At 44.6% G+C, this 72089-nt stretch overlaps 1 long non-coding RNA gene across 1 annotated transcript; it reads left to right on the top strand.

The window, feature by feature from the left end:
• The first annotated feature begins 44477 nt into the window (after positions 1 to 44477).
• On the top strand, positions 44478 to 56826 carry LOC131899107 (uncharacterized). Its single transcript, XR_009376056.1, has 2 exons — positions 44478 to 44570; positions 56573 to 56826. It is a non-coding gene; the product is annotated as an uncharacterized LOC131899107 (long non-coding RNA).
• The last annotated feature ends 15263 nt before the right edge of the window (positions 56827 to 72089 follow it).

A 72089-nucleotide genomic window follows, 5' to 3' on the forward strand; every position in this document is an offset into this window, starting at 1 on the left:
TAGTTTCTCCTCTCTGTCTCACTGAGGCTCGTTGCCCCTGCTAGCACACTGATACCACCCGCACCTAAGGGATGAAGCAGATCTTCTCAACCTTTGCAAGCCACCAAGCTGAGAACAAGTACCTCAGGCCCATTCTTCTGTGAGAGAAGCAGGAGGATCCTCCTGCCCCTGTATCTCTTCCTCCTCTCCAGAGCCAGGTGGAGAGGCAGCCCAGCTGTGCTCCAGCACCATCCTGGACGACCAAGTACAGTGGATGAAGAGGTAAGGGCTAGCATTGTTCATCATTCAGGACCACATGACACTATAGGCCAAGCTCTTTGAAAAATTCTCTCACTCACATTCTACTTCTAATAGGAAACCCAAACTCTTTTGCCAGCAGAAAGGCAACATACCACCCTCCAAGCAGCCCACAGCCTCCCAGAAGCCCTGAGGTTGCATGTTCCTGGGGAAAACCAGGTAGGCTAGAGAGAACAGGAGGTGTAGAAAGTCATATTCAAGCTGCTAAGTCCATGAATCCATGTGTAAATTCTAAATTGAATTGACCCCCTGGTGACTTAAAAACACCTCATATAAATTACTTGAGAATAGGGATTTTCTGTTCGCTGTGGTTTCATTATATAAAACACCACCAAAGCCTTTATTGATTGTGTTACAACTTGTCCTCATTCTGCCTCCCCATGGAAGCACCAGAGTCTCCCAGGGTTTGGGGAACTGTCGCCCATTTTCTTTCTACTCCTTGGACATCTACATCATACAGATCGTGTACCTGGTCTCTCGCAGATAAGATAAAGTGAGATCCCCTGCTGGCTTTGGCTGTACCAGCTGAGTGAGGCTCGGAGCCTGGCCCTTCTGAAGGCTGTGCACCATGGCTGATCCAGGCTCTAGTCCAGTATCCCACCATGGACCAGCGACTCACCACTCCAGACTTGACTGTGACCTTCTTGCCTGTTTTATTTTGGTGACTTTGGAATATGGGATGACTGCAAGACTAGATGCCTTCTTGATGAAAGAGCATCACGAACCTCTCTAGATTCATTCTGAGACCTCCGGGAAGATTCAGTGTGGCCTCTTCCTTTCCTGTTAAGTAGTATCAGATCCATAACCTACAAATCCAACACCTGTTGCTATGATCTCAGTGTTTATCATCCCTAAATCCATGTTGGCATTCTAGCCCTTAATGTGATGACATCTAGGATGAGCTTTTGAGAGTTGATCATGCCATGAGGTCGGAGACCTCACTGAGAAATTAACAGCCCAATAAGAGGCTGGCGTGGCACCTCCCACTTCCATGAAGACGCAGTGAAAAGGCGCTGGCTGTGAACCAGAAGGGGACCCTCCACAGACACCGTGTTCCAGTTTCCTGTGTGTTGATGTGCTAAAACACTGACCAAAAGCAACTTGGAGAAGGAGAGGGTTTATTTCAACGCTCACTTCCAGGTCACAGTCCATCACTGAAGAAAGTCACAGCAGGAACTTGGAGGTGGGAACCATGGAGGAACCCTGTTTACTGGCCCCCTCTCTGTGTCCCTGAGCTAGATTTCTTATACAGCCCTGGCCCACCTGCCTATGGATGGTGCTAACTAACAAGGGCTGAGCCTTCTCACACTAATCATCAATCAGTACAACTCCTCACGGATGACCACAGGCCAATCTGATGGAGGAAGCTTTTCAGTTGAGGCTTCCTCAGATGACCCTAGACTGTGTCAAGCTAAAGGATGAAACTAACTAGGACATGTGGAATCTGCCTCTGCCTTGACTTTGGACTTCTCAGCCTGCAGACTGTGGGCTATATATCGGGGTGTTTGTGGGACTTTCCCATAGTAGCCACAGGGCCCTGGAGCACTTGGACATCTCCATGCAGGACTCAGGCTAGTCTCTGATGCTTGCTCTAACAGTCCTCCCCTTATCTGGGTATTTAAATGAATGAAAATCAAACATAGCCCTCAAACAAACCTCCAGCTATTATTGCACTAGCCCGTTTAGTGAGTTCAGTGGTCACAACCGTGGAGGCTCAGGAGAGTTAGACTTGGTGGTTCACAGGACACACAGTCAAGACAGGAAGCTCCACTTACAACATTGCTGAGGACAAAGGACATCTCCTCCCCTCACTCTCAACAACACAGCACAGCAGGTCTTTACTGCCTACCAGGTGAGATGCTGGGACATCTGCTGGAGACCACCCTGAGCTTCCTACTCTCAGGACTGGACAGCGTCACCAATCAGTAAAACCAGAGGAAGGGGGCCTCTCATGTCACCTGCAGCAGTATGGAGCTGGGAAAAGGAGAGCTGTTGGAGAACGCAGGAGGCCACAGGGAGGGTGTTGATCAGCTGCAGAAAAACAATTGACCAGACTGGCACCAGGCTCCCATGAAGGGGAAGTGCTTGGCATTGCCAAGACCCACTGTAGCTCAGATACAGAGTTCATGGTTTCCATTTCTAAAATTAGCTATAATAGAGCCCAAAACTTAAAAATAATGCATTTCCAAAGTCTAATATTTGCTACAGTTGCTGTGAGAAATCACCACAAGCCAAAGGATCTCAAAGAGAACCACTGTCTCACTGAAGACTCAATGCCTGAAATAGCAAGGTGTCAAGCAACACTGCCTCCAAGGGCTCTTCCAGATGGGGAACCCCTGGCTTGGAGCTGCATAGCCCTCGTCTCTGCCTTACCATCTCCCCATCGCCTCTCATGTGTCACTTCTTGCTTTCTGAGATGGCATTTAGGACATAATCCCACCACCCAGGGCAACCTCCCCTTCAGAGCCTCAACTCAGATAGAGTTTTAGAGGCCAGGTCAGCTTCCCAGGGATTTTTGGTGCAGACCCATGGTTTGGAGACAACTGTTTCCCCAGGCTGGAAGGCCTATTTAGTTCACATAAGAATGAAGGTTCCATCCAGTTTCACCGAAACAGTGAGGAAGTCCACCAAAAATGACTGGCTGGGAAGGAAAGGCAGACACTGAGGCTGGTGGCAGCAGAAAGTGCCCTGAGGTGGGGGAGGGAAGGAGGTGGGGGAGGGAGGCTTGAGTTCTATGAAGCATCAAGGCAGGCCGCTGAGAAGCTGGTCCAACCAGCAAGTCTCTGGCCATCCAGCTCTGGCTTCCTTCTTAGTAGTTAGAATTTCCACCTAGGGAGGGACCCTCCAGGCTCCCTGTCACCTTTCCCTGACTATCAACACTCTGGCAGCTCTCCAACTCTGAAAGTTGAGGCAGCAGCCACCACCACTCACCTCAGCCCTGTGGTCTTGTTCTGACTGGACAGCTGCTGAACACTCAGGTCAGTTCGAGACTGACCTTCAGCAACTTCGCAAGGTCAAAGAGCCAAAGTCAAGGGTCTGAGGGTCAAAAACCCTCCATGAGCACGTCAAGCCACTCCTGCTGTCTTGGCCTTACAGCACTGGGATCTACATGGATCTTAATTACCCTGTTAAAATACAGTAAATATCTTTATACAAATTAAATGATTATAGGGACTTGAAGTTTTTTCTGTGAATGTCTCAAACTGATATACACAAAGCTTTAAACAAACAGCAACTAACCCATGCTACAAATAGGTTTTGTGGTCAATATTGGCAGAAAACGAGCCGTGAATAGGAGGTGGCTTCTGCTGACCAGTGGCTGAAGGTGCCTCTTGTGTTTATGACCATGTCATAGACCTGAGAGCATTATAGAACTCATAGACTTAGTGACTGGTGGACAGCACATGCTGGTCAAGCCTCTAGGGAAAGAAAGTCACAAAGACATTCTGTCAAAGTCATGTGTTGGAGAGGAGCTGGGAGGAGAGCTTCTGCCACAGGTCTTCATGGGAAGCTGTTGTCACTAGTGAGGAGTGAGCGATGCTTGCCCGATCCCCACTTCACTCATTGGTAACATTGCTTACCTGAACAACTGGTATGTGTGGCTTCCGGCGGTACCTTAGGAACTGAGTCGGTTTATTCCTTCTCTTAGGCGGACAGAAAACTCCATGTTCAGTCACAATACACGTTTTAAGATTTTATTTTTATTATTTTCAATTATGTGCATGTGCATGTGAGTGCAGGTGCCTGTCGAGACCAAAGGCACTGGATCCCTCTGAAGCTGGGATTATAAGCAGCTGTGAGCCACGGGATATGTTGGCAACTGAACTTGGAGCATGCTCTCTTAACAGCTGAGCCATCTCTCCAGCTCCTGTGGTATATTTTTAGCAGTAAACTAGAACTACACGGCAAGTGTTCTTTTTGCAATTCCACATGTACCACTCAAAAAAATATTTGTGAATAAGAAGCAGAATATAAGCCCATCAAATCAAACCAAAGTCTTTGTCCTACAATACTCTTCCTGTAACCCATGTCCTCACCGCAGAAACTAATTTCCCTTCTGAATTTTACATCTAATACTCTGAGGTTTTATTTCAGTTACAGTGTATCTGTGTATGTGTGTATTTCTGTATGTGCTATATTATTCAATTCTATTTCTTCCTGTCTGATAGCCACAGCACTATATTGTATGAACTGTTGACGGAGTTTTTACATTATACTTATAGAATTCATCGGAGGCTTCTATACAACTACATTCCCATTGCTTGTAATTATCCATTTCAAGACTATTCTTTAAAAAGGGCTTTATTGATTTTCTAGTTGATGAATTTAGGCTGCTTTCTGGTTTTGCTATCGTGGTTAATATTTTTGTGTACATTCACGTGTTTGTCTTCTGGCACACATATGCAAAGGGGTCTGTTAATTAGGAAGAGTGACACTATTTAATCAAGTGTTCATGTTTATAAAACAGTACCAAGTCATTTTGCAAAGTGCTTGTTTCTAATGACACAAGACCCTGAATATAGAGAAAGCCTATCAATTGTGCCTCATGAAACCACGTACCATAAACTTTCCAATGTTTGTCCAAATAGTAAACAGAAAATAGTCTTGCACTGTGGAATTGTGCACCTGAATTTTTCTGACTTCTGATGTGGCCAAGGACTACTTTGCATATTTAGTTACTGTTCATGTTTCCTTTCCAGGAAAATATGTCTTCATAATTTCTGCATATTTTTCTTCTTGACATGTGGGAATCCTTCTGTACTCCACATCTGATTCTTCCCACTTAGCTCTGCCCACTGTGACTCTCTACATCGTGGTCTGGCCTTTCACAGCCTGTCCATGTGCTTTCATGAACAGAAGTTCCTACTGCAAACGGGAAAGTACTATCCATCTCTCCCTTTATGGTGAGTAGATTTTGTGCTTTAAAAAAATATCTTTTCTACCATTTGGTCCTGCATGTGAAAGGGCATACTGAAACAGCATTCAGGAGACACACCAGGTCACTCTGTCTGTGAGCCACCTGGAGTTGATTTTCTGAGCTGGTCCTGAGATAGTGAGGCAGGAATCAAGTTTCATTGTTTTGCATAAAAACAACAATTGGCTTATAGTTGGTGTATTAAATGATCCCTCCTTTCCAGGCTGATCTCCAGTGCCCAGCCTGTCATAAGTCAAGCAATGTATTTCAGGGTGTCAGTTTCTGGATCTCCATATCACTGTGTAGGCTATTTCACACTGTTTTTCTAGACCCTCAGCCAAAAAAGAAAAAAAGCCCTAATTGTAACACTTTCTCATGAAATGGAAATCTGTTAGAGCAAGTTACAAACCCCACTGTGCTCTTCAGAAATATCATCAGTTATATAATAAAATAAGTAAAAATCCTTATACAAATTAAGTGATAATAGTAATTTTAGAGTGGTTCATGATTTAGTCATAAAATAAGGTAATTATATAAATATTTACCCAAACAATGACTATTGTAGTATATAGATGTTCTTTTGATATGATCTGTTCAGTCTAACTTTTTGATGCCACACCTTATTAGAAACTAAGCAATAACTGAAAAATGGCAAAATCATCAACTTCTGCCTTAAAGCAAATTGTTAACTTTTAGGAAGACACACTGAGTAAGAAATCAACTATGAATATTTTATATCCATACTTACCCTTCTGAGTCTTACTATCCAAAAGCTTGCCCTGGTGTTCTTTCCACTTACAACTTTTGATGTCCTGTTTTAAGGTTTGTAGGTATTTCCAAGAAGGATACTTTGTGAATAAAGGATAACTTTGTTGCTAATATATATATTTAAGAACTTATATTTTCTATGTGACTATTTTGGTTGCAGTCAAATTTTGCTTTTGATTCTCCACTTGGGCAACTGTATTGGAAAATAACTGCGGTATTGCTCCCTCTTAGCAATGCTGTCCCCTTCCTGTCTGTCTGTCTGTCTGTCTGTCTTTCTCTTGTCTTTTTTCTTTCTTTTTTCCCTCCTCTCTCCCTCCCTCTGCCTCTTTCTCTCACGCCCCATCTCTCTCTTCTTTCTCTCTCTTGTCATGTGTAGTGGCTGGTGCTTACAGAAAAACGGCCACAACTTGTTAACAACAGCATTCTCCCTTTGCTGGGTACTAAGGACGTTTTTGAATATTCATTACCCAGTGTGTGCTGTAATATTTTCTGCCTCTAATGAGTAAAATGTTTCTTTCCCTAGTTTGCTCAGAGAATTTATTAATATTGAAGTTGATTTTCACTATCTTATGGCAAGATCAACCTTCATTAATCACCTGTGAGTTTGGGGTGACTGCAGTTGGTTTCCAACTCTCAAACCATAACACCTTCCCAGCAGAAATTGGGAGTTATTTAAGATGAAATATAGTTTTACTCTCTTGCTGAATCCTCTTCACTGGTGTTTTTAAGGTTTTTGTCTCTTTGTTCATAGGAGAGATGTGGGCATGATCTTTCTTTTTACACTATGTCCTTCTACTTTTAGGGCCATGGCACCATCAGCCCCTAACGAGGCATTTAGGAAACTTGGTTTCTGTGCCGATTCTTTGAAGCAGATGTGGGTTCTGTCCAGGGATCCTTTGAAGCTTGGGTTGAAGTCCTCTCCTCCTTGCCTTTAGAAAATGGTACCCATAGGTAGGTCTGACTCTTCCCTCCAGGAGAATCTGAATTCCCCTTATGACTGAGGTGCAACCTAGGTTAGCTTTTTTTAATGTTTTATTTTTCTGGCATTTTTATCTAGTTTATCTAATGTTCCTATGAAGTTTTAATAAGATTCTTTTGATCATTTAGTTAATCTCTACAATGTCTAAACCTGTGTTCCATTCACTCCTAATATCAATCTTATCTTCTGAGTCTTTATTACTTTCTATTAATTTTGCTGTTCTTTTCCTATAACCGTTGAATAAGGGCTTTGCTCTTTGATATTGAGTCCTTCATTGTTCCTAATACGCACCAAAAGCTTTAAATTTCTTCAGATTTACTGCTTTTGATATACCTCATAAGTTTTTATATGAGTATTATGGTCACTGTGAATTTAATTTTAAATATCTTCTAATTTTCTTTTTAAATTTTCTTTGCTTGTGCACTATTTAAAGACAAGATAATAATACTCAAAATGTGAGTATTCCAGGAGTGGTTATTTGTTGTTTTTTTTTTTTTTTTTCATCAAACAAACTTAAAGTGTGTCCAAAGTCTGCTGTCTGCTCGGGAACAGCACCGTGACTCTCTTGGAGGGTAACGCTGCAGCCTAGAAGTGGATCTGTTTCAGAAAACCCTCGGCTCAAATATACTGTTATCCTTTGCTTCCTGATGCTTGCTGTGGCTTCAATTTGTCTCTTTTTAAGTTTAGAAGGTAGAACATTTTATTACTGATTAGTGTTAAAATTATTATTGTTGAGCTAGGAAGATGGCTCGGTGGGTAAAGCACTGGATGGAGTATCATGACACATTGAGTTTGAACCCCCAGCACCTATGTAAGAACAGGGCCATTATGGTGGGCATACTCAGGAGGCAGAAACAGGGGAGCCCAAGCCAAGACGGCTAGCTAAATGAGCTGGAACTGGGGAGATCTGGTGTAGCAAGAGAACTTGTGTCAGTAAAGAAAATGGAGTGTGATTCAGGAAGACATTATCTGTCAACTTTGGACTTCCACACATGTTAACATGAACATGGATACACATGTACATTTACACCATACACACACACACACACACACACACACACACACACACACACACTCATACATATGTGAGCATGAGCATGGATACACATATACATTCACACCTTACACATATACACACACACATACACACATATGCACAATATATGTGAGTATGAGCATAGATACACATGTACATTTACACCATACACACACACACACACACATGCACACACATATGTGAGTATGAGCATAGATATGAGCATGGATACACATGTACATTCACACAATACACACACACATATGCAAAACAAAATTTATTATATATAGATTTGAGAATGTTTTTCTACTTTACTAGAGTCAATACTATGTACCTCCTTGTAACTTCTGTTTATCTGTATTCCATAGTCTCATAAGTTGTGTTTTAACTTTTATTCAATTCAAAAATATTTTCAAATTATCCTTGATATTTCCTCAATGAGCCATGGCACTTGAGAAACCTGTTGTCTAGTTTCCAAGCATTTGAGCAACTTCCAAATACTTTCCTGTCGTTAATTTATACTGTTCTTTTTTGGCTGGAGAATAGATTTTTAGATTCTCTCTGATTTGTGTTTGTTTGTGACATAGCATGTCTTCTTGGTGAATGCTCCTGTGTCCTTGTAGTGAGTGTGTGCTGGCACTTGTGGGTGAGATGTGTTGTGTGTTAATTTGGTCAGGTTGATTGATGGCTCCTCTGGGCCTCTGCTGTTACTGATTCTCTGTCTTCTTGGGCTATTGATTACTAGCATGGAGTGCTGATGTCCCAGCTGTCACCGAGGACCTGTGTATCTTTAAAAATGCCTCAGTTTCCTTTCATGTTCGGTATGTGCATTTCAAGATTGTTGTATCTTATTTGAGAATTGGCCCCACGATCATTCTACAGTGTTTTTGTTTCTGGTAAGTTACCCCATCGACACATTATTTCGTGTGACATTCACTAAATCAGGCTTGCTTGCTTTGTTTATGTCATCAAGGTTGGTGACAGGTGCCTCTCTCACTGAGTCATCTCATCAGCCTCTCAGCTCTGTCTTAATGTGAATTTCCAGGACTCTGTGGAATGGGGAAAAACTGAAGAAAGCAAGCTGAACTACTGGGGAGACTGAGGGTGGAGATGAAAAGAAGAGAAGGGAGAGAGAGAAAAAGGGGGGAAGGAAAGAGGTGGTAGAGGAAGGGAAAGGGGAGGGGAGGAAGGACGAAATAGGAAGGGGAGAGGAGGGTGAGGAGAAAGGGAGACATTAAGAGAGAACAGGAAGCGGCATTATTCACAGTGGGTACTCAAAGCCACTGGGCTAGGTAAGACTAGGGAGAGGAAAGGGTATAGGAGGCGAGCTGGGACAGATCCTGAAGAGCCCTGTGCAGAAGGTTGATAGAAAAGAAAACAGAAGAGGCTGAAGGCCAACGACTATTAGAAAGACAGTGAGTGACTTTCAGGAAAACCTAAGAGGTTACTGCTGGGGGGACCAAGAAGACAGCCAAGGGTGAGATGGCCAGTGCGAGCACAGGGAGGACTGTGAGATGGCCAGTTCGAGCACAGGGAGGACTGTGAGATAGCCAGTGCGAGCACAGGGAGGTGATATTGTGCCTGCTGACTGGGTAAGCACATAGTGAGGGGTTTAGATGAAGAAGGTGCAGCTGCCTCCAGGCTCACCCATTACCCCAAGCTTCTCTTTCATAGAGCATGACTGATCTTAGGTGAATATGGATTTCTGAGACAAAAATGCCAGGGCCCCAGGAAATGATTCATCTCTCCATTTCTGAGGCTTGAAGACAAACATCACACTATCACAGAATTCATGTTTAATTACAAAATTAATACAGGTTTTTTTTAAAGAATTATGAAGACCCAAAACTCCAGTGGGGAATATGGTCTGTTCCCACTCCCCACCTTTCTTGTTTCCCAGAGGCCGTCAATCCACAGATGACTTTGTACCTACAAGCAGATTCTTTACTTTTCCACAAATAAAATTAAACACATTCTTTTCTGGTTACTTTCCCTTAATAAAATACTGTGGGATCACTCTAGATCATCCTGGGTAGATGTGTTTCATTCTTTCCCAGAAAGGCTGCTCGTATTCTGTGTTATGTATTTGTTTTATTTTAGTTTCAACAGTCCCCTATCAACCGCTTAGCTTTTGCATTTTAATTTATCTCTAACAACCTTTCCAGTACTTAACATTATTTTAAGCTTCCCTTGCTAAAGGGCTCTATAACATAAATTCTTTGTAGTAAATACACATTTTAAAAATATTGACAGGTGTCATCAAATCCCCCCCTGAAAACCACCTTTTCTGTTATATTCCTACCCTGAGGGTGCTCAGCACCCCTCCCCTGGTGTGCAGGCCTACCACCTCTAGAATGCTACGTTACCTGCCTTGCCCCAGTTCTTCAATTGCAGGCCAAGTCCTATGTCATGTGACTTGAATCACATAGAAGAGGGAGGAACTGAAGTTGTCTGCTTAGAACCCATCACACTGGGGCAGGCCCGAAGTGGCCCCAGGTTCCCAGTGGGATCACCATGCCTCTGGTCAGGCTGCTGAACCAGCTGCACAGACCTCCTGGGAGGACCAGAAACTCTCTGGTTCCTCTCGGGCAGCTGTCCCTGGTAATCCCTGTGCAAGTGGAGAGCTGAGACCCTGGGTCTCTCCCACTTTCTCTCAGCCACTTGCCAAACATCAGGCCTCCTCTCCTTTTCATTCTTCCTGCTTGAGTGGATGCCATCAGACCATCTTCTCTGTTCCTCACCGCTGCTGTCCAGCAGGAGTTCCCTAGCTCCGGCAGTTCAGATGCCCACGAGACCACAGGGCCTGGTTTATTACTAAGAATAGATGTTCTGTCTGGAGTCTGGATCCATACCTTCTCTCTGTCCCTCTTCTTCCTCCTGGTCATTCTCAGGAGGGGACCAGAGCCTCAGCTCTCTGTCTGTCTGTCTGCCTGTCTGTCTGTCTCTGTCTCTGTCTCTGTCTCTGTCTCTCTCTCTCACACAAACACAAACACACACACACACACACACACACACACACACACACACACACACACACACACACTTACTCACACCTCTTGCCCTCTGTCCTTTCATACTTCTGTGGCTTCTCTTAGTTCTGCAGCTGGACTTACAGGGACCACTGAGGGGAAGGGGGTGGGGCAGGGAGGGGTCATCTCTAATGTTTAAGCTGTCTTGACCTCACAACCCTCTGAAGTCTGCATCTTCACCTTCACCCCATCACTGGCTGCCTCCCAGTCCAGACCTTGCTGATGTGCAAGACATTAAAAAAAAAATACCCTCCATTCCTCCACACATTTTCCCCACCCCCTCCCCAATCCTTGCTACCCAGTAGTGTCCTTCTTACCTACCTTCTCTGTGCCACAGCCAGCCTTTAGAAGCAAGAGCTAAGAGAGGTGCTTTGGTGCAAACATATTTCGCATCAAGTAGTGAAAACAGATTCGGAGGGAGAGTTAGGAAAGGGAGGGAATCCACAAATAGTTTTCTGTAGCGGGGTTCTGAAAACAGTAATAAGAAAACTCCCCCTGCAGGCGTTTTGTGGTTACTGCAAAGTAAACAGAGGAAAAGCCGAGCAAACTCTTTGCTGATTCATCCGGCCCATCCAGTGTTTCCTTTGACTTAAAAACAAATCTGCTTCCTCCTGGCATCCAGCACCCTTTTCCCCCCAGGGAGATGAATAATGCAGACAGAACTTCCCTCCTTCCCCCAGTCCCTCAGGCCACAGCTGCCTCAAGTTCAACAGCAGTGCTAAAGGGACTTTCTTCCTTTTCTTTCTTTTTTTTTTCTTTTTTTTTTTTTTTTTTTTGCGAAGAGCTGAAAATACCATCAATTCACCAGCAAAAGAACACGTTTTAATAGAGGAATAGTTAATTCCTCCCAACTCACAGGTGGGGAGTGGGAAAGCACACGAAATTTGTAAAAATCAGTTGTCACCAAGCCCTGGCTGACCTTGGGGACAAACACAGGATCGATAAATGCGTAAAAGAGCCGAGCCGCCTGGCTGGGATCCAGAACTCAACATCTTATTTGCCTTACCCCACCCCCAACCCCCACAAAGCTGCCCTAATGTTGCTTACACCTACTTGTATTTTAAGGCCTGAAGCAAAATTTGTTTAGATATTTGGCTCCAAATGAGAGAGAAGACTTGCTAGAGAATCACATGAAATTAAATATAATCATGCACAATGAGGACCTGGCCCAGTTGCAACCAGGCAAAAACCTCCAGTCCTCTTGAACACCCTTAGTTCTAAATATTTGCCTGTCCAGTTAAGGCTTGAATGGGACAGGAAGTCCAGGGTATGGTCATCCCGGGGGAGAGGTGGGGGAAGGGGTATCCCTCTCACAAAAGAGCATTGTTCCCCCTTCAGGCTGGTTACTGTGCAGTTACATATATTATGAGTCTGAAGGTTGAAAAGGCTCTCGGTTTTGTTAACGTGTTTTCAAACCACTAATTATTCCCTGCTGTTTTGAGGTGTTAAATACATAAACACATGGGCTACTCGGCTTAAGAAATTAGGGGTTTGTGCCTCTCCAGATGAAAGGGAAAGACAGTTCCACATAATTCATTCCTACATGAGTCTTAGTTCTCCACAAGCCAGGGCCGCGCACTAGTCACGAGAGATGCCACTGGGCCTGGGCTACCAGATTGTCAGCCCAGAATTTCTGAACACATGCAGGTCGCAGTGAACATGTCTGCTCCTTGGAAAGTACTGGGAGGCAGAGCTTGAGGTTTTCAGCTAATAAGGCCCTTGGACCAGCGCCCAGGGCCTCATCCACTTGCCTTCCATATAGGTGACCTCTGCCGTGTGACAGCCCAGTCCTCACAGATCTTGTGTGGACATACGACATGGCCCATATTTTGTCTTTTGTCCATCTAGCCCCCTGGACATCTTCATCTCCAGACTCAGTGCTATGAGCACTCAAGTTCAGAGGCAGTGTTCCCCAACTGGCACTAAGGTTTAGGTGGTTCAACACTAACAATCAACACTTTTCATTGTTCATGAGTGTGTGTGTGTGTGTGTGTGTGTGTGTGTGTGTGTGTGTGTGTGCAGATGTGCCTGTGTGTAGAGTCAACTTCGGGTGTCATTCCTCAAGAGGCCTCTATACTTGTTTTCTGATACAGGGTGACTCTGGGACTAGAGGCTCACCCCTTGGGCTAGACTGTCTGGCCAGATGTCAAGCCCCATAGGTTCGCTTGTCCTTACTTCCCTGGGGCAAGGATTTGAGATTAAAGGCATGTATCACTATCCAGTTTCTTACATGGATACTGGGGCTGGAGAGAGTTTTTTTTATGCTTGCACAGCTATTCCCCAGCCCCTAAAAACAAGCACTTTTTAATTAACTTCAGGATGGCACCAGAACCAGGTCAATGTGCAAGGTAAGGTCCAGCAGGCTGAAACAAGCACTCTGGCTGCCTCTCAGCATTGTGAGTTAAGACTGTCCCTATGGAGCAGGTTTCAGAGGCTGGTGGCACCGTGTGGAGAGGGGACAGCATCAGCAATGACATCAGATGGGAAACCTGTAGAGCAGTAGGGTCATGACAGACAAGATCAGGTATATTAGACACCACACTCCTTCTCACTAGCCAGAAAAGCATGGAAAACAAGCTTAAAGAGCCAACAACATAGTCCCAGGAGCTAAGACCCTGGGGCAGAGTCACCTGGAACAAGGTTCGTAGCAACAGGGCCAGAATCTGATAGCTGGACTAAGAGCAAAGGAGCTAAGAAGGAAGGAGCTGGAAGGGAAGGAGCAGAGAGGCAGCTGCCCTCCTCACCATGCAGCTGTGGAAAAGAGAGGCAAGGGCTTCTTCTGACCTGTTCAGAGCCTCCTGCCTCAGGAGGACACAGGCACACCTCCCCAGTGTCCCTCTACTCACAAACAAAAGAGAGGAGGCCATGCCACACTGGAGGAAAGGTTCACTTGGACAGAATAGGATGAGTGATTCAATGGCGGTCTGTTCTCGTTCATCTGCAAGGTAAATGAAACATCAAGATGCATCCAGCAAGCACATACAAAGATACTTAGCATTGACTTATTAAGGAAAAGAAAATGAAGATCACAAAGAGGCATTACCTAGTAGCCAAACTCTAAAAAGAAAGAAAAAAGTTAAAAAAAGCAAATGAGACTAATTATTCTGTAAACTAATTTTAAAAGTAAAATCTGTAGTAAAAAATATCAAAAAGAAACTCCTTAGCACACTTACTAAAATATTAATAGAAAAAGTAAGAATAAGATATCACTTCACCTCCACCAGAATGGCCGCTGGGATGGCCCATCCTCACTGTCAACCTGACTGCATTTGGAGTCACCTAAGAGGTGTGTTTGTGAGGATGTTTCCAGAGAGGTTAGCTGGGGAGGAAAGATTGTACCACCCTAAATGTGGGTGGCATCACCCCATGGGATGAAGGAAAAGGAAGTGAATAAAAAAGGGAGAAAAGAGAAAGGGGATCTGCTGCTCTCTGCCTCACCTTCCACTGAGATACGGTGTAGGGAGGAGGGACAGCCACAGCACCTTCCGCTGCCCTGCCTTCTCTGTGCTGAGCTGTACCCAGATGTACGGCTGGTTAAAAGACAGAAGGGTGCTGATGTGCAGAAAGAGAAGGCCAGTCCTCAAAAAGTGTTATTATTTTAAATAAGGAATTTCCCAAAATTCTACTCCTAGGTATATAACCCTCCAAGAATTAAAAGTAAAGATTCAAAAAGAATAATTACACATTTAACTCAGCATTACTCCTGGCAGCCAGAAGAAAGAAGCAAATGAACATCTGTTAACATATATATGTATATGTGTGAATATATATATATATATATATATATATAATGTATATGTATATTAATGTATGTCCATGATGTGGAATGTAATTCAGCCATTTAAAAAGTTGAGATTCTGGGATGTATCACAATGTAGATGAAGTTTGAAAATAACATGTTAAATGAAATAAACTTGGTGTGAAATGACAACTGTTTTTATGATTCCACTTACGTGGAGAACTCAGAAGAGCAAATTCACAGAAGCAGAGAGCAGAGCAGGGCCAGGGGAGGCCAATCAAGAGACACTACCCAAGGGACACAGGTTCAGTTTAGGACGAAAAGAATGTTGGGTCACTGGGATCATGCTCTGGGGGACTACACCTTGTCTCTTTGTTTCCTCACCACCATGAGGTGAAGGGCTAGGCTCCCCTACACCCTTCCTTCCTGCTATCCTCCGGACACCACCAGCCCAGAAACAATGGAGCTAGCTGACCGTGGACTGACATCTCTGAAGCTGTGAGCTAAGTAAGTTCTCATAGGCATTTGTCACAGGGATGAGAAACTGGTAAAAATCACATCACTCACACTCTATGGCTAAGCGTCTCCAGGTCTTGCAGTCCATCCACAGACAGGCTCTGTCTTACACACCATCTCTTTTCCATGCCCAACCTTGCATGGACCTCCAAACACACCCGCAATCTCTACCTTCCACCCCACCCTACCCCCATTTGCTTGCCTGACAGATTTTCCATTCTCACATGTCTCTCTTCAGGTCTTTTTCAGTACCTTGAGCCCTCCTGAAGTAGCTCTTCTCACAGAGAAGCTCTTTCAGCTTCCAGCGCCCACCCTCAGCCTGCCACACCTGCTCCTGATAAACCCAGATCTGTTGAGTTTGGACTCCAATGTTGCTTGCACAATGGCAGACTTGCTGCTGTTAGGTATATCTGCGCCAGGTTGTCTAGAACCAGTAAGCAAGGATGTGTTCAGCCACTCTTTGCCCTTCTTGGGGAATCCACAGTCAGAATTATCCCTGTAGCACTGACGTCACCAACACCTTCTTGTATGCTTGGCCAGCCTGAGAAGGCAGACCCCAGAGTGAGGCACTATGGTGAGCATGCTTTTTCCTCTTCCATGTACCGACTTCCTTTACTTCCTGTGTCCCTGGGTAAGGACAGTGTTGTTTTCAGACAGCCCCGTGCATGTGCTGAGAAAAGAACCTGCAATTGCAGAAATGCTGTTAAGATTGAAGAGCCAAGCCCAAGGCTTGGAGGACAGGTGATGGTGAGGAGGTGGATTGGGGAGGGTAGAGGAGGCTCCAGGATGATGCCTGGGACCTGGGAATTCAACTTCCCCAAACCCATTGCTTGGGGAGGAGATGAGCACTGGGAAGATGCCCCCCCACACACACACACATCTTGCATGCTCTAAGAGTGCCTGGACCAGAGTTAGAAAAGTGCTCTGTGGCCACCAGGAAGCAAAAAGGAACAAAACATCCCACCTATCCAAGAAACATCAGCAACAGTGGCCGCCAAAACTTAAAGTATTGAGTGGTTCCTCAGATTCTGGGCAGACATTACAAATAGGAAGACTTGTCTAGGTACGTTAACTGAAACTTTAGGAGCAATTCTAGAAAGCTCTGGGGAAGTTAAGAGCCTTGGTGGGGACATGGATGTGTGCATGTGTAAGTGTGTGCATGTGTGCATATGTGTGTGTGCACATGCAGGTCTATACACACGTACATGCCTGCATATGTGTGCATGCATACATGTATGTGTGTATAGTATCTGTCCATTGTTATTAGGGAACACAAAAGCCCACACAGCATACGGTAGTTTCCTAACACAACAAAAACACATCTAGTAACTTTTCCGAGTTCCCCTATTAATAAATGGCACTGTCAAGCAGATGGATAATGAGTGTGGCGCTACATGAAGCATTCTTTCCTAGGTGTCGACCAGTCCCTCTCTTTCTAATTATAACTAATTTATCACTCCTACGTGTATATACTTGTACTTTGTCTTTCCTAATTGCTTTAGTAAATGGTTTACCTATTTGTCAATTTCCTCATTTCAGGATTAGTTAGATATGCTTTACTTTGCCAGCTTTATCCCAATCCCGTCATTTTTCTGATTTTCTAATTCCTTAATTTCCCTTTTTTTCCATCATTAATTTTATCCTGCTGCTTTCTTTAAATAATCAGTAACAGTTTCTTGACTTCACTATCACTCAGTTACTTTTAATTATTTTTAGACTGGTACAAGTAAAAGACTTGAAAGTACCGCACATCCCTGAATAGGGCTTAGGGTGTGCCTGGTGATTTCAAGATGCTGTATTCTTCTTATACATGCACACGACTGTAGTTCATCTTTCTTCATTGACCAGTGAGACACTTAAGAGATCATTCATTCTTTTATTTTAATTTTCCAATGAGTGTTTTCTTTCTTTACTTATGCCTATTTTTCTCATTAGAGCTGGAACTATGATTAGAATATGGCACCTTCTTTGTTTTTTGGGTTTTTTTTTTTTTTTTTCAAGACAGGGTTTCTTTGTGTAGCTTTGCGCCTTTCCTGGGACTCACTTGGTAGCCCAGGCTGGCCTCGAACTCACAGAGATCCGCCTGGGCTCTGCCTCCCGAGTGCTGGGATTAAAGGCGTGCGTCACCACCGCCCGGCGGAATATGGCACCTTCTAACCACCAAATTCACTCCCCCAGCCTTTCCATGGCAGTGAGTTCTCCCTTAGAGTACAGAGTTTGGTGCCTAGGTTTATTGATTTGTATTTTTGCTAATTGATTTGTATTTTTGCTAATTATAATTTTTTTTTTTTTTTTTTTACCATTTTAGGTCTATTTATATGGCCAGGAGAGCAACTGTTTAATGCTAGGTTTGAATTCATATTCTACCTGTTTGTGCATACTTAACTATTCAATATTTGTCTCAGATAGATGCAAAATAAAGAACAGGTTGTTTATTCTTAGTTTGTCTTTAGACTGTACCTGGGTTTTCTGCCCCTAAATTGGGAGTATTGTTTTTCCTAACAGGTGCTTAACTTTTTTGCATTTATTTTTCTTATCTATCTGTTCATTTAATTTTAAAATCCCATGTGTATGAATGTCTGCTGTGTGTTTGTAAAAATGCTACATGGGTGGCTGGTGCCAGAAGAGGGCATTGGATCCCCTGAAACCAGAGTCACAGAAGGTAGTGACGCCATTACAGGTGCTGGGGACTTTAAGAAGCAAGTGCTCTTAACCACTGAGGTGTCTTCCAGAAATCAGGGTTTCTCTTCCCTTTTTGAGTGACCATTCCCAATGCCTCCAGTATTGGTGCTGTTTTATTGTTTTCACGTGGTCTAAGTATATCTTCTAGTTTTTCAGTACCTTCTTTATGCCAACATTTTGTTAATGATGGATTTGAGACTTGAGATGACGTGTGTTGAAACCCGTTCCTGCTTATCAACATCAACAATAAATACTTACTCGATCTGCAGAGCTGAGGGACTGCCCACCCACACTTCACTCACATCCCCCTGCTCTGCTGTCAAGCTGGCCTGAGATGCTGCAGCCACTGCTCCCAAGGTTTGCAATGACATCATCATGTTTACCTATTATGTCATTTTCCTCTTAAGGACCACAGCATTTAAACTGAGTTTATAACCCCACTAGAGCTCTTAATATTTGATTTTATATTTTTAAAGCCTTGGTTCTTATTGCCCACCCCTTTCTGCGGTGACTCACTCTGTTTAGGATAGTTGTTTTGTTTTTAACATTACTTATTAAATGAGATTACCTCTTGGAGTCAAATTTCCAGAATTGTTTACTCTGTAAATATTTATTGAATCAATAATTAATTTATCCACCTCAAGAGTTCATACATATTTAAGCATTTTTCATACATAAACAGTATGTCTGGGATTAACATTTGGGGCCCAGATGCCATTTTTCTGGAAATATTGAGTGTTCTCTCCATTGTGGGCTGGTGTCTAATTGCGATGAGACACCCCAGGGCAACCCTGTTCTTTTGTGTGTAGAGACAGTTGTTGTTGCTTCCTTTGTTGGAAAACAAATTCCCCAAATGCAACCTCTTCTTTCTCCTCCTCCCTTTCTCCCTTTCTTCCTCTCCTTCCCTCTCTCAATATTTATGAAAATCTGTCTCACATAGCAAGTTTGTGAACTTGACCATGTCTTTGGACCATCACCATTGCCAGCTTCTTTCATTACACGCATGGGAATATTTTATGTGTATGGCTGTTTTGTCTGTTTGTATGTCTGTGTACCACTTGCATACAGTGCCTATGGAGGCCAGAAGAGATTGTCAGACCCCCTGGAATTGCAGTTATTTTTATTTGTATGTATGTAACTGTTCTAACTTGTCCGTGAACCATGTGTGTGCAGTACCCATGGGGGCCAGAAGAGGGCATCAAATCTACTGAAATTGGAGTTTTTGACAGTCGTGAGCCACCATGTGGATGCTGGGAACCAAACCTGGGTCCTCTGGAAAAAGCAGCCAGTGCTCTTAATCACCAGGCCATCTTCTCAGTTCCTCAGAAATCGATTTTAATCTGTATTGCACACTGCTCAGGCTTTCCTTCATTTGTTTATTTGATCGTTGTTTTTTGTTTCTTTGTGTGTGGCTGTGTGTACCCACGTTCCTTTATGCAAAGGGTAGAGGAAGACATGGGGTGTCCTCTTCTATTACTCCCTATCTTATTTTGTTTGATGGGTTCTCTCACCAAACCTGAAGCTCCCCATTTTGACTAGGCTGGCTGGCTAATGAGCTCCCAAGATCCGCCATCTCTGTCCCCCAGTGCTGAGGTTACAGGTATGTGCACTTACTGTGCCTGGGTTTTTCATGGATACAGAGATTCACACTCAGGTCGTGTTGCTTGCAGAATAAGCACTCTTTCCTGCTGAACCATCTCCCCAGATCGCATTGTCTTATTGTCTCCCTGAAAACTCACAACTATAGATGTCATCCATGTTTCTCCATTCATTGAACGACAGATTATTTTCAGTGCAGAATTCCAACACTGACCTCACTCCATTTGACAGCTACATAAATTACCACCTTGAATAAGAGCATCCTGTCTGGTGATGGTGACCATGCAGTCTCATGGAGCTACTTTAATCTGCCTCTTTACACCCTGAGCCCAGAGCCCTTCCCCTCTGAGTTTTTTTTTTTCTCCCTCATAACCATTCTGCTGCTTGAGAGAGCTTGCTAGGACTGTGGCCAAAGGCTGTGCTGGTGGGACAATGTTGTGAATTCCTCAACAGCCTTGGCCCTGGAGTCAGGTTCTCCAAGCCAGACTAATCTTATTTTAACGAGGGTACTGTGCCCTTACTTCAGCGTTATTCCTGTTTGATGAAAAGCTTTGTTAAGGGCAGGCACTCTGTCTAGGCTACTTTGGTGTGTTGGTGCTGTCATGGTGCATGGATTTCCAGGCAGTCTGTGTGGGCTGCTTAGCCTCCGCCCAGCCGCTTACTGTTTGGTTGCTTCTCACTAGGGTCAGGACCAGTGCAGAGACACCACAGCAGACAAGAGTGTCACACAATGGCTCTGACAACCCAATTGACTGAAAATAAACAGCTGGAAACCTTTCTCCTCTTCCAGTTAAATCCAGACCACCAGCCCTTTCAGGAGGCTTGCCTAGTGTCTGCAGGAGGAGATTAGCTGGCCCATAAGGGAGCAGGGGTGGCTGGGAACTCTAATCCAGTCACATTCTAGCAAGTTCTCCCGACTCACCCTTCCCCGGCCTGTGCAGGTTATCCTGGATCACCACAGGAAAAGCTCAACTTTGGCATAAGGGAAGAAATATCTCCATTTCCACGTCTTTCATTTCCTGAGTGAGATCAAAGCTGTCGTAGTAAGCCCTCGATCCTAAAGGAGCCAGAATACGAAAGGCCTTGAGTCATGTGTGGTCATTGACCTTCACAGAGGCACCCAGTCAGCCAGTCAGCCACGTGAAAAGGAGGATGGCAATGGCAGACATGGAGCAGGTTGGGGGTTGCGGGGGAGGCCTTGCTCATTCTTGCTCACGTGTTCATCTTGAGGAACAGAGCTCTCAGACTAGTCTGGGTTGAGAGGAGTCAGCGACCGCTCACTCACCAGGGGGCCTCAAGATGGGGGGAAGTCAAGGACCCTCAGGACATTCCATTGGTCAGCAGCCCACCCCACAGGATGGAAGCTGTCCCAATAAGCAAGTCTACACTTTGAAGCTGAAGGAGATGGGCAGGTCTCCCTATCAGCCTGTAGGTGGTCATGACATTGAATCAGAGTCTGCCTGAAGAGGAGCAGAAGCAGAAAGAAAACACATCTCCTGCTTTTCTTTCCCTGTCTTGAGAGTTCCTCTCTGTGGGACACCTGGGGGAGCTTAAGTTTACTCTTAGAGATCATCCCTAGTAGGGTGGCTAGGGAACTTCTGGAGAAGATTTAGAGTTTTGAAACTCTTGCCTCTCCTTGGATTGGGGTGTGTGTGTGTGTGTGTGTGTGTGTGTGTGTGTGTGTGTGTGTGTGTGTATGTTGAGGGTGTGTGAGGGCATGTGAATATTTGTGCATATGTATGTGCTGTGTGTATGTATGTGTATGTAGTGGTGTATGCTGTGTGTATATGAATGTGCGTTGTATGTGTTATGTATGTGGCTGGCTGGAGGCCAGCCTGAGAGTGTTAAGCTGACAAGTGGTCCTCCCTATTCTTTGGTCCAGAGAAACCTCGTCTTTCTACTGGTGGCAGGCATGCATCTGGGCTTTGCTGGAGTCCCACACCAAAGTCTTTCTCGACCCTCAACTCTCTTGCCATCCACTGGTCACACCCCCTGTGTCTCCTGAGCATTACGAGGTAGGCTTGTGGGCATTTCAGGGTCCTGAGTACCCTCTGCATGGATACTGCACTCCACCATAGTTCCCTCATTCACCATGTTGCCAGTCTCTTAACAGTGTGAAGCCTTTCCCAAGGAGGACCAGCACTGTGGGCCATGAGAGAACGCTCTAGAATGTCACCCCACTCCCACGGGCACCATACTACCACAACTGTATGCTAGGTCATGCAGGGGAAGAAGCCGGGTGCTTCTCCTCCCTAGATCTGCCTCCCTAACACCCCAGCCCAGAGAAGGTACCTTTCCAGAGTTACAGACTCAAAGATTTCAGCATCCTGGGGAGAAGTTGCTCCAGGCCACTAGTCAACTCCAGAATGTGGAGCAAACCACTAAGTAGCACTTCCCCATGGCTCTGTATCAGCTTCTGCCTCTAATTCCTGCCTTGAGTTTCTACCCTGACTTCCCATGGTGATGAACAGTGATATGGAAGTAGAAGCCGAAATAAACCCTTTCCTCCTCCAGTTGCTTTAGGTAATGGTGTTTATCACAGCAATAGAAAGCCCGCTAAGACACCAGGGAATCACAAATCCTATTTGCCAGTCAAAACTGAAAAATGACTTTCTGTTCCTTCTGGTCTCTCTGTGTGCGCATCCCCCAGAGCCCTAAAACCCCTGCTTTAAAAAGGAAGGAGCCAGAGACTCCAGGATTTACAGGTTATGAAAATACATCTGAAAACACACTTTTAAAATATGGTCCCTGTTGTGTAACTAGGGTGTAGGTGTTGGTGAGTAGTACTAGTCCCTCTGTTCCTGGGTTGTTTGGTTTTCTTGGTCTAAGCTGACAGTTTACAGGGAGCTACCTAGCCACTGGGCAGCTCAACGATGCTCTTGCATGAATAAGCCTAAGAAATATTGGAAGGAAGTGGTAGGGGAGAAAGGAATCCCTAAGACTCTGACATTTATGACTATGCAGAAACATGCAGGCTGTGGTTTATAACTCCAGATGACCAGAGCTAGCTGGTTCCTGCCATGCATCTCTGCCCCTGGAAGTCAAGCTGAAGGGGCTACCTCATGTTTTCAGGGCTACAAAGCCTGCTGGGGAGTCCTAAGAGCAGGCCCCAGGGGCAGAGCCTTGGCAGACACAGGTGAGCTGTGAATCTCTGTTGGGAGCTTGGTCCTCAGGGAAGGAGTTGTGGAAACGCAGCAAAATTGTTATCAATGAGGTTCAAAGGAAAACCCAACTTTTCAGCTTGAGAAATATATTTCAAAGTTAGAAAGAAGATAATTTCGAAAATTCATCTAACACACACTCATCCACACGAACACACAAGCAGCCCTCAAGTATAGAACATGTGAAAACAGCAAACAGCATCTAAAGTGTTATGTCATCGGCTGTCTAAATGGTTTTTGTACCCATCAGCTACTAAGAGTTTTAATTATTGAAATAACATTCATTTTCTTCTTACTAAATGAAGTTCCCTGGTTTTCTAAGCAACACCTCATGGGATGGGAGAGTCTGATGGATTTGCTTTGATGATAATGCTATTTCTATTGTGTTTGGCCCCTAGAATATCATTTTGCAACAGCAAGCCATGCTCTGACTTCTTTGAGCAAGGGTTCTCATTGCTCTAAAATATTACCAAGGTCTGGTGGCTGTGCTTCCGTTGAAATGCAGTGTCTTCCATAAAGGACTTGGCACTTGTGAAGTTCTAAGCCAGAGGGGGTTAAACTAGACAAAGTTAGTTGTCCCTTTCAACAAAACCAAAGCCCAGGAGGTCTGAAGCTGTAATCCGCAGCCTCCAGTCCGGCCAACATGACTGACTGCAAGCAGCGCAGCTTCACACTGAGTGTGGCCAGCCGGGTTCTTTGATTCTCCGAATTCAGAAAGCTAAAACCCGAACTATTCTTCATCTGCTAAATATCCCTAGGTTGCCTCTATTTTTACCACCCCCTTCTTTTTACTTTCCTTCATTTGTCCTTTTTTTGTTTTGTTCTTATTGTCGTGGGAGTTAGCTGGGACTGAAAAGGAAAATCACTGTTGTGTTTCATTCTGCAGATTTTTCACCGGCCTGGTGGGATAGGGACGCCAGCTTATGGCCAGGAACAGCGGGCATTTGCAGCAAGGGCGGTGTGGCTACAGAGATGAGGGGTTCAGCTCCGGTTCCTGAGAACGGGGCCTCGGAGGTGGCCGGTGTCCTAATCTACCTGTGCTGTCCCCAACCTGCAGATGCACCTGCCAACCTATGTTTTGAGTCCTCAGTGCCACTCCAATGGCCTACTGTAGACTGCTCTGCGGTCTTCAATGGCATGAAAGCTGGTAGGTGCTGCTGCTGCTGACATGTGGCCCCAGCATGGTCCCTCTCATATGTCCCTCTCTGCTGTGTCCTTCCCATATGAAAAGCCCTTCCACGTTCAGGGGCTCCTTAAGTGGCACAGCCACCTGAGGTACCTGTGGATGCCACCCTGACTCTCGTGCTCTGACCACCAGGTCTACCAGATGCCCCTAGAGCCCCGCACAGCTACAACTCTTGCTGTGTCTGAAGGATGGCACACCTTGCCTTAGGGTACCAGCTTGCAGTTCTGTGACACCCTTCGGACCCACTTGGCCCTCATCCCATTCTTCCTCACACCAGGCCCCATCTCTGCATGGTGCAGGCCAGCCATCAACAACAGCTCTGTTTGTGCCAGGAGGCCAAATTAATTAGATCACCAATTAGTGGCAAACAGCAAGCTCCCCCCCCCCCCTTAGCCCTGGTCTTGTCTTCTGTTCCTGTGACCATGTGTGACTGAAAAAATCACAGGCCACGGGATGCAGTGGGCATGTGGGCATGACAGGTGACAGGACCTTTCCTTGGGGTCCACACTGCACTCCTCATGTCCCTACTTGTCATGTCTCTCCTGTGCCTTGTGGGTGCCCTTTGAAACGTGGTATCAACCTCCCAGGCCTCTGCGCTTTCTGTTCTTCTTGATGGGCATGTTCTGACCTATGGGCAATCACACTTTCGTTTCGTTGAAACTCTTTGAGGGTTGTAGTTTACTTGAAGGTGAATCAGTCACTTTGCTACAAGGACTGCTATTGGATGCTCCCTGAAGAACACTGATGCTTCTATCTTTGCTTAGGCCTGCCTGAGATGATAAAGATAGGGAGGACCTGGTGGGGCCTGGCCTTCCAGGACAGGTAAATGGCACACTACATAGGCAAGTCGGGATGAAATGGAAGCTCATTGGATAGACTTTTTCAGAGGTGCCCCTGTGCGGTTAAGTTTCCTGCTCACCTCAGGGTCAGTAGTGAAAGATAAGCCTTCCCAGGCACGGCCAGGCTAAGCAGCTTCACTGGCAAGTCCCATGTAAGCCACTCACCGCTTTGTCTGAACATACTTGGGGCACAGCTGTTCCCACTGAAGTTATGTGTAGGAATTTTAGGGCAGGAGGCATTCACAGCCTCCATGTGCGCCCTGATGAATGCCAGGATGCAGAGCCATGGGAAGCCCCATCACCACCACAAAAGCCATGCTCAAACTGCTGGCTAATTGGAGTTTATTTACAGCAAACTACAGCCTCCCTTCTTCCCAAATTGCCAGAGTCAGGTAAAGCTGATTGCATGCAGACAGAAGCAGTAAAGAGTTTGATGTGGTAGGTTCTTGGTGCTTTTGCATGGTATCAAGGAAACATTCTCCTAAATGTTTTCTGCAAAGGCAACAGCTCGAGAGGAATGCAGAGGCCTCAGCTAAGAACTGTGCCCAGACGGTTCCCTGGGGGCTGAGCACCCCAGAAGCTGATCTTGGTGTTTGGATTCTATAGGGAGAGAAACAAAGTTATTGCAACTTTATAAGCTTTCAGATGGAAGCACGGAATAATGGCTCACTGTAAAATGAAAACAACACTAATGATGGTGTTCATTAGCAAAACGTTATTTGCTGGACCCGCATTAGCAGCTATGGAATTGCAGGTGATAATAGGAACGTGAAATTAATTTCATTGAAGGAATTGAAGAATGATTTATTTACAGCGAACACCCATTCTGTGTGAAACTCCCCTGGCTCTATTAAACATAGCCAGAATGCACAGTCAGAGATCTGGTTACTTGGAGTAGGTGTGTGTGTGTGTGTGTGTGTGTGTGTGTGTGTGTGTGTATAAAAGCATACTTGGAGAACTCCATACATGTATAATGTATATGATGAAGTAGGATCATATCTACCCCCACCAAAGAATAATTTTTAAAAAACCCAACAAAACAAAACTCTCAACCCATGTAAAATAAAACATGGGAGAGGGGAAGGGGAAGGATACATGTTGGGGTCTGCAAAGTGCTGATCAGGTGAAGTCATCTGTCATGGAGTTTAATCCCTGAGGCTCACATGATGGAGGGAAAGCTGACTTCCACAGGTTGTCCTCCGGCCTCCACACATGAACTGTGGCACATATACCTGCATACACATGCAGGTGGGTAGATACACACACACACACACACACACACACACACACACACACACGCATGCATGCACTCATGTAATTAAATACAGGAACATAAAAATATAAAATAAAACACATAAAAATAAATTTTGTGACCAAAAAAAAAAAGCATACCTCCTATGCATATTTGATTGGCTGTACAATGGAAATATTTAAAATTTGAGAAATAATAGTTATGGTGCCATGCCCATGCTCTGCTCACCCTGATGGTATTACATAATCATATATATATACACACACACATTATATATATGTATATATATACACACACATTATATATATGTATATATGTATACGTATAATTTGTAAAGCAGGATGTAAGCAAGACTAGATGTAAACTGTGGTGGGCTTCTGTGCTTCTATACACCTCTGTAACCACAGCCAAGACCAAAGTAGCTTGCCAACTCTTTGAGAAAGTTCCCTGCTGTTCTAATTAATTCTGCACCTCAAAGAAGTATCATTCCGACTCTGGTGCACTGGGCTGACTCTCTCTCGATTTGAGTTTTATCTAGCAGAACCACCCTGTGTAGAGCTGTGTGTCTGGCTCCCTTTCCCCAGCACAGCATTTTTACAATCCATCCATGTGTTGCTGCGGAGCGGTCTTTCTGGATCTGGCTCACTTCAGTCTGGACGTCATTTGCACTGATCCTGTATGTGGTTAGCTTTTGACTTCTTAGTCATCTGAAGAAAGCAATCTCAGTGACTCGGCTTCTTTCTGATAAAGCCTAGTCAATTCTGTGTGGCAGGTGGTGTCAAGTCTTAGGACCGGAAAGGAGCAGAGGACAGAGTCCTAAGACACAGCCACAGCTGGGAGGCCTGGGCTCAGCCTGGTGGTGGCTCCACCTTTGGGCTCTCTGGAAGACAAAGGATGAAGCGCCTTGGGGACTCCACAGGCAATCCGCAAGCACAGCCTCAGGGAGCATGTTATTCAGGACCCTCTCGTTTTTAAACTCAGCGGCTGTGTCATGCACCCTATTTACCATTCATTTTTATTTGTAAGGTCAGCCCCCTGCTCTAGAAGCAAAGCCTATTTGTGAGTCTTCTGTAAGCACACTGGGCTCTCAGGGGCTCTCAGACCTGGCTCTGGACGCACCACACATCTGCCCCAGAAGAGTCCTTCTGATTATCTTACGACGACGGATCTCTTGGGGCCACTCACAAGGCCAGCGTCTTGCCTATATTTGTTTATTAATTAGTTGGTGGACTGGAAAATTGTCCCCCCTTTTTAGTTATTGTTTATTCCCTCAGGTAGATCCACTAACCCCATCTTGTGTTTTTGCTAAAACAGTACAGTGACCAAATTTCTGAAATGACCTACACAGTCAAGGCCCTGCTAGGAGCTCCCAAAGACTGGAAACCTAAGTCCAATCTTATTTCTGGGGGGAATGCTAGAAAGAAGAGAAGTCTTTCTGCTCCACAGTGAACACGTGCAAAGGGCTTTAAGGAAATGCCCATCATGGACCAGCTGCAATGCCAAGCTGCTTTAAAAGCAGAAAATGCAGTTTCAAAGCTATGAAGCCAGTTAAAAATCTTAAGAGGAAAATAAGCCCAAGTCCCCTGAATGTTTCTCCCACCATGGGAGATGCTGGGATGCCACACCCATCGTAAGATCAAGACAGTGTCCTAGTCCATATACATTAGTCCCTCGTGGCTCAGGTAGTATTAGCACTGGGAAAGCTGATTCAGGAAGATCATGAGTTCAAAGCCAGACTGGGCTACTTAGATATTGTCTCAATAAATAAATAAATAAATAAATAAATAAATATTAATAAAAAAGAATCCAACAGACAAGAACATACATAATAAAAAAAAAGGCCTAATGAAGCAATCTTCAAATTATAAGGCATATGAGATACAGGAGACAGAAATATATAATATAGTATAGGTTGAATATCCATGTAACACACGAGTGGCTTCAGACATGTTCTGGAAAGTCTTTTATCCCAGTTAGAATGGAAATGATAGAATTTCTGTGTTTTATAAAGACAAATTAATGTGACTTCTCAGCAGTGCTAATAAAATCAAGATGAGGGAGAGGCCATCTTCCTAAAAAGGGGTTGTTTCTGATTGCTGCAAAAATGAAGAGCCCCTCTGTCCCTGAGATTTTAGAAGGATTTTATCCTGAAAGGTCTCCTTTGATAAAGCACTAGGTGTCCGGCAGCAGCTGCCACCTGTGGTGGTGGGGCAGTCAACTTGGTGTGGGATCCTGGCAGACATGTTTGGATAAGTAGTATAGGTAGACAACACTGAAGACACCCAAAAGGGAAGGCCACGAGATGATGGAGATACAGACTGGGATTTGTTGCCTACGAGCCCAGGAACACATGGATTGCCAGAATCCACCAGAATCTAGGAGCACAGCACAGAGCACATGAATTTCTTCTCAGTGCCTCCAGGAAGAACTCACATTGTGAATGCCTTGACTTTGGACCTCCGTCTTCCAGAACATAGAGATTATAAATCTTTTTTTAAGTCACTAAGATGTCAGTGACATGTTATGCAGTCATGAGAAGTGACCACACCAATCCTCCCTGATCACTGGGAATGCTTCAGTATCAGAGTCCAGACTGGGAGACCAGCTCCAACAGAGAGTCCATCTCTGTCATGGCATCCTCACCTCTGAGCATCTTTCTGCCGCCTGACTATGATATCATAGACAGCAGGAAGGAAAGGGCAGGGGCAGCCAGAGCTCAAAGGTCATCACCCTGGTGTGGATAGATCCAAGCTGAGCCTTTTGTTTCAAGGTTTAGCAGCAGCAAAAGAACTTTGGGTCACAAATGTGACTCACCAAAGGAGACAGAAGGGCATATCAGGGACTGAACATGCATTGTGCCAGGCAGTTTTCATGTTGGGACATTTTATCCTCATGACTAACATCCGTGTTAGGGATGAGTGGACTTAGATTGGGCAGATGAAATCATTGGCTGAGATGCCCAGCAGGAAAGTGGCTACGCAGATGCCACATCCTGGAGAATCAGGAAATGGAAGGCTATGGTCACCATGAAGACTCCTTCCGCTGTGCTGGCTTCTTCCGGGTCCATGCTCACTCCATCTGTTGTGGTTTGGAGTTCTCCTTCAACCTTTCTGTAAAGGATGATAGCCAAGCCAGCAACACGCGCACACACACACACACACACACACACACACACACACACACACACAATCACAAGCTTTTGTGCTGGGTATGTTGGTCTGTTTCCACACTGTGACAAAACTCCTGAGATAGTCAAATGAAAAGAGGAAAGGTTTGGGCTCAGGGTTTCAGAGAGTTCAACCTATGATGTCTGGCTCCATTGCCTTAGGCCCATCATGAGAAAGAAATATCATGTTCCATAGTAAAAGAAAGCTGCTCACCTCCAAGAAGTCAGCAAGCAGAGAGGGACCAAAACCAAGGTATGTCTTCCAGAGACATACCACCTATGACCTCCTTCCTCCAGTCAGGCCCTACCTCCTAGTTTTCACCTCCTCCTGCTAATGCCATCAAAGTATGAATCCACAAATGGATTAAACTGTTCATAAAATGCCACTCTCATGACCCAATAACCTCTCAATAGCTCTACCAGCTGGGAACTAAACTAACTACAAATGAACCTTCTGGAGCACACTTCCTATCCAAGCCCTAGAGTGACTGGAGCACTCTCAAACAGACACTTAGAATAACATTTGAAAATGGGTCATCTCTGATCCCTGGGACTGTAGAGATGATGGCTCAACAGATAAGAACACTTGAGCCACACACATGAGGACTGGAGTTCAGAGCTCAGGACCCATGTAACAAACCAGGCATCTCCACAAATGCCTGCAACCCCGGATTTGATGGGAGGTGGGGGTAAGAGGATTGTTGGGGCTTTCTGGATTCCAGCCTTTCCAGTACAGGAGCCACAAGTTCAGAGAGAGACCTTGCCTCAAAGGAATACATAAAGAGTGATAAAAAAGAAGACCCCTGACATGCTCCTCTGACCTTGCAGAAGTGTGTCAAACATATGCATTTATCACACACACACACACACACACACACACACACACACATGCACACTCAGGCATCAATCTGTACATAAACACATGAGTACACTCACACAAACATAGACACAAATTAATTCATTAACATAAATAACTTTTAAAATTATATGGGTAGTAATGGTTATTTAGAAGAAAGACATTTTCTTCAGTTGTGCAGCCTCTAGTCAGTTGCCTCTGCTCTTGTCAATAACCTCTCACCCACTGGGCAACCCTAATAAAATTCACTGCGCTCCCCCTACCCTCACCCCCAAACAAGATGAAAACAGACGGGGAAGTAATTGGTAAGAGAAAAGGAGAGGATATTGGGTGACCGATTCTGTCAAAGTGCATTACATTCATGCATGCAAATATCATGATAAAATGAATTCTTCCTTATAATTAATAAAGGCTAATAAAACAACTTTAAAATTCTAAACTAATATTTTAAGATTTAACTGTGAGTTTCCTCAAGGGTCAGATGGATGTTTTCTGTATGACCCTTCTAGCCTCAGACGTACATCAGAGATCACAAGAGAAGCCTGGGGGTTCATTCTGACAGCAGGCAAGCCTGGGTGGGGCAGTAGCTTCCTTTTCCACACATTGACCTAGCTCACCAAACTTAGGCCTTTATCAGCTTTGGCTTTACTTCATCCCATTTTAAGACAGGTTAAAGAAGCTACAGAGACAAAGAGTGGAGGTTGGCAGTGACCTTCATTGCAGAGTCCCCCAGAGAGACTTTATTAGGGACTTGGCCCGGTCTCAGCATGGAATACTAACAAATCCGGCTTCAGAGGGCATGTGGAATCCCAGAAACAGCTCTGTGGCCAACAGCAGGAATTGTAACTCGGGTTAGGGAAATAAAGAATTTTAAAGAAAGAGAAACAGAACTGGGTGAACAGAATGCTCCAGGCTAAGCCTTCTAAATTCCTGAATTAAAACTCTCCAGGAGGTGGGAGCTGGGCAGGGAGCTGGGCAGGAGGGCGGGCGGGCAGGCAGGCAGGCAGGGGAGTGCAGACTATGGCAAGCTCTCTGAGAAAGCATACAAGGTCCTAGGGAAGCCATGCAAACCAGTAAAGATGACCCCAAAGGTCAAAAGACAGTTCCCTAGGATGCCCGGTCCATGACTTAAGCAGGTACAGAGAGAAACTGCATCGACAGTATTAGCTTACATCTTCTGGAACTTTCCACTCGTCACTTGTTATTCCCCAGAGTTTCCTCGCTGGACTCATTAAGGGAGGCATCTAAGATGAAAGGTGTCATTGATTGAGTTTCTGAATAAACGAATGCATTAATATTTTACTAATAACGATTAAAATCGTCTAGGACAACCTCATTATACTGGGTTCAGCCCTATACCAAGCAACAAAATGATGAGGAGTTATTGAGTTCCAATTGCATATGGAAGCATAAAGTCTCTGATGTGGCAATAACTCCAGACAGGGAGCCTGAGTTCTCAGTGTTGAGTTCCTTAGAAGCTAAGCAATCATCAAGCCCTAACTAAGGCAAGCAGGTCAGATGGAGGAGGCTGGAGAGTTTTATCAGACACCTCCCCTATCCTCTGCAGAGCAGAGTTCCCAAGAGCTAGAGATGTTCTGGGCAGGGTGAGCGGCCTCAGTTTCCCCCTAGCTCCTGAAACTCCATTGCAGTCTGCTCTGTTTGCGTCTACTGCAGCTACAGGAAAGGCCTCAGTGAAACCAGAGCCCTGTCTAGTTCCAAGGCATCACAGCACCGGCATGTCCCTCTCTTTCAAGGCCTGCCCTGTCTTCCTGTTCTGTCTGGCCCAGGTCACTGGTGAAGTCTCTCTTTAGCTCTAGAGAGGCCAGCAGCACACCAGGCCTGGAAGCCTGCCTTTGAAATGCCTCCAGCCAGGCCAGGGGAGGAAGTGTCAGATTCTTCACCAGAAACCTATTTGCATGTGCTATAAAACTCAAGTCAAGAGCCAGACTTACAGGGCTTTAAATATGAGCCCTGCTGCACAGGAGTCAACAGTGGCTCCCACGCTCTAGGTCAGCCCAATCCTAAAGTCGCCCTCCTCCCTAATAGCCCTCTTCACCTACCCTTTCGTAAAGTAGCAGGTACTGGATTTATTCTCAGTATCAAAAGTGAAGCAAGATCTTAGAGACACAAGCTCCCTCTGTGCTGGAAGGCTGACTTCAGCTCTTAAAATGCTGTGTCCCTTGATTCAAAAAATAGAATTCTTGTACCACCTCCTCTGTCGCCGAGTTATACAACACACTTCGAATACTGCTGGATCTTGGTGGAAAAGCAGGCCACCACAGCTACAAAATTCTGAGCTTACCTGGGGCCTTGCTCGGGCATCTGGGAGTGGAGACAGGCCCGTGTCCTGCACTCTAAGAGGCTGCCTCTCCCTGGGACCCGTGGTTGCTGTCACTTTCTCTTTGCTCTTGTGGTCTCTAACTTTGCTTAATGACCTTGTTCTCTGGGACTTAGTGTTTCTCCAGCAGAGAATCAGGCCCAGCTCTTCACGGTGGGAGTTGGGGGATTTGATCTCTGGCTGAGACCCCAGAGTGCAAGGAACGAATCATGTGGGCTGTGATGGGACCAAACGTTCAGTCCATTTTTTTTCTAAATGGATGTTCAATATTTTAAGTGGCACACCAGTTACTCTTGGGTATTCTTATCCAGCTCACTCCATCAGCTTCAATAAACGCCAAATTAAAAAGAAAAAAAAAAGAAAGAAAGCATGTTCTTTCCTGTGTGTGTGTGTGTGTGTGTGTGTGTGTGTCCGCGCGTACGCGCACGTGTATGGGCATATGCCCGTATGCACTGTGCATTATGGAATTGAAACTCTGGGGTGAAGAACAAAAGAAACTAACAAAGCAAGGAGACAGAAGGCACTGGGGCTAATTCAGGCACCCTCCTGGTCCTCATGACAACCAGATGCCCAGGGAAGAAGACGTCTCATCTTCTTCGAGAACATTTGATTCTTCTGAGTTTTACCTTCATGTTTTCTGTGTCTTTGTCATAGGTAGACCCTCAAAGGTGGGTGTCCTAACCTCTGAATCTACTGACTTACTTGCTAAGGTGACTAAATTGAGGACATTGAGGTGGAAGACAATTCTGGGTGGTCTAGGGGCCCAATGCCATCACAAGGGTCCTTATAAGGAGTACAGGGGCCCAAGTGAGAGAAACACAGGAAAGACTGAGGTAGGCCATGGAGCAAAGGGGTGCGGGCAGCTTCCAGGAGCTGGCCAAGGCAAGGAGAGGATTCTCTCTAGAGCCTGGAGAAGAAGCAGAGCCCTCCTGACACCTAACAGGAAGAGAAGTTCCAGACTTTCCCTCAGAACCGGAAGTTGACAATGTGCAAGTTCCTCAGCTACTGTACTTGTGAGGTAAGCAAACAGTTGCCTGTGCCCCTGCTCTGAGTCACAGCCTTGAGGCAACCAGTGCTGAGCAAGGCAGCAGGTGTGAGGGACCAGCTCTGAGGTATGGTAACCAGGAAAGGACACAGTCTGGGCTAGGGGTAGGATTCTAAGTTCCTGAAACCAGGAGTTAGCTTGGTCATCTTTGTGTTCACCATATCAGAAGTGACCTTATAAGGACTACTTGTGATGATATTTGGTCCCCACACCACTCAGAATTATCTCCACACCAATATCCTCAACTTAATCACCTTAATAAGATTCTAGATTAAAAGGTTAGGACATCCACCTTTAAGGGCCTACAATCCTTGGAAAAATAGAGAAAATTCTCACAAGGCGGCACACAGGACATCAGTTAAGAGGGCAATACCTTATGAGAGACCAGAGTACATCTGCAAGTCCTGTGTCCCACACACTGGACATGTGAGTGCAGGGTCCCATAGTCCCACAGCTGATCCCAGGGTCATGCACACTGGACCTGGCTCAGGCACTGGCTCAGCATTTGTAGAAGACTCCCATCTTGTTCTAGCTGAGGGCAGCCATCTTGACTGGACGTGACCTTCCCTGGAGCCATTCCTGCCTTCCAACTGATTCACAGAGGATGACCCTACTGTTGCTTCTGTACATGTCCATCCATCCCCTACTCAGTCACAAGACTCACAAATGGCAGCATCAGAGACAAAGCTCTCAGACCCAGGAGATTCCAACTGTCCAGGCCTGGGCTGGATTCTAGGATCAACCCAGGGGCTTCTTTGACCAGGGCCAAACATGTTCTCCAGACCTGTCTGAGCATAACTTCAGAGAAAGGATATCCGTGCCGAGAGAGCAGGAGAAAGACGAAGCAGTGGCTCTCCTGACATCCAGGTCTCTTGGCAGAATGAAGAGTTGTGGGAAGAGCAAGGGAAAGAATTCCCTCAGAGCATCCAGGGCACAGTCAGGAGCCAAGGCTCAGAGACTTCGCATGAGAAGGCCTCCGGTGAACAGGCTTCACACATACCCCTATGTGGCTTTCCCTCAAGCCTGTTTCCTGGCTCCACCTCCCTTATTCTTCCTCTTATTATGGTTTTTCTGATAGAGGCAAGTCTAACAATGCCATCTAGCTCTTTGGCCTGAAGATCAGCCGTTAGTCTAGATGTGCTGGGTCAGCTAGGGACCTATTGGAGAACCCAGGTAGAGTGGATTCCTGGCTTACGTGAGCTCAGATCTATAAGCCAGCACTAGACCAGTGACAAAAGATGGGGAAGAACGCAGGCAGTTCCAGTGGAGGAAGGGGGGCAGTGGTGGCCATACAAAGGAATTATGGTGATTTTTGCCTCAATTCTGTCCTGGTCTTATCCACAGCATAGTCACAACTACAGGAGATCCCATTCCTCACACCAGCAATGGGACAGCAGAGGACCTCTACAATACACACACACACACACACACACACACACACACACACACACACACACAGAGAGAGAGAGAGAGAGAGAGAGAGAGAGAGAGAGAGAGAGAGAGAGAGAGAGAGAAAGAGAGAGAGAGAGAAGAATGACCCACAGGCTCCCACATTCTGGACTCAACAGTGTCAGGGCAGAAAAACGGTACCTTCTTGCCCAAATGGTCAATCCTTGGTGGCAAGGGCACCCATTTGGAGCCTGAAAAAAGGCATTTATAGAACAGAGCTATGACCCCACTGAGGTCAGCCTTTGACTGAGCATCCCACAGCATCCAGTAGAAGCTCCATGAACACCGCTGTCAAGTCTCCTTTGTCCCCATCTGGGCCTCAGATGGATTGCATTTAAAGCGAGGGTCCAGATCCCAATCATGGTAGAATGAGAAGGATTGATTATGAGCAAGGGCCTCTGTCTCTATGGCAACAACCAAATATTTGGATCTAAAACTAACCATGCTCCTCCCTCTGTGAGAATCTGTTTAAAATCTCAGAGGTGTGGGGTCTTCTAACTCCTGTTCACACCTCCCAGACCCATCTGGACATATGAAATAGTCTGGGAAGACTTCCTGCTCTTCCCCACGTGTGGACACTATAGGGTGTGTTTTTTTGCATGAGTGCGTGCTTGAGCACTGGAGCTTGAGTGGGTGCATGTGTAGGCTCACCCCTCACTCTGTCCCCCTTGCTGTGCTCAGGCTTCCCTGGAGACTTCAGCTATGTCCTCACAGATCAAACATCTATCTGCTCAGGGCCCTGTCCCTGGAAAGACAGACTGGCGATGTCAAAGGTCACTGTGCATCTATGAAACATGGGCCACTGGTGAGTTTCAAGTAATGGAAAAGAGGAAGCACTGGTAGAGATTTGACCTCCCTGCCTAGGAACTAGTTCCTGTAGGGACTCAGGGGAACCTCGTCTTCCATAAGTGTCTGCCCATCGTGGGCCACTCAGTAGCACTCAGATATGACACAGAACAATTTTTGTCATTTTTTTGAGGCGCTTAGACCAAGGATGGGGGCTGGATGCAGAACAAGTTCTGTCAACAAAAATGGGGGCAGTGGCCTTCTGAGTCCCCATGTAGACGGAATACCGTAGGCCCTATGTGTCAGTCAGCTCTCCGTCACTGTGATGTAATACCCCAGACAATCAGCTTTCAAAGAGGAAATGTTTATTTCAGCTCCTGATTTTTGATATTTCAGTCCATGGTTTGAACCTTCTGTGACTCGGTTTCTTTCTTCATAGAGCAGAGCTTCAAAGACCTCGATAGATGGGGTGATGTGTGTGGGACTAAGCAGTGTCTTACTGGCTAGACAGCTCTCAAAAGAGGCTTTCACTCCAGCCCTCAGGCCTGGAGGCTTCCTCAAGGCATTTCAAAGAGGAATTGAACCCCGTCCTGTGTGCTATGCTAAGCCCATGCAGACTTGGCACCTGGAAAGGCTCCATCAAAACTGAGGTCAGAAGCTGAAGCCTTGGAAACACAAGGGGGTTGGAGGAGATGGCAATGAAATCCAAAGAGCAAAGGCCAGCAGTGCCAAGGGTGATTAGTGGTATAGATGATGCTGGGATGAGAAAGGATAGAGAGGATGGGGATGGGAAGGAATCCCGGAGGCTTCCGCCACATTCTTAGACAGATGAGGGAAGCCTGCACAGCATGCTCCGTGTGGTCCCAGTGTGGTCCTGGAGGAACCGTGCAGCCGGATCCTGGCTCCAGAGCTGGCCAAACCCAAGATTCACACTTAGAAGATGCCTATTCCTAATCCAGGAAGAGTTTCCACCTGTAAGTGCCCCTCTCTCCCAGACTCTAACCTACACTTTAAATACATGTCAAGAAAGACTCCAAGCTATGAACTGCAGCCCGGTGCATGTGTGTCCTCTCAGCCCATTGTCTAATGAAGAAAGAAGTCACCATATTGGGGTCCCTGTCCTGAGAACCTGGACAGCTTCCAAAGACATATAAGACAACTCAGGAATCCAGAAGGAGGCATCTGAGCCTGACCAACATGAAGAAAGAATCCAAAGAGATTTGACAAACCCACAGCCCCAAGGACATTGTCTTAACCAACAGCTGAACAGCTCAGTTTTTGTGCCAGGCACCTTGAAGCCCAAGAGAGCAGAAACCTCACCAGCCAGGTCCAGAAGGGAAGAGAAAGGAACACACAAACCAAATAATTACCAGCAAAGAAAATGAACAGGCACTCCGCTAAATTTGCACTTGGTGGGAAGAATCAAAAGGGCCGCCTAGGGTAAAAATCTACAGTTGAAGTATAAGTGTAATTGATTAAAAAAAAAAATCTCATGCAAACTTATCAGATAGATGGCAGTACCAGAGCTTACATTTTCTAGAAAGTTATTTGTTTGTTTCCTGAAGAAGAAAACTTGCCACTAAACCAAGGGGTAGGAACTGAAAATGTGTCCTTTATAGCAGAAACGTCCCACTAGAAAGTCAGAGTCAGGAGAGTGCCATGCCCCTCCTCCCACCTAGCATCTTCTCATCCTGGGTACATGTCAGGAACCCCTTTTACCAGTAGAGAATGTCTCAATGAACTAACTGTGAGCAGGCATCTTGATTCAGGTCTTATCACTCCCCACCCCCAAAGCTTGACATAAATTATCGAAGTACCCTTTGAACATTGGCCCATTAGATACATCAAACAGAATTTGGAATGCCCAGAAAAAGTGGGAAATTACCTAAGACCAAGCAAGGCTGGTGGAACTCGGTCTACATCTCTGCTCCGTTAGATGCTGCGCACTTAATCATGAAATTGCGTACTTAGATGGAGCTCGCCTCACACAGACGAGCGGAGGGACTGTTTTGTGAACATGAGATACAGATACATCCAAAAGCCTCCTGCCGGGTCCTCCAGGTATCCAGTACACGTCTCTAAACAGCAGCAATTGAATATTTTTGCTGGATCTTCCACTCTGTTCCAACCATTGGTGGGAACCCCCTGCTGTCTGCACAGTGCAAAAGGAAGCTGTCCCAGGTGAGCTGGCCCCACACGGCTCACAGCACATAGGCACAGAATTGATGTTGCCCTGTGGCTTATCCTGGAAGCTGATCTCTCAGGCAGAGACCAAGTTCTCATTGGCAGATTAATTCTCTCTTGCTCTGGGATAGCAGTTGGATGAGAACAGCCAAAGGAAATTGGCTTCTGTCCCACCAATTTCCTGTGAGGCTGACGGGCTCTGTTGCCTGGACAGTTCTCCAAGCTGGCGCCTCTTTGGGGAGGTGTTTGTGACCTCATAGGCCGTAGAGAGCTGTGGATGAAGTGAGAAGCTCAGAATCAGGATACAGTGGTCTTGGCAATATTCTCTGAAAAGGGAACAAGCTTGAGCATTCCCAATGAGTGTGCATAGGAGCTATAGGTTCCTGTGCACAGGACTGATCCTCAAGCCTACAGGACATTAGAAATGGTTCCTGTTATCTATGGGCCATACACTTGAATTACTGCAGGCCACACAGCATAGAGACATGGACTGGGAGAAGATAAGGATCGCTGCACCCTGTGGGGGAAAACTCCTCCACTTCCACATAGATCTTCAGGAGAATGTCTACGCCACCTTGAGCCAGCTCCAAATGTAATGGATATGGAAGAAGCATACTGGAGTCTGGATGTGACATCACCAGTGCCCAGCATATCAAATGCCCACCCAGCTTCCTGCTGACTGTGGATGAGTGAGTAAAGGTTCTGATTTTGATTATCACAATTGACAGATTACCCTTGCCCTTCTAGCCTTCTCACATTTAATCAACACAGATAACCAAATTACTTTTAATTTATTAATAGAATTAAATTATTAGCTGGCAAGATATCATCACACCACTATGGGAAATCTTTGACTGTCTCAAGCAATATGGTATGCAATTTAAAAGATGAATGGATTGTAAAACCTATATCTAGAAAGACATGTGCATCAACTACTTTCTAATGCACATGCTTCCCCCATTTTCACGAGGGGTACTTTGTCCCTTTCTTACTGACTTGTAGGACTCTTAGTATATTCTGGATGTTCATTCTTTGGAAATTATGTAATTCCTTATATTAGCTTTCCAGGGCAACTATAACAAAGTACCACAAACTAGATGTGTTAAAAAGCAGAAATTTAACTGGGTGTGGTAGCCCATGCCTTTTACAGCATCCCAGATGTTCAGGAGTTCTAAGCCATGGTGTAAGCAGAGCCCTCATCTCCCCAGAGACCCAGATGAACAGTCCTTGCCTCCTCCAGCTTCCAGCTAACCACATTTTCCTTGGCTTGTGGCAGTGTCATTCCAGTCTCTGCCTTGCCTTTGTGTCCATGGCCCCTGTTTGTCAAGATGTGTCTGCTTTCAACTTCCTTGTCTGATCAGAACACCAGCTCTGTTACATTAGCACTCCAGCGTGGGACCACACAGCAACAAGCTACATCTGCAACCGATCCTTCTCCGCATGAGTTCACGCTCGGGGAGCTGGACTCAAGACCTCAAATCTGTGTGAAAGGGACTTCCGTTAATTGATGAGAACTGTCCGCCTCATCCACACGACTGCGGCTTCCCTTTTAAGCTTGTTATGGAACCTTTTGTCATAAACATTTTATTTTAATTCATTCATGTTTATTAATATGCTTTCATCACTAGGGTTTTTCTGTTGCATTTAGAAAGATTTTGTGATCTAGGTATCATAGGAACACTGGCCAACAGACATTAAAATAGAAATAAAGAGCCACAAATTGTTCAAAAAAACAAAACAAAACAAAACAAAACACCACCACCAACAACAACAAAACAAAACAAAAACATAAAATGGGAACTGGAAGGTGGCTCAACAGTTAAGAGCAGCCAGCACCCAAGTCCCAGGGGATCTGATGCCCTCTTCTGGCTTCTACAGGTATCAGGTGAATGGTGCACAGACATACATACAAGCAAATACTCACATGCATAAAACATAATAAATACATACAAACATCTAAAGTTTTAATAACATAAAAATCTTCAAAACAACTATCCTGTTTACACCCATAGTTTGCAGAAACACTTATTTCATATTTTATGTGAACATTTCCAGCAAACAGAAACAGGGGAAAGCCTCTAAGCTATGCATGCTTGGGAAAGCTCTAAAACCCCACCTGGTGGGGCTCGAGAGAGCTCACTGGTCAAGAATGTTTGCTATTCCTGAAGTTCAGCTCCCAGTACCCAGGTCTGGCAGCTCGCAACAACCTGTAACACCAGCTTGAGGGGATCTGATGTTCTCCTCTGGTTGTTGTAGGCACAGTACTCATGTATGCAAACATACACAGGCATACATATACAAAATTACAAATAAAAGTAAAATATCTGATAAACTACAATGTGGAAAACTACATTGTAAAAGAAGGACACTGAACTGTCTTCTTTATTAACACAGATTCAAGATTCCTAGGTATAATCTGGGTGTGTCGGCTCTGTTTGCAATGCCAACCCTCAGGATTGCTTAGAGTTTGAAGCCTGCCTTGGCCCCAGTACCAGATACTGTCAAAAAAGAAACAAAGTAATAATATAAATGAGTAGAAAGGAAGAAGGAAAAGGAAATTTAAGCATAATTGTTGCAAATAACAGTTACACTTTCCAAAGTTACCTTTGAATGTAGAATTTATCTCAGAGACACAAGAATAATTTATTTACTTCTTATCAATTTTGTTAATGTTATTTAGCTCAAACACAAATTACTGAAAAGAAAAAAATCACATCCATATGATTATCTTACAGGGAATAGAAAATAAAATTCAACAAACTCTATGGCCTTTAAAAAATGTAAGTTGTTAATAACCTGAAAACAGAATGCTTAACAAGCCACAAAAATCCTACAATGAAATTAATACATTAGCATATGAGGGGTGACGTTTTGTAGCTGGCCTTGGCCCTGACTCTGTAAGGAGCACGCCTTCTGTTTCCATTCTACACTAGGAGAGGTTCCGCACTTTGTGCAGTTTTCTCAAGAAATGAGAAACTGCCTCTTCAGAGTCACCATAAGGTTTCCTCTCTGCTGCTGCGCCTGCTGCTGTACAGTGAGTCCCAGGCTGCTGGAACCGGACAAGGAAGAAGAACATGGGCCTGCCAGGAGGCGGCATCAGCATCAAGGTGTTACTGGAGCCTTCCCAGCTCCTCTGGATGCCCAGGTCCTGGCACTGACTTGTTCACTGTGACTGGTTGAGTGCCACCTCCGGGCCAGCCAGTGTATGACGGGCTGGAACATTTCAGTTCTTCATGACCCCACTTGCCACTGAGAACAAAGTAATGGATTCGTGTGTATGCGCGTGCGTGTTTCTGTGGAATAGACAGAGTTTAGGAAAAGAATCAGAAAAAGAGCAGATTTGTTGATAAATTTGTTAAATAATTGTTGATAAATCTTAAAATTACACACACATACACATACACAAAGGAGTTTTCAAACTCAATGGACACAGTAAGAAAATTTAATACACTGGCCTGGAAATTTATATGTAAAAATCGACAGCTTTCCTGTAAATTAAAAATAACCACCTAATAAGACAATGAGGAAAATAATACTTGCAAATGTTAGCAAAAAAAAATTAACAATAGCAAAAGGAATCCAAAATACTGGGGCATCAAAGAAATACAGAGTACATTTAAACACATTTTGCAATTGTCTAGAAGGTCTTGGTGCAGTGAAATGTGAGTTCCCTCGGAGTCAGTCTAAAAGCCTTACAACCCCAATCAGAACCAGTGCGGGGCTTGAGAAAAAGAAGATGGACCTTCTGGAGAGTCTAGCGAGTGGTGAAAGAATAAGAAAATCCAGGGATCCAGCCTGCTCCATAAAATAGCAAATGTGAAAGCAAGCACGAGAGCCATAGAGATCCACGTGCTTCAGCTGGGACCCAGAAGGGAGCGCAGACACAGGGCAGAGGCGCCCAAAGGCCGAGCATAAAATACGCCTGGGAATTTTAAATGTGATAAAGGTAGCCTTTCAGATACACAAGGAAAAGATCAAAGGGCAGACACTGGCATTTCTACCTCTTCTTTTCTCACCCAAATTATTTCCAGATAGATCAAACATGGAAATGTAAAATATCAAAGTAGAGAAATATTAAAAGTATAAGGATAGGATCTCAATTCTTAATATTATCTCCAAATGTATATGATGTGGGAACTGAGTAGTTTATTGAAAGTAAAAGACATGTAAGCAAAAGCTATTTCGTTAAGGAAAAACTTTTGTAGCACATATGGCCCCAAAATATAAATCAGTAGGGAAAAGAAAATAATGAAGAGAAAAAAAAATGAGCGGCGGTAACGGGGGGAAAAAACAACACACACTGAATAAAGCCTAAGACTTTCAACTTAATATACAATTAAGTAAATGCCAATTGAAACAGTCTTTAAAAAACAATCATTAACTATCAAGGCCAGGGGGCTTGAGAAAGAGGCCCTCTCAAATGGGCCCGGCAGAGAGGATTAAAAGGATTATAAAAATAGGATTACTATTCTCAAATGAAATTAGCCCATCAGTTCCACTTTCAGGAATTTATTCTACAGTTAAAAGTCCACAAAGACACATATATGGATGTTCTCAATGTTGAAAAGGGCGAGAAAAAAAATACACAAAGACAGGCTGCTGAAGGCACTGTGGCTAATGCACACATTATCATCTATAATGCCATTAAGAGATGGGGTCCTGTGCAAAGCAGGATGCGAGGATTCCCTCACCAACATGTGCTTTTATTTACCTCCAAAAGCTAAAGAGAATCAGCATGCACTTGTCACTTGTGTGCATGTGTTTGTAAGAAAATAAACTTTCCAGGTGTTTACACAAGAAACACAGCTACCAATATATAGTGATTAAATGTGCTGAGTAGGGGTACAGCTCTGTGGGCAGCAAGCTTTACCTTGGGGTGGTGGCTTTGTTTTGTCTGTGGGTTGACTTTTGAACTACACCCCACATATTACTTTTACAATATGAATTAGTGTTAAAGTAATTCTGAAACTCGAAAATTTAGCATAAAAAAGAGGTAGATTTATTAAAGCTGTTAAATGTCGTCTTGCAGATGCCCTTTCTCTAATTTCAAGTGCACTTTGGCTCCTAACCTCTTAGCATTTCCTGTTCAGCTTTGATTCTTACTTCCAAATGTCCTTCCTTATCTATCTGTCTCGTGAAGCCGACATTCTGCATGCTTCCCTCTCAGAACCCTGGGATAGATTAGGTACCATTTCCTGATTCCCCCTTTAAGCAGACTCTGTCCTGTTCCCAGAAGGCCAAGACAAGCCACAAGGCCTCAGCCGGGACTCTCACCTGCACAGCATCCTCTCTGGGGCCGGATGCTTATCAGTGTCTCCAGATACGGTGTGTCTGCAAAATGTCTGCTCTCGCCTTTCCATTCCTGTCTCCGGTTTATTGACAGCAACCTACAGTAGCTGCTGGCTTACCCTAAACTCAGACAAGTATGTGAAGGGAGATGGGACAGGAGGACCGAGACTCTTAATGAACAGAGCTAGAGACTTTACAATTAGAAAAGAAATGACATCTACATCAGCAAGTAGATAGCTTTACATGTTATGATTTATGAGTACACGGTGTGTGTGTGTGTGTTTGTGTTTGTGTGTGTGTGTGTGTGTGTGTGTGTGTGTGTGTTTTCAAGTCTACACTTCACCTTCATCACATTGAACTCAAAGGTTTTACCCATGTCTGTCCATGCTATGTAAGGGGCAATCTTCTGTCAAAACTGTGTGGCCATGGGTGATTCCTTTTGTCCCATGTCCTTTAAGGCAAACGCTCTCAAAGTCTATGTTTTGTGTCTGCAGCTTCTGCTAAGGCAGTTTTCCCTGCTTTCCCTGTCAGACCTCTACCTGCAACAAGCTTACAAACAACCCAATGCTTCCTTAACCAACATCCCCAGTTGTGACCAGGTTCAAGGGAAAACACGCTGCTAGTCACCCAGAGCCAAATGTAACCCAGCCTCCAGAAAACAGAACAGTTCTGGATGTGTAACAGTGTGAGTACAGTTATTTTCTTCCCAGAGAAAGCTACAGAATTTTGTACTATCTTATCAGAATAAAGAATAACTAAAGACACAGGCTTGGATTGAAATGTGTGCAGAATAATTGCATTTTTAATTTCGTGATCAAAATTACGGGCATTGGCCTCTCCAGAGTTATTTCCTATCTACCCCAGAAGGATTTTTCCTACTGCTTAAAATTGCATTTGCCTTGCAATGAGCTACAGGGAAACATCTCCACGGTTGTCTCTTTTTCCTTCTTTCACAACTATTGCAAAGATCTTATTATTCTCCCCATCGAGTGAGGAAGAGAGCAGAGGAGGGGAGATTAAACACTCCAAATTTTAGCATAAATGTCAAGGTGAAAAGTACAGCAAACCCTAACAAAAACTCCCCAATAAAGCCAGGGAAAGCTCTGTTTTTATTTCAATGACAACCCACACTCCTCCCAAAGTTTCAAACCGTAAATGTTGATGCCATCTTAAAGACCAAGTCGCTGAGCACATGGTTAGAGAAGAAACCATTCTGAGCATTTAATTGAGCCTCTAAACCCACACAACCCTCCCAGAGTCTTTGCTGAGAGCAGAGGGCGCCACATTGCCCCTGCCAAGGACGGGAACACAGTAAAAGGCATTTCTAATTGATTCTTCACCCTTTTTTTTTTTTATTATTATTGCAGGAGCTGCAGGATAGCAAGAAACCAGGTGATGTGCAAGAAAGAAGAAAAAGAAGGAGCCAAGATGGTGAAACTAGGGATTCATACCCGGTCTGGTCTGTCTTCCAGTTCAGACATGATGAGTTCTGTTAACATTTCCTATTATTTACTGAAATTCGCATGCTTGTCTAGGTGTCTAGCCGGCTGGCAGAGCTTGCTTGAGCTAAGTCAGGCTGTGCTGACATGGCAGCAAACTGAAATACAAGGAAATACCCTGGGAGACATGGTGGGATTCAGCTCTGAGTGGGGCTCCTCTCATGTACATGGAGAACTGAACACAGCCAGACTTAGACGGTAGCCTACTTAGTATCTTTAAATAGAACAATGCCCACATGAGATGATGTGGGAAGGCATAATGACTGAAAGGAATAAGTGTGTATGATGTCTATTGAGTAATAAGGAAATCACCACTACATTGTGTCATTCCCAATCGTAGAGAACCTCCAAGTGAAAACAAAGCTCTGCCCTCCCTCCACAGCAGGGGCCGTGTGGAAGAGTTTCACTGCTGGTCCTTTGAAGGCACTACTGTAAGCAAAACTGTTATTCTCTTGTTCTAGATTTTCTCCGTGTACATACTGTATCTGCTGCCCTGTTGTGCAAAATTAGCAATTGACCTTACTGTTGTGACTTTTTTCCTTCCGGGTCAAGGATGGCATCAGGTGGGAGAAAGAGGTGCAAAGAGGTACTCCCAGCATTGATATGGTTAGCCCCTTCAGTCTGTGTCTGAGGGCTGGACTGAGCATGTTCAAGATCAGAACAACTGAGGCTCATTTACAGCAAATGAAACACAACCAGACACAGCATGGGAGCATCAGTGGCCTCGCAGGAAGGGGAGAATACTGACCTGAGCATGCATGCTAGAGTCACAACCTTGACCCACTGAAGGTTCCACATGAACACGCTCTAACAGTGTGGACAGCCTCTGAGATTTCACATAGGCTGAATTTCTGAGCAAGAGTTTTACCATCCTGGAATAAGAGCTGTTTTAGAACATGCAAGTAAAACTATAAAACCAAAGGCAGACGTTAACTTTTAATTTAGATATAAAATTCCAGCCAGGCAGTGGTGGTGCACGCCTTTAATCCCAACGCTCAGAAGGCAGAAGCAGGCAGATCTCTGTGAGTTCAAGGCCAGCCTGGTCTACAGAGCGAGATCCAGGACAGGCACCAAAACTATACAGAGAAACCCTGTCTTGAAAAAAACAAACAAAAGATAAATAAATAAATAAAATTCTAGTAAGTTAGCTAGGAATGTAGCTGGGTGATGTATAATTTGCCTAGCCTGTGTATACAAGATCTTGGGCTGGATCTGCAGCATTGCTAACAAAACGTATATAAATTATGACAAGCTACCAGGCCTAGGGAGCACCACATGCTTTCCACAGTTCCAGACAAAGAGGGCATGGAAATGAGCTAACACAGCTATCTGAAACGGAACTTCCTGCTAGAACCAGTCAATTCTCTTCAAAGATAGATAACAGAATCCGGAGTTGCTAAATAAATGATTTACAGTGTCCAGTGTTGAGTCAAAAATCACTAGACATGGGAAGAAATAGAAAAGCTTCAATACAAGCAACATAAACTTAATTTCAGGTAGCCTAGATTCTGATCTTAGGAGACAAATTCTTTAAAACTACTGGCAGAAGTATTTTCAAATAAATTAAAGGAAAATGTATTCCTCACAAATGAACAGATAAGAAACACGAGCAAAAGACTGGAAACTATTAAGATGAAACCAGATGGGAATTTTGGACTTGAAAAAAAAATAGCTGAAAGTTAAAACTCTGCCTATTATGTCTAACGGCAGATTGGAGATAGTAAAGAGAAGAAAATGCATGATCAAATCTATTGACAGGGCCAGCCTCAAGGGTAGAGAAGGAGTATTGTTGTGACTTGGGTGTAGCATCTACCCCATAGGCTCATGGGTCTGAATACTTGTCCTCTAGGAGGGGTCTTACTGTTTGGGGAGTTTGGGGAACCTTTAAATGGGGATTGCTGTGGGAAGGTCTTGAGGTTTCTAGTCCCGCCCACTTTCTCTCCTCGGTTTCTGGAGCTTCATGCTCCTGCCACCATGTGACCCACTCAGATATGCTCACACAGCTTCACACTTCGCCCAGGATGCCTGGAGCCTCCTGCACCCCAGGCCTGTCATTCACGATGGCCATAGCTTCAACCATGAACCTAAACAAGCCCTTCTTCTCTTAAGTTGCTTCTTCTTGGGTGTTTGGTCACAACAACGAGAAAAGTAGCTGATGCATGCATTGAAGACAAAGAAACAGACCTCTAGAATTCTGCAGGGCCATCTTCAATGGGGCAGACTTCTGAGAAGAGAGGAGAGCAAGGCTGGAGCAGAAAAAATACTTTGAAGAAATAAAGACGGGGAACATCAGAGACTGGATAAGAAAACTGCTTTAGAGATTCAAGGAGGTGAGCAACACTGAAGCAGCATAAGCAGAGAACGACCCCAAGACAGATTACACTGGTATTGCTCCAAATGAGGTAAAGAAATACAGAAGCACCATGGTGGGGGAAATGGGTGGTTGACAGGCAAGCAAAACTTAAAAATCACTGGTTTCTCATTAAAACAATGGAGGACCAAAGACAATGGGCTAAGGTGGTTTAAAGAGCTGGATGAAAAACACCGTTCACTTCTATGTGCTGACAGTCTCTCTCACTACTGAAAATGAAGTAAGGATGCTTTCCCACAAACCAAGTGAGGATGGCTTGCTAGTAGCAGTTTCCTGTGCTCTTACAGAACAGCCCCTCACCTGACAAAGAAACAGGTTGAAGAATAAAGGAAACACAATTCCAAACGTGGCTAACAGGCAGGAAATAGTTCTCAGTTACACTTTTTTTTTACTCATTATAATGTATTATAAAAAACATAAGTATTTAAATCATCTATATCACCCTACCCAAATGGGAGGCATAGTGACCATCAAGGTGGTGGGGTGGGTAAGAAGATGGGAAGAAGTGCTATGGGATGCTGTCCTTCATCCATGACATGGTCACTGAATACATGAACTCCCAGGAGCCGCATAAGACTTCAATACTTCAGACATCAGTATTCCAATATCAATGGAGGAGAAATCCCTGAGGTCCCCCCCCCCATTTGAGGTCATGACTACTGGCAGGTTGTTCCTGTCCAAACAGATGGCCCCATGCCCATTCACATACATGCAGCACTGAATGGACTCAGGGGTTATTAATAACAGCAAAAATAAGAGAAGAAGAAGAAGTTGGGGTGGGGGACACTAGGAAAAATTGGGGAGAAAGTATTAACGGATGGACAGGATCAAAATACATTGCACAAATGTATGGAAATTTGAAAGAATAAATAAAAATATTATTTTAAAAAAACTAAACATTTGTATCCAGTTTAAAAATACTGCATATAGTATTTGTAATGTAAGTAAAAGCTGTAGCAGTAATTTCCCAAAGTATGGAATGAATTTGAATTGTGTTGTTGTGTGATTATCACATTCCAATATTATAAAACACAAGAGTGATACAGTATTAGCTAGCTAATGGAAAGAAATACTAGATATCAAAAATAAAAAGTATCATGTAAAGTTCCCTAAATAGTATAGGTTCTAAACAGACACTATCATTAAGCAAGCTTATTGTCAGCATCCCTTCAAAGTAGAGCTTAAAGATACCAGTAAAGCAAATAAATACATTTATAAAACATTGATTAACATAAAAAGGTAAAAAAACAACTAGAGAATAAAATACAACATAAAATGAAATGCTCAAGAATTCCAACTTCTACTAATTATGCTAAAAGTAAATGCACTAAACACCTGTAAGTAAAAGACAGAAACTGTCAGATTTGGCAGAAAACAATAACCATTTAAATGCTCTTCACAAGAGATGCATGTTAAACACGGAGAGGTCAACATAAAGCAAACAAAAGGAAGAAAGTATGTCATACTCAGAGCAGGTACAAGGATGCTGGTGTACTTATATCAAAGTAGAAGGAACATTTCAAGGTAAAGAGGAACAGTTCATAACAGGAAAGATGCCTTGCTTTTCATCTGGAAAATATAAAACTCAACTATGATGTATCTAATAACAGCATATCAAAATTATGAGTAACACAGGCAAAACCACTTTTAATCCAAGCTCCCATGCCACAAACTAGGTGTCCGTGCCAAAGTCATGAATTATCTTCTTTTTATTTTTAAGCAGTCACTTTTTTCTTCCAAAAAAAAGTGTTTATTTTTACTGTTTATTCTTTGAAATATTGGCTCTAGAAATGGCTTAGTCATGAGACATGAGCCTCCAACTTGGACTGGAAGGGAGTCTGATTGACTAGCTCAGCCCTAAGAGTTCTCTGCATTGTGCAACTCTAGACAAGGAAGGCAGTACATGGTACAGGATACATCACACGAAGGGGTTGCTATTGAAGCAAGTTGGATGAAACAAAACTCTGAACTTTCTTTCCAACAATGTGGTGTCTGTGTGTAATTTCTCTCTAAGCCTTGTTCTTTTTCATCTAGAGATGTTGGAGAGTCAAGTGATGAATGCCACAGTGTCAGCAGCATGTACTTAGGAACATGATGGCAGAGAAGTCCTTAAAGCAGCTCCAAGCACAATCCTTTCTCAAACATACTCTTCTGGCACTATCGTCACCCAGCAGTTGGTGGCTGGGCTCTTGTGCAAGGGTCTTCTCTCTGGAGTGTGAATGATCCTAAGAGTAGGTTGTAGCTCTCCAAACTGACCTGTCTTTCACTGTTCTGTAGACGAAATTCTAAACGGTCTTATTAAATAAGAAACACAGAGCTAAATAGAGTTAAAAGTCCAAGAGATCAGAGCACTAGTGAACAGCCTTTAGCTTACCACTCGCTGCCGTCTTTCCCCTGAGAGAGAGACCTTCTCCTGTGTGACTGTCTTTTTATTGCCTTTCTGTTCTGCCTTCTCATTGGCTCTAAACCCAACCACATGACTTCCTCGTCACTGCCTGTCTATACAGACCTCCAGGTCTCTATGGTTGGTACTGGGGTTAAAAGTTCAGGTTACCTTGCTTGGCTATGTCCTTGACCACACAGAGACTCTGCCTGCCATGTGATCGGATTATGGGCATGTGCTACCACTGCCAGACTTTCTGCTTAATGGCTATGACCTCTGATCTCCAGGCAACTTTATTAACATACAAATGAAATCACATTTCAGCACAAATAAAATATCACTATATTGTTCCTCATGTCTCTTTTTCAAAGATGCATTTACTTTTATTTTATATGTATGGCACCACATGCATGATATGTGGGCCTGGTGCCTGTCAAAGACAAAAACTGGTTGTTGGAATCCCTAGGATTGGAGTTACAGGTGGTTGTGAGCCAGCATGTGGGTCCTGGGAACCAAACCCAAAACCTCTGTAAGAGCAACCAGTGCTCCTAATCACTGGGCCATCTCTCCAGCCCCTCGAGTCTCTTTTAAGGATACACTGACCCCTAAGAAAGTAGACATGCTTGTTTCATTTTGTATCTGAGCTACTAAAAAGCATACATAACCCCAGTAAGCAGACACTGTCATCTGGTGTCTTCATCATTGTTTTCTCCCAGTCACCCATGACAACACGCCATTTCAACAGTGAAAATCCACTGATCACCTTTTCCCTTAAGAAAGTCTTTCTACTCTACATGACCTTTCTATCTACTGGTTTTTAATTCCCGTCAGCATTTCTGGAATATATTTGTAGATAGGACAATCTAAGGAACTTAAAAAATAATTTTTCACATTTTCTCATCAACATTTATAGCCCTTTCAGTTAGTCTGCTATTATTTTATGATAACAATTTTATCATACTTTGTCCCCAAATCCTCTTGACTGCCTGCACTTAAAGGTGTAAAGTAAATATAATAAAAGCTGACTTCCTCAGACACTTAAAAGGCAAAACACTTTTTGAATCATGCCATGAGGAGATACATAGAAAAGGGCTCTGATTAAATTCACTTTCAGCTGAAAATTTCTGAGCATTATATTAATGACCTTGAAGATTGTCCGGCAGCAATATCTTGGGTATGAATTTCTTCAAAGGTTGAAATACAGGTTAGAACCCTCTGGAGGCTCCTGATATCAAATAAAAAGCTTAATCAATTTGTAGAAGCAAAAAGGTGGACATGCTTTAGAGCACCAGAAATTGATACTCTGAAATCTACAATTATTGGAACTGAAAGGAACTAACTCGCAGTCTGATCAGATTTCTTTTTCCTGGTGTTTCTCCTGCCCTAGCAGACATGAAAGGAAAAAACAAGTTTCAAAAATCAGCAAGACTTTGTAAATGTGTCAGAATTTTCATGCTATTAAAAAGGTCATCTTTGGCAGCCAAAGGTTAAGTCCTTCATTCTGATGAAGATGCTGGTAGAGTCTTTCCATTATTGCCCACTATTAACCTTGCCATGGGACCCGAAAGATTAAGCCTCAGCAGAGTTTGTCTGGTAGAAGCCACATCTTGCTAGTCAATTAACCCAACAAAAGGCAACAAATGTCCATGTGTCTTTCTGTGTGAAATGTAGGGTTGTGTAGATTTGATAGACTTAGCCAGTTATTAGCCAACAATATTAACTGGAAACTTCTTAGATTACAGATATCCTTGACAATGCCTCTTTATTCTCCTGTCTCTGAACAACTGGGAGGATGTCACCAGCAAGTGCTGATAGTGACTGTGACCTCCTCTAGCCTCTGGGTTAAAAGCCAGCGACCCCACTGAATTTCTCTCCTTGGTGTTCAATGACAAGACTAATAAGAATGTAGAAAACCACTCTTGAAGAGCAGAAGAGGGGAAAGTAGATCAACGGACTCCTGGTGATCTTGAAAGTTTGGGAAATCACTTGAGAATTATCCACTCTGTCTTACGATGACAGGCTAAGCTTTGTCCCTCCCAGGGAAAGCTCTGAACTGAAATGCTGTATTTGAGCAGACTTCAAATATCTCAGTGAAGCCTGGAGTCAACTCGCTTTCATTCTTTCCAAGTATCATAGGCACATTCCTCCCAGAGAGTCTTGCTGCCTTCTATTGACAGCCTGTGACCTAGAGGCGACTCCACTGGAGTCTCTGATGGGAGGAATGGAATTCCTCAAGTGGCTTTTGGAGATGTGGCCTACAGACAAAGTCCCATTTTTTAAACATTTTTAAACTGTGCTGGGGAGACAAGAGAAACATCCTGGTTTAATCTCCCTGTGGTCAGTGCCAAAGTGAAACAAGATCATCCTTTAATGAGAGACTCCATCACTCCCTCCCTTCTAGCAGCAAAATGTCATGTGCCACGTATTACCCCAGGTCACCCTGTCATTTTGGCATCATGTGGGAGAAAGATCAAACAAGAGGTAGGGTGGGAAGAAGGAAGGATAAACAAGAATTTATTGCTGGGTATGGAATTCTCTGAGTATAAGCCCAGGAGTGAAATTGCTGGATCGTATGGTAGTTATACTTTTAATTTTTTTGAGAAATCTCCAAAATAATTTTACAATGGCTGTATTAGTTAATACCCAGAGAAGTCCATACCCAAGCATAGAGATTTTACACTCCATGTTTATTTCTGCTTCATTCATTATAGAAAGAACTGCGATCAACTTAATTGTCCATCAACAGATGAATGGATAATAAAAATTTGGTACATATACAAAATGGAATACTATGCATCTCTAAAGAAAAATGAAGTTAAAAAATTTGAGTGAAAATGGATAGACATAAGTGTATTATATTAAACAAGGACACAAAATCTCAGAAAAAAATGCACATTCTCATATATGGAATCTATCCAATAACATGTATATATGTAAACAAATGTACACGTAGGTACAATATAACATAAAAAAGGAATAAGAAGCCCACTTTAAAAAAAACATAAAGCTAATATTTCTTCTAGTTCTAATTCTATAATGAATTTATGCATTTTGGTGGTAGAGAAGTACATAAAATATATTCATTATTGAAAGTGTTCAATTCTATGTGAAGCTCCAAAACTTCCATTCTGAATGCCTATTCTAACTGTGTAGAAGTTCACTGAGGTGTGTAGGCTTTGAGTCTAGTTAATTTTGGTGTTTGATGTTTCCACTTATCTGTAAGTATATCATCTAAAAGAGGATAGTCTTAAGTTTTGGAGACTAATCTGTTTTGTTTTAATCTAATTTAGTCAAGGCATAAAGTATATACTTGTTGACTGCTCAATGCCCATGAATGGCTTCAGTAAAAGCAGGTTTCATTTTTAAAACCTCACTATGAAGTGTCATTTGTTGTGGTGAGAACATGGCTCCTGTGGCTCCTCTGTGAAGTGGACAGTCCCCGACTGGACATAGATTTGTCACCAATGGCTTCCCCAACATTGTCCTTTTCAACCCAACCAGTGTTCCACCAGACAGTGGAATGGTTATTTTAAAAAGTCAGTGCTTTCAAGTTTTGGCTACATTTTATGGAACAGGCTCCAGAAGATGTGACTCAGCTCCCTAGACCCCATGGAGAGCAGACAGAAGTCCTGCTCTACAAATGGCCTTCAGCTCTCTGTGACAGGAACTCTCATAGGACACAGTAAACAGTAATGACTAAAATCATTGTGAAGGTGATAAGTATGAATCTCACCCCTCAACAGAAGATGGGGACCATGACTGTGGTGGTTTGAATGAAAATGGCCCCCATCAGCCCACAGGGAGTGGCACTATTAGGAGTAGTTGGCACTTGTTGGAGTAGGTGTGGCTTTGTTGGAGGAAGTGTATCACGAGGGGTTTGGCTTTGAGGTCTTAGAAGCTCAAGACAAGCCTATTGTGGTTCACTGTCACTTCCTGCTGCCTGATGATCCAGATGTAGAACTCAACAGGCTCGCGTGTGTGCATGCATGTGTGCATGCATGAATATAACAATAAAGAAGTCATGCATGAATTTGAGAGAGAGTAAGGGGCATAGGAGGAACTGGAGGGGTAAAGGGAGGAATGGAAGTGATGTAAATATAGCACTCATGGATGAAATTATAGAAAAAATAAAAAGACAAAGGTATAAAAAACAGATCCAACTTCAGTTGTCAAATTCAATAGACAAGAAATCATTAGCCAAATACTATGTAGGCTTGTATCCCTATCTCTGAGGTCCTACACTCCTCCATGTGGACTAGACAGGAATTTTCAAGAGAATTAGAGAGCAGAACTCTCTAGAAAGATGCAGATGTCCAGAAATAGGCCTGGACAATGGATAGGGAATGATGGAAGGAAGATCTTTGCATGTTGGGGAAATCCCACACGAGTCACTGTTGCCGCATAGGTGGTTTGAAAGAAAATGGCCCCCAAAAGGTGTGGCATGATTAGGAAGTGTAGCCTTGTTGAAGTAGGTATGGTCCTGTTAGAGGAAGTGTGTCACTGTGGAAGCAGGCTTTGAGGTCTCATATATGCTCAAGCCATGCCCAGTAAAACAGACCACTTTCTGTTGCCTGCATGTTGTAGAACTGTCAACTACCTCTCAAGTACCACATCTGACTGCATGCCACCATGTCCCACAATGATGTTAATGGATTATACCTCTGAAAATGTAAGTCCCCCAATTAAATGTTTTTCTGTTGTAAGAGTTACTGTGGCTGTGATATCTCCTCACAGCAATAGAAACCCTAACTAAGACATACAGCTAAGCCTAGTACATGAGAAAGATCCAGAAGTTTAGAGTCCTGAAGCAAGAAGTGTAGGATCCTGGGAACAAAAGCAGGGGTGAGGAGCCAAGATAGACTAGCTGATCAAGGGCATCCCTTCTATGCCTGGACTGTTTGAGCACAGCCCACGGCTGAAGGGGATGGCCCAAACGACAAGTAAATGGTCCATCCATGTTCGTGGATAGGATTCAGACAAGACTTAACACTCAAGCCTAGAAAAATGCAATGTGATGACTATAATTAGTGTGTTGGGGTGGTGAAGTGACTCCGTCAGGAAAGTGTTTCCCACACCAGCATGCAAATCAGGGTTTAGATCTCCAGTACCCATGTAAAAAGCCAGGTGAGGTGGCAGGAGTCTGGAATCCCAGCGCTAGGAAGCCAGAGACAGGCTTTTCTCTGGAGCTTACTGGCCGGGCAGTCTAGTCTGGTAGGCTCTAGCTTTTGAGAGACCCTGTCTCAAAAAATAAGGAAGACACACAACCTAAACCTATGGCCCCCATGTGTGTGCGTCCAGGGTGGTTTTATTCACTTGACACAAACTGCAGTCATCTAGGAAGAGGGAGCCACAGTTGAGACATTGCCTCTGTCAGATGGGCCTATGGGCATGTCAGTGAAGTATTTTCTTGATTGTTTGATGTGGAAGGGTCTAGTCTACTGTGGGCTCTGCCACCCCCGGGCAGGTGGGCCTGGGTTGTATAAGAAATGAGACTAGGCAAGCCATGGAAACAGTGTTCCTCCATGGACTATGCTTCCATGTCTGCTTCTAGGTTCCTTCTTAAGCTTCTGCCATGGTTTCCCTGGAAGATGGGCTGTAACTTGTAAGCCAAATCAACTCTTTTCCTTCTCAGATTGCTTTTGGACATGGTGTTTATAACAGCAACAGAAACTAAAGCAGATCAACACCCATACATGCATGCACCAGCTTGTACAAGTGCATGCACACATACACACACACACACACACACACACACACACACACACAATGAAAAATGGAATATGATAGCACCAAACATCTCAGACTTACATATGCCTTTTCAATAACCAAAAAGAAGTCATGTCCATTTGCTATCTCCAAGAAAAATTTTAGACAACTAAAACACAAGATGGATATTCAGATTCCTTTTCCTAGTTATGGATAATAAATAATGTGATTGATCTCATGCATTTAACACGAAGATGTTCAAAGTAATATGAAAATAGGAGATAATCTGTACTTAATAGAAAGTCTGGAGACTTTGAGATCTCCAGTGAGGTGGGTTCTACCGCCTAAGGAAGGTCTCCACTCAGATACTCCCACTGTGCTCAGGGTCCAGGGCCCTGGATGAATTAGCCACAAATGTATCTCAGGTTTCTCCACTGCTCTTGGAGGTGACCATGGATGAAGGAGTGCCCACAGCCAGACTCTGGGAGACACTAACTCTCAGTGCAGGCTCTGCTACGGGGCTCCCAATGGGGGCTAGCACTGTCGTTTTGTAACTTGAAGTAGTCCGAGAAACACGATAAAGGAGCTCCCGGGAATGGAGTGTGACGAGAGGGATAAATCCAGAGCAATCACTGGCAGCCAGCCACTGATTTGTCGCCAGTCCTGCAAGCTTGAACTATTGTGCATCTGCAAACTTCTTTTTTTTGTTTTTTGTTTGTTTGTTTGTTTAGTTTTTCAAGACCGGTTTCTCTGTGTTGTTTTGGTGCCTGTCCTGGATCTTGCTCTGTAGACCAGGCTAGCCTTGAACTCACAGAGATCCGCCTGGCTCTGCCTCTCGAGTGCTGGGATTAAAGGCGTGTTTCACCACTGCCTGGCCAATCTGCAAACATTTTATTCTCTGAGACTGGGCTGTTGTCTCAGAGTCATTCTCCAGAATGTCTTGTAGAATAGCACACTGCGAATAGTCGTGTGTTGGCTCAGACACCTAAGTAGTTCAAAGAATGGATCAGTCTGAATCTGGAAAGCTCAGTGGTAGTGGTGGAGACGGGCAGATGCCAGGGCCTTATTGAGTTTTGTGAGAGACCATGTATAAAAAAATAAGGTGGAGTTATGTAGTCACCTGCACTAGACCTGTACAAGATCAACCAGCATGGATGGGAGAGGGGCTCATGAGGCCCCACCCCTAGCTGAGGAGCTATTGGCAATTGATGGTTGCTGCCAAAGGCAGTCACTTTTTTTCGGTGGTGTGGCAGCTAGCAAATTGCTAATGTTCCGGTGGACGACCCCCACCCATGCAATGCCGTAGTTCCTGTTAACACTCAAAGGGAGGGAGGGGATCTGAAGGCATGAGCCAGAGGCCACCATTGGATCTGCTCACCCTAAAGTGTCTAGCTACTGACAGCGCCATGGAGGGCATTGCTGTTTTTCAGTGAAAGACAAACACACCATATTGAAGAATCCAGAAAGCAGCCTATGACTTCTCATTTTTTTTTCTTTCCCAGAGTCTGAAGCTGATAAAGAGATAACGAGATAAATGGGACAAAAGAACAGAAGCTACCTGTGGTTGGATTTGGGGAAGGTCAGAAAATCCCAGGACTTCGAGAACACCAGAGTGCATTGGCACAAGTGCAGTCACTAAGTAAGAATTGTTCTTCCCTTTAAGTGGTTTTAGAGAGACTGAACTCCTGGTGCCAAAGTAATAATAATCACAACAACGATGAACGACCTACTAAACATCCTGCAGTGAAAACGTCAACTCTCCCTGTGTCTTCTATTCTTAGAGGAGGGGAAAATGCACTATCACTAAGAAGTCCAACTTTTCTTCATATATACTAAATTCCAGAACATTATCTACAAAGGTTGGAGGAATCTGTGTCCCACTTTCCTTTCTTGCTGCTGTGATAAACACCTGGTGAAAGCAGCTCAGTGGGGAAGGCTCGCTCTGGCTCGCAGTTGAAGAGTACAGTCTGTCGTTGTCATCACAGGGAGGAAGTCAATGTCGCAGGAGCTTGAAGGGTCAGCTGGCACTGAACCCCCAGTCAAGAGGCAGAGAGGGCCGAGTGCTGCTCTTGCTCAGCTCCCTCCCTCACAGGTATGCTGAGAGATTCAACTCCCAGGGAGTTCTGAATTCTGTCAAGTTGACAATTAACAATAACCTTTACAGGACCCATGCCATCTTCCTCCCTCCCTCCCTCCCTCCCTCCCTCCCTCCCTCCCTCCCTTCTTCCTCCAGCCTTCCCTTTCTTTTTTCCTTCCTTCCTTCTTTCCTTCTTTCCTTCCTTCCTTCCTCCTTTCCTCCCTTCCATTCTTTTTTCAGTACATTTTAGGTTTTTGAGATGGAATCTCACACTGTGGATTAGATTGGCCCAAACCCCACAGTTTAGCCCAGATTGGTAATCCTCCTGCTTCAGTTTTCCAAGAACTGGGATTACATGCTTGAGCCATTACATCTACCTTACTGTTTTTTCGTGTGTCCAAGACTGACTTGAGTACTGTGAAAGATGAATCAGAATGACCACATGATGAAGTAGGAATAAAGTGTAGAAAATGAAAACCATTCCATAGTGAGTGTTAGAGCAAGTTGTCCCAGATAACATAGCTGATTAAAGACCTCAAACCACATTGTAGGTGGAGAGGTGGTGCAAAATAATTTGATAATAAAATTTTAAAAAATGATGATACAAAACTCAAGTGTGGAAAATAACACTTTGGGTGGGTTGTAGGAAAGCCTTACCATACACTGCTACCAAGAACCAGTATGAAATGCTTAAAAACTGTACAAACAAGGTATTTCTAGGAAAGGCCAGAAATTCCAAAGAGTTCCATCTTTTCTCAGAAATAATTTATAAATTCAGGGTAATTACAATAAAATTCCCAACGGAGTATTTTTCTATGGTAGAATAACCCCACATTCGTTGGGAAAATGTCAGCATCTTTGGATAAAGAACAGAAACTATGGGGGTTTGTCCAAGCAGAAGCCAGTGCATAGCAAAAAGCATCCTCTCGCCAGCAGCAAGATCGGCAGACAGAGAAAGCAGAACACAGCATTCTGCTACAGAGCCAAGGAGACGGCCGTGACATTCAAGCCAGTGGAAGGAGGACGGCACGAGGGAGGCAGCCACGTGGTCGGGAAAAGTTTCAATTAGTTCACCATGCCTCAGATAGTACCAGTGGGATTCCAGTTTATCATAAGCCCAAAAAAACAAAGGAGATACATAAATATCTGTACACTCTGTGATAGTATGTGTTAGGGGGTGGGGGCTATCTGAGGCTATCACAGAAAGCAAAGTCTACGACGGAAGGGATCAGCACCGTGGGTCATATAAAGACATCACACTGTGATGGTGAAGAGAAAAGTGCAGAGAATCCCTTGAGAAAAGCATGGATGCTAAAGCGCAAGGGTAGAACGGCCCCAGATGGGTGAGAAACAAAAGCCACCATGGAGACGGGAGTCCAGGGCATTTGCCCAGACAGACGAATATTATCTAAAGCCCATCATCGGGGGAGAAGAGACGGCTCAATTTGAAAGTGTGCTTGTTGCACAAGCATGGGGACCTAAGTTGGGATCCCAGTTCCCAAGTAACAAGCTGGGCATTGACGCATGTGTACCTTGTGACCCCAACTCTGTGGGGGTAGAATCCATGAGGCAGGAGGGTCTCGCTGGCTGCCAGCCTCATTCTCAATTTGGTGAGATTTCCTGTCTCAAAGACTAAGATAGAGTGGTAGAGATCGACACTTGACATCTTCCTCTGGTCTCTGTGTATACATGCACACATTCACACACATTGTACTCACACACATATATGCACAGACACACAGAGACCATAATGTTCAAAGATGCAAAATTAAACACAGCAAAGCACCCACTGTCTATTAGAATAGGGAATATTTAAGATGGATGGATGGATGGATGGATGGATGGATGGATGGATGGATGCATGGATGTTACAAGGACAGATGGATAGACATGATTATATTGAGAGATAGACAGACAGATAGATGGATTTATATAGACAGATAGATTAGATTAGATAGATAGATAGATAGATAGATAGATAGATAGATAGATAGATAGATAGATGATGGATGACAGGAGTTGGGAAGGAGGAAGGTAAAGAGAAAGAACATTCTAGTATGATTACATTTTTAGAGTAGAATGATACATCTTTGCATTTTGGCAATAAAGATCAAATACCATCTTAATTCTGGCAGTGTAGTCCACAAAGCAAGCGCACACACACACACACACACACACACACACACACACACACACACTAATCAGTTACTTTTCTGCTGCTGTGATAAAAACCCATGACCAAAGACAAATCCAGGAAGAGAGTTTATTTTGGGTCACGGTTCCAAAGGAGTAAGATCTTTCACAGTGTGTGTGGGGGGGGGAAGGTATGGCAGCAAGTGGCTGGCATGATAGTACCAGTGGCAAAGGGGAGCCTGATGGCATCGAGAAGAAGTTGCCAGTTTATTATTAAACAAACCTTGTCAGACAACTTGGGCTATATTTCATTTTGTTTGTTTTGTTTTGAGACAGCATTTCTTTGTGTAGCCTTGGCTGTCCTGGAACTCACTCTGTAGACCAGGCTGGCCTTGAACTCACAGAGATCTGCCTGCCTCTGCCTCCTGAGTGCTGGGAGCATTACCTGGCTATATTTCATCTTTGTAAAATCAAAACTTGTATCTTCATGGGGAAAATGCCATGCGCTTGGTCACCAAATATTCTTTTTTGAACGTGGCTCCTGGGAATTAAGGCTCAAAAATGGGCTGAAGAGAGTAGCTTTGAGGACTACAGAAAGCCTCCCTCCATTTTTTTTTTCTGTGGAACAGTGACATGAGTTCAGAACTTCCTGTCTATGGCGAGCACCGCCCTCTTTCAGATTCTACACTCTGCACATGTGAATACATTTGTAAGAAGCCAGAGAGCCTGGTGTCTCCGGAGCTCCAGGTGTCCTGTGCCTGTCTCACGAGTGCCACCTAGACAGGATTCCAAGCACATCTGCATTCCTTAGCATATGGCTAAACTATTACAAAGACATTGTGACCAAGAAGAAGTAGTTTGTGAATGTTGCACGGATGGGTTATGCTTGGCTGGTCACACCAACTGGCAGAATGAGTGCAATTTTTAAAATATGAAATACAAATTTTTATCAAAGGAGAAGTAAAACGTTATAGCTTTAGGTTCATTAAACCCAGCTCACATTCTGGGATTCCAAAAATAAAGCATTGGCTATTTAAAATTGCAGCTTGACGAGATTGCTGCAGATGAAACCCAGGAGACTGGGGACAGGGGCGGTGGGGGGTGGAGGGGGGGACAGCACATGCAGGGCTGTCCTCGTCTCTCCACAGTGCTGGCCTGGGATGGACCAAGGAAGGCCTCTCTTCTCACACTTCACTCCAGAATACAGATGTCAGCAGCAGCACCCAGTTCGCCCAGCAGAGATGGCCCAGCTCCTTCCGAGCTTTCTCTGGCAGTCCCTAAGCTCCCCACCCCCTGGCTTGTTTCTGCTGTGCTCACCCACAAGTGAGGAAACTAGGTTGACCTGTGTGGCCTGGCTTGTGGTGTGCTGGTCACCATACCCAAGCCATCTTCTTGCAGATTGACATTGACAGATCTGCCATGTGGCGGGTCCTTGTGGACTGCAGAGGTGGCTGGAATGCAGGGTCCCCTGGGCAATGTGTTGCCCTGTTGGGCCACATCACCTTCACAAAAGAGGCATTGAAGCAATCCACATAGCATGGGCTACTGGGAGGGGTTCTGTCTCAGAGCATAGGTCCTGGCCCTCACATGAGAGTACCACACGGTAAGTACAGTTGTAACAAGCTGCCCTGCATTCTAAATAGGAAGTTAAGTCCTTCCTCTGTCTGTCTGTCTGTCTGTCTCTGTGTCTGTGTGTCCCCCTCCCCCAATAAACTCTGCTGTTTTCCTTCCTGCTGTGACTTGAATGTGAAGAGCCCCCACAGGCTCACCTGCTCGCACACTTGGTCACCAGTGGTGCTGCTGTTTGGGAAGATTAGGGACCCTTCAGAAGGTAGACCCTGAATGGATGAAATGGTGACTAGGGAAGGGCTTTGAGGTTTTACAGCCCTGCCCACTTCCAGTGTGCTCTCTGGGGAAGCAATGTGAGCCTAAGCCTCATGCTCTTGTGCCCTGCCTTTCCCACAGTGAGGACCCATGTCACTTCCTAAACTGATCCAAAGTAAGTCCTTCCTTCCTTAAGTGGCTTTTGTTGGGTATCTGATCGTAGCCACAAAGCCTACCTAATACTCCTCTATCTTCCAACACTCCCCACAGCCAAGGTAAACCCTCTGCCACCAGCTGAGCCCCTGTCCTGCCACCACCATCAAACTCCCTGAAGGGACCATTGGCCTGTGGCCTGCCCATCACCCACCACTTCTAAATCCTCCCAAATCCTCTGCCCTGCTCTCCCCAAAGCCTTTAGCAATTGCTTCTGGGGATGGATATGGGAGGAAATGACCCTTTTAAGATTACTCTTGAAACAGGGTGTATTGTTTTTGCCTGGAGTACAGAGTTTAGCTACAGATATTGATCAAATGCATTGGCCAAGTAAACATTCCGTGTTCCTACTCACAATATAGTCATTATTTTTTTATTGATCAACAGAATTCAGAACCCTATGAGATAAACAATTATACCACCAATAAAAAAAATCTAAACAGCAGCATTTAAAATGAACTTTGTAAGTAAACAGAGTTATGCAGAATTATGTTGCCGACTGTTATAGTACCAACTTTTCTCCCCGCGCTGGGGCAGACTCCAGAAACTGCATGACATCAGTTTTCAAAGTGTTACACTGCTGACCCCTAGTTCTCACTTCATCTGAAATCAGAGCACTGGCGATTTTCATAAAAAAAGTCTCTTTTCTTCTTTTGACAAGAGGGCTGCCATTAAATAAAATTAGCAGATGACATGAGGCAAGGTTTGCAATACTTATTCTAATTGCAATAAAAGCTTTCTCCGCTGAGAACAAGGGCTCCTATTCACCTAGAACTGATCTTGTAATTCAAACACAGCCTAGCTGTGAAATCTCTTCAGCGAAGCCCTTACGAGCTACATCATCTTAAATGCAGGCGGTGGAAACCGGGGAGATATTGCTAATAACAGGGCTGCATTAATTAATTGCTATAAAATTTGCAAAATAAAAAGAACACTGGGAACAAAGCGATATAATATTTACCAGTGCTGAAAATTAGAAATAAATATTCAACATGCCCTTTTGACTCATACAAGCAAGGCAGCTTGAAATAATAAGGCACGGCAAAGTCTTTTACACGGGAAAAGCTAATGATTTCTGCATTTTGCTGCTGGTGAAGAATTGAAGGATGGCTGATTGGCTGATTTGAATCTTCCTTCAATCTCCCATCAATAAAACAGAGACAAGGCAGGGGCGAAAGCTGATCTGGGAGAGTCGTGTTTCTATAATTGCTTTTTCCCCTCAGGCATTTGAAATCCAGAGGGTCAGTAGTTCTTGTGAGAAGACTGGGGGAGCCGAGGGGGCCCCCCACCAAAACCCTGAGACACAAATTAATTTGTTTATGGGGCTCAGAGTCTCATTTGCAGAAAGAGAATGTGCGTGGCAATTTCCAGTGTTATAACCTAATTAAAGATGGATCCGTGTAAAATATTTATGCAAACTTTACCAAACCCGAAGATTTTAATCCCATTTGAGTGGTTAGCTGACTTGTGGGACCAGAAACAATTTTTAAACCCTAGCTTCTGCACCAGGGCTCTGGAAGGCAAACTATTTTTTTCTTTAAGTATTACTACATTTAAGCTGTTTGAGCACCTGTTAGTGAATCTAATTAAGGAGATCTAATCTCCTGCCACATTTTTGGAGTCTCTTTGGCTAGTAGCTACGGCCAATTTCTTTTATTCAAATATTCTGGAGGCTCCTTTTTCCTTCTTTCCTTTTCCTTTCCCACTTTTCTATAAACTTGGGAATGGACGTGAAAATATGCATTTCAGGATTGTATAGTCTGCTACCAAGAGGCCTACCTGGGAGAGATTCAGGCCCAGTCCCACAAAAGTGGCCTTTAGTTTCCAGTTGGGTACCTAGAAGGAACAAGGCTGAAAGAAAGGAGAGAACAAAACAAGGAAATATAAGTGGCCCAAGTGTGGCTACTGGGGGCCTGTCCTTCCTCACTGAGCTACGGTTGTATTTCAAGTGCCTTTCCTGAGGCCACAGAGGAAACTTTTCCAGGGCTTTGCTGAGTCACACCACTTTACCTGCTAGGAATAATGAGACAAAACTAGAAGAAAACAGGCAGCCCATCCCTGATTGGGACCAGCACTCCGTCTTCTTGTCTTAGATTTGAGAGTGACATCCTCTGTGAACAAGATCCCTAGTGCCCAAGGGCATCCGTACCCTGCAGGCCAGCTGGGAGACTGGATTCCAGCATGTGATTCCCCAAGAGCCCCAGAGGGAACCTAGCTAGCTGGCAGAGTGCTTAGTGTGGATGGAGTGGGTGAGGATGGGGGGCTCTGTTTGCCCTGAAGTCTGGAGAGAAAGAAGTACAAATTCATCAGGAATGTGGGGTGGGGAGTTTCTCTCCGTATCTCTCTCAGGTAGGGACTTTTCCATAAAGCCAGGGACTGTAGGATCCAGGATCTTGGAACTCACTCTAGACATCGTCTTTTAAATTTTTATTTTGTTGGGATATTTGTGCACACACACATGACCATGCATACCCCCCACACATATGCATGAATATAATTCCCAATTTTAAGTGTGTATTTCATTGTTTCTTTTTAAATGTTTATGATTTGTATTTTATGCGCATGGGTCCTTCCCCCCACCCCGGCCACCAGTGTGTATGTCTGTGCACCATGTGTACCTGTGCCTGGTGCTCACAGAGGCCAGAAGAGGCGATCAGATCCTCTGCGACTGTAGTTACAGATGGTTGTAGCCACTATATGGGTGCTGGGAATCGAACCCGAGTCTTCTGCAAGAGCAGCCGGTGTTCTTACCTATCAAGCCATCTCTCTAGGCCCCTCTGTACCTCACAATGGTGCACAGTCATTGCCTTATCTACTTTCAAAACTTTCAAAGACCAAAGTCAGCATTGAGACCATTAGGGAATAACTCTGAACCCCTTCTTTGGGTTCTGGTTAACCTCCCACATCTCCCCTCCTAGAGTTTGGCTGTCAAGGTAAGGGAGCGAAAGAGCTGAGACTCTTCCCACGTGGAAAATGAAGCAGGGACACGCATGAGGACTACCCAAGGGCCCTAGAAGAAGGGGCTTCCATAGTTGACGTGGGACAGGGAGACAGTGTCAACTTCCCAGCAAGAATGCCAAGGAAGGCAGGAAAGGGGCTAAGGGCTTCAAGGAGATGTCCATGGCAGCTGAGCTTGGATGTGTCTACCAGAAAGTCCACAGAGGTGGAAGCTTCCAAACATGAGTCATTGGACCCTCCTTGCCGGTGGGGTGGCAAAGCCTGCCCTTGGCATAGGTAAGAGGCGGTCCCAGCAAGGCCTCACAGACGCTGGACTCCGGGGTCAAGGCTGAAAGAGTCATTCCCTGGCCTTTCTAACCACAGTTCGGTGGCCTGAGCATTGAGCTGGCGCCAGTGAGATTTGACGTGGTTCTGCTTAGCAGACTACCAGTCCTGAAAGCAAATGAGGAAAGGTGCCAAATAAAGACGGAATAAATGAATTAATTTCCGTTAAGATCCCACTTGGAATCCAGGCAGGCACATAACAAAGGCCACCCAGGTCCATGTCCAGCCCAGCACCTGCATGACCTTGAACTTTGAGAATCACCTGAAGCTCCTGACCCTTCCTGCCTGGAAAGTGCCCCTCATGTAATTGGGTGACACTTTCCTGGAAAGGTAGTCTTTTCTACTGGGCTCTGGATTTGTGAGGCTGGTGTGTGGGAAAATGGCTACAATATGGCTATAACGTGTCTTATTTTAAAACTACATCTGACTCATTGCAAGGGTCTCCAGTGTTCCATAAAGTGCTCACCTACCAAGGAAGAACTTAATGAGAGTCAGCCATAAATCATGGTATTTCACAGTTACATTTGTTTACTCTTCACCTGTCTTAAGACTGCTGATTGACCCTGTCTGACACATGGTTGAGACGGCCTGGGCTCACTTGGTGACACTTAGGGTGCCAGCCAATTAAACTCGCTCCATACTTACTGGGGAGCAAGAATGCACCCTTCCAGTGAATGCCACATCTGGCTCTTTTCCTTAAGGGATTCATCCACAGAATGAAGTCCAAGGAGTAGAGTTCAGATTATCATTGTATTTCTAGCCTTTTCTACATGTATTTTTAAAGAGAAAAAAAAAAAGGGAACCCATGAATTAAATTTTCCTGACAGTTGTTCTGAAGCCCATCCCTGGAGGATTATAGTAGGAGAAAGATTCAGTGAGGCACAGGAGGACCACTGAATTTAGTCATAACCACATCAGAAACACTCACTGTGTGTCTCCTAAGTTCAGGTCATCAGGCAATGTAGGGAAAACTCACAGACACACTTCAGTGTCTTTTTCTCATGTCATAAAAGGCTCTTTAAAAAAAAAAAACAACAACAGAACAACAAAATGATGTCCGGATTGCATCTTTCTGGGTCAGAGGAACTCTTTTTATTGAATGTTTCAGGCATCTCATGTGAAGGGTTAGGTTTTGGGTGCTGTTCTAAGGAGGGGAAATGGGATGTCATACAGGCAGAGATCCAGTGGGTGGAGGATACAGGCCACAGTAAAGGGACCCCTACAGTTGGAGAAGGCAGGTAATACAGTGAAGACCCTCTCAGGTAAAGACACACCTGTTGTCTGTTATCAGCTGAACTGTAATCTTTTAAAATTATACCTCCTTTGAAATTACATCTGCCTGCTCCAGAGTGAGAGTTGTATTCAAAGCCCCCCGCCCCTCCCTCCAGCCCCCTTCATCACAGCTGACCTGTGCAGAAGGGCTCTTCCATAATGAACTTGTTTGGAGATGATGCAGAAAGCTAAGTAGCACCTCCTGTTCCTCTGTATGTGCTCCCTGCATCCCTCCTGCTCTGTGCATGGATCTCGAAGGGAGAGCTCGGCAAAGCTCTGTCTAGTGAATGCTCTCCCACACAGTTTGCAGGAGACAGACCCTGAGGGAGAAGGCTGTTCATCTAGGTGTTGGAAATCAGGGTGTCTGCTTCTAAAAACAAATGTCAGAGGGTGCTTCTTTGAGCAGTGAAGTGTCACCATTTTTATTGCCAGAAAGCGTTAAACAGCTCTCTCTCCAGCATGCATGCGCCCTCCAGTAAATTTACACTCGAGTTTCTACCAGCTCAACACCCTCTTGATTTTCACACTTCTCAGCTGCTAAGGGTGTGCTGTGGGGCAGAAGTTGAGCTATGATACGGACACTCACAGCACAGCATCAGGCGAAGATGACCCATTCTGTGTCTATCAGAGGGTGGCCGGAAGGGTCTGTTGGAGATGAGAAGGAGCCTTTCTGATCCCGGAGTGAATTATCCTAAACCTTGTGACTCATCCTAGTCCTGACTGTGTGTGCAGGGGAGAAACCATAATCAAAATTCAGGGGAGATAAAAGGCTAAAAGGCGGGTGGAGCAGTAAATGGGGAAAAAAATATCTAAGTAAGGGGAGCTGGCACCCCCGGGAAGGGACCGTGTGTTGTGGTGCTTTACATAAACATGGTTTCCGAGTGAGAAGTCCGATATGAGCATCAAAGACACATTTGTGGCTGTGTCCACTTGGGAGACGTTTTCAAGCACCGTGCACCATGTCTAAGGTTCTATTTTAAAATTTTAAATGTGCAATCCAAACAACTTCCTGCTGCTCATTAAAAAACAAATTACAGCCAGCTGTGGATTGGTCCCCATATCAGATCTGTCAGAACTTTACCTAAGATCTTGAGAGGAAAAAACAAAACCAAACCATAGGTATGTGTTGGTGTAACTCTGTGGAATACACGGCAGTCCTTTAAAGAGATCCTGTATCAACATGAAAATTTAACTTTCTAAGAAAGGAATCGATCAAGGCTGGAATTAAAATGGAAACAGGATCTAGGAGCTATAGATTACTATTCTTAAAATAAGCAAAACTGAACAATTTTCCAGAGGAATGATGTGTGTAACGCAATTATTCAGATTAGCAATCTGGGAGAAACGAAGACCTTTCACAGGGGCTGTAACATTTACTAAAACTGATTTATACATACGGTGACCCTGGAGATCAACAATAAGATGAAATTTTATCCCAGTTTTAAAGAGCCAGGAAGGTCCCACATTGGCGATGCCACGCTGGATGGCTGCCCCCTGGCTGCACAGCCCCAGAGACTCTCAGGCTTGGTCCTTGTCACAGTCTCCCAAAAACCAAATGGGCTCTCTGTGGGTTTCCCTCCAGTGTCTCATTCTGGAAAGAGGTTAATGCAGAGAGACTTTGTAGGCTTCTTCTCTGGCTACCTCGGTCCCTCTCCTGGTATGCAAAATGGGAGTAAACTGAACAAATTAAAACCGTGCAGAAGCTCCGACATCTTGCCAAATCACCACACGGCTTCCTGAAGCCTCAGCCATCCGCTTCCCAAGGTGGGCTTGGCGCTGCCTCTGTCTCCCACCATCGCCCTCACCACTTGGAAATGTGTATGGAAACAGCTTTGCAGATGGCCTCCTATGTTTTACAGGAAATATTACTTAAACATTGAAAAGGATCACATTTCTCCTGTTAGGAATTACAGATCTGGATTTCATTTTCTCTCACATTTTTTTCCCTCCTCCAAAGCCTGAGAAAAAAAATGTAACTGTTATATATGAGATTCAGGAAGCATTTGGGAATTTTTTAATACACCCCTAGCACTTGCATGAGCCCCCATCCCACACACATTTACGCACATGCACGCAAGGTATGTTTACATATAGTCTATAGATCCATGTACAGTCACAACTATGTTATTTCATTTAATAGTGAAAGCACAGTTGCATGGGAGTAAGAAACCCATCCTTCCTTGTTCCTTCTTTCTCATTTTAATCTTCTATAGCCCAAGAAACAGTCATTGTTCAGCTCACTTGGATATCTAATACATGAACTGCTTCATGCAGATGCCAGAGGACCAGGAGTACCTATTGTAGGAGACTGATTAGCAAGCATGAACAATGGAAGAGGTGGTATCCAGGTGAAGCTGACAAGCCCATGTGTATTTCTCACAATCTATAAGTAGGAAGATGGTGAATAAGCCTTTGCCCAGAAAAATCAGACCCAGGGCCTTATCAAGTAACCGTATCCCAACATTCTGGAGACCACTTTCTCTGAGGGGAAGCAACCCAACTTAAACCAAATTTCAGCTGAACCCCAGGAATTCCATTCACATCAAGACAAGACAGGACTGTGCATCTCATCCACATCCCTTCGGCCTGCCACCCACTTCAAGATGGGCTCACAGCAACCCAGTCCTGCTGAGACCATGAGTATCATCAGTGCTCAGACCTGCCACCACTCAGAAATCCTCACAGTTTATATTTCAACCCAAATGGAGAGATGACCCAGCCAGGCAGTGACGCTGTCCTCTATCACAGTGAGGGCATCTCGGAGGGTTGCTCCAATCAATACAGTAGCAATTCACTATGCCCAGCTGTAAATATTGTGATGGGGAAAGGTGGGAGGGGGGCAATGCCAAGCTTTTATTGGACTTGCAGCCATTTCTTGAAACTTCAAGTATGCTCGCTCCCACTATGCTGGGCACCATATGGAGCCAGGCTGACATCGTGTGCACCACTTGACTGGAGGGTCTTCTCTCTAGGTCAAAACATAATAAGCAGCATGCCAGTGGTGATCCCGGCTTCCCGTACTCAGGCCCTTCTCCTCAAGACCTCAGAGACTACCTCTCTGGCTGCAACAGATGCCTGCCAGCCCACTGTGTCCACACTGCTTCATGACCCCATTGCCAAGGCACGGTGCCTCTCCAGCCACCTGACAGGGCCTTCCAATGACTCTACCTCACTTTTCCCCCTCTACATTTCCTATTTCTTTAGACACTACCCTTTCCTCGACATCTTTCTCTCTGTTTCTTCCTTTTCCACAACCTAAAACACACCTGTTTCCCTTCTCATGGGTTCATTCTTGGGATAATGAATGAGATCTTAGAGGTCTAGGAGAGCCAGGGACCCAGAACCAGGCAGGCCTTTCTGATCATGGAGGCCTGGGCATCCACTACCTATCTTCTCTGCTCAGGGTTGGCCCAGGCCTCAGGTCAACCGGGCAGGTAAAGACCTAGGTAGGGTGCTAAACAGGGCCACAGAAGAGAACTCCACATTAGACCAGTTCACCCACGTCCTTTCTCATTGCCCCACTAAAGAGACAGAAAAAAATCTTGGGGACACCCTCAGAGAAAGTTCGTGAGGTCAAGGGCCACCTCAGCACCAGTCTGACTCTTTGTCTATATGTCCCAAATCTATTCAGAAGGGTAAGATAAGTCAGACAGAGGAGGCCGGGTGAAGGACCGGAGTGGGCCACAGAGAGCCTGTCCCTGACATGGGCCTCCCTGAACGCCCGCCCACCTTGTGCCTGACTAAAAAGCAGTGCAGATGTGGTCACTACAAACATGTGATGTGCTGAGGGGCACTCACCAGGCTGCTGAAGAAGAACAGATCAGCATGCTCACGGCTGCTCCCCTGCAAGGGCAGGGAGGAGACAGTGACGGGCCTGAGGAAATGAAGCATGTCTGCATGTAAGCATGGCACATACTAATTGAGAAGCCCCAATCTGCAAAAGCCTCAGCCTGTGCATTGGCAGATATTCACACACACTAGATGCTAAATGGTATTTCTTTTTTGAAAGAAGATACTCCTTTTGAGGATGAATGTGTGTCTGCATGCCATGTGTATGTGGGGGTGGAACTGGTGTTACAGATGGTTGTGAACCTCCTGACATGGTTGCTGGGAACTGAACTCGGGCCCTTTGGAAGAGCTCTTAACCAATGCAGCCTCTCTCCTGCCCCGAGTATGTGTTTGTTGGGTGAATGAACGGAAGACTGTGTGAACAGGTGACTGATGCCATTGCTTTCTCTGCTCTGTGTTCATTTCTCTCCTTGTTGGACAAACACAAACCTTTTTCTTTCTTCTCTCCCCTTGAGCTTCCCTTTGGAACCGACTTAGATGTCCTTTCCTGCATGAATGATGTTTCCATAGAATGAAAGCAGAGCCGGGTGAGGTTCCTCCCAGAGCCCCGGAGGCCCAGAGGAGCAGCTGCAGCAGTCTGTACCTCACCTTGCTGCAGGTCCCCCTACTCGGGAGAGCGATGTCCCTTCCTGTGTTTACCTTGGGGAGGAAGAGGCAGCAAGAGCTCCAGATGGAGCTCCACTCCTAACTTTAGATCATTTCTTCTGTCCGAGCCACTGCTTAGGTGAACATCATATCTGAAATATAATTGTAAATCCAAGAAGAACCAAAACTACAGCAGGATCAGCAGACAGGAGGCAAGGAGGCAGGGGATGGGGGTGGGGAATCCTGTTCAGGAAATCGGCTTGTGCAAACATGGTCCACAGACCCAGCTCTGTGGTGTTAGCTGCCCAGACCATGATGGTCATGGCCATACAGATCAGTGTGAACCTAGATGATCTTCATGGAGGGTACACAATATTCCCATCCGTTAACTTCTCCAAAACCATGATCATAGATAGCCCTGTGTGCTCCTAGAAGCAGATGACGCTCAAGTGACAGATTCACTCACGGCAGTCATGACCTGCCTGAGCCAGCACTCGGAGAGAAGAAGACGGGGTTTCCTGACACTTGTTACATGAAGAAGATGAATTCCATACATAAATAAGACAAATCCAGTCCAACAGAGAAGTAGCTAGGAGGTAGACAGAGACACAGATGAGAGATGAGAAGAGTGCACAATTGGAGCCAGAACCATCTAGAAGAAATGCAGTTGTGTTGCCATGTGCCCAGGGGCAGACTGAGCTGGGTGCCAACCTCCTGGATTATTCTTTGCCAATCATCCCAGTATGTGCGAAATCCCAGCACTCAGACCCTCACTTGTAAGCCATCTTCCTACAGCAACCCTTGCAGTGCCCGCCCTTTGTGGACAGTGGCTGCGTTGGCACTGTGCCTATGTGTTCCAGGTACCCCATATCCTTGTGTCCCTGGCTCCCACTCCGAATCCCACCCGCACAGCACATTGCTTAACAAATACTTGGTTGAACATCAGCCCAGTGAACTGCCAAGTCCCACATTCAGATACCACACTGTTGCTTCCAGGCTCCAAGGGTGCAGCTTCTAGGAGCAAGCTGACTATTCTGCATGGGGTTCCCACATGTCATCCTAATGGTACAGGCTGAAGCCTGCAACTCAGCTCTGCTTGAGCCATTTGCCTCCAAAGGTAAGACACGAAGAAGGAATTCCTCCATAAAGAGTAGAAAAGCATTTGAGTCAGGAGTCAGTACTAGGTGTTGGCAGGTGAGAAATCCATGGGTCTGTCAAGACTTCAGATGAAGGCGCACAAATTGGCAAGGAGGCAGCTCATCAGTGGCTGGGAGTCTTTTCTGTCTGGAGGTGGCAAGGAAAAGAGCCCTCACCACAATAATTCCCCACAGTAGGGCAGCTCGGGATTAGAAGGCAGATACAGTATGTCTGGACAGATAAGAATGAGTGGAGCCATCTCAATGGAGGCCTCACTCTTCTCTATATAACATACTTAATTTGATCAACCTGGTGGATCAACGGCTCTATTTCCCTACAATCACTTGGTGGAGGAAACACTCCAATATATAATATAATTTATTGAAAAGACCCAAAGTACAATTACTGTCGAAAGTTTTTCTTTGGGAAAAGTATCACCTATTTCAGCTTCATTCTTTTTTACATTCTTTACAAGCTCCCCAAATTATTTTAAATACAAAAAAATTATAATTGTCCTCATTAATAATAGGATACAATTGCAGAATATCCCCTAATAACGATCATTATCTCCGCTGTAGTCTATGTCACTATGACATTTTGGTGTCATTAGCAGGGTCTTTGATTTTTAAGTAAGTCAAACAAATTGG

This window comes from Peromyscus eremicus, chromosome 1 (assembly GCF_949786415.1).
Source record: "Peromyscus eremicus chromosome 1, PerEre_H2_v1, whole genome shotgun sequence".
Taxonomy (NCBI): Eukaryota; Metazoa; Chordata; class Mammalia; order Rodentia; family Cricetidae; genus Peromyscus; species Peromyscus eremicus.